Source organism: Pan troglodytes, chromosome 4 (assembly GCF_028858775.2).
Source record: "Pan troglodytes isolate AG18354 chromosome 4, NHGRI_mPanTro3-v2.0_pri, whole genome shotgun sequence".
Classification (NCBI taxonomy): domain Eukaryota; kingdom Metazoa; phylum Chordata; class Mammalia; order Primates; family Hominidae; genus Pan; species Pan troglodytes.
Window position 1 is genome coordinate 176,226,006 of NC_072402.2, and position 72,089 is coordinate 176,298,094.

General features: G+C 48.7%; 1 pseudogene; it reads right to left on the reverse strand.

Moving 5' to 3' along the window:
• Positions 1 to 11,320: 11,320 nt before the first annotated feature.
• LOC471812 (acetoacetyl-CoA synthetase-like) lies at positions 11,321 to 45,099 on the reverse strand (annotated as a pseudogene).
• Between the last annotated feature and the right edge of the window lie 26,990 nt (positions 45,100 to 72,089).

The following is a 72,089-nucleotide window of genomic DNA, read 5'->3' on the forward strand; positions in this document are numbered from 1 at the left end:
AGTATTTTATAATGCTAAGGAAGAGGAAAAGGGATACCCAATATCCAACACCCTGAAGAAACCAGAAGAGAGGAAGTCTAAGGTGCCCTTAGGTGTCCTGAGTCCCCACTGGGGGCCAGATCTCATTTCCTGGCAGTCCGTTCTCACCATTTGTGACCTTGCTCTCTGCAGAGCATGATGCTGGGAGCCAGTGGTGGGGGACGTGAGGCAGAAAGACAGTGATTCAAGGCTTCCCAGCTAGAGCTACAGGTCTCTGACCTAAAGAAAATTACAATTCCTCAGGTCCTGAGAGAGTGAATTAAGAATTTACATGCTTTCAATCAATTTATCAGCATGTATTTAGTAAACATATACTTCTTGAACAGCTCTGTGCAAGGCAGCTTATACCAGAGCACAAGCCTTAATTCTTTTCTTCCAGGATTTTTAAATCTCCATGCCCAAATTGGCAGAGTGTTTTATGAAGAGGTGAATGGCGTCTGCTGGGATAGGAGAGAGCACCGTCATAATTCACTGCCTGTATTTAGGTCTGAACAGTGGACAAATCACATTCAGAATCAGAGGGAAGTTATCGGTTTTCCCATTTTAGAGCCATGGAGCAGGTTGGGAGAGGTTTAGTAACCCAAGGTCACTCCTTGCTATAAACTGACAGAGCTGGAAATAAAATCTAGGTCTTCCATCATTTAATTCCATGAGGAAAGAATAACCCAGATGATGATCATGATGAAGGTGATGGTGATGGTGGTGGTGGTGGTGATGGTGATGATGGTGGTGGTGGGGGTGGTGGTGATGGTGGGGGTGGTGGTGATGGTGGGGGTGGTGATGGTGACGGTGGTGGTGGTGGTGATGATGGTGGTGGTGAAAATGGTGATGATAATGGTGACGGTGGTGGTGGTGATGGTGATGGTAATGGTGACGGTGGTGGTGATGGTGGTGGTGATGGTGGTAAGGAAGGGTAAAAGATGGGAAAGGCAGTGCTAGGGACTCTTCTCCTCCTTAAATAAAGAACAGTACTGCTAGCCCTTCCACTAGTGTTTGTTCTGGCTGAAGGAGAAAAGTGGGTGGCTTCAACAGACTGAAACTAGGACAAACAGAGGGACTAGGGCAAAATGTGATCTTAGCACATATGGGGATTCCCAGAGCTCCATGAAGTAGATGTAACTGAAGAATCCTCATTGTAACCCACAACCAAAGTTAAAAAAAATCAGGAGCTTCACTAAATGTATCTGGCAAGCATTTCGTCTTCCCTCAAATAAAATAAATTCCCTTAATAAAGCCCATGGAGGCAGAGTTGGTGGCGGGGGTGGGAGGTGGAGATGGTATGTGTGATTTATTACAGAGCAAAAGGAGGGCCTTGATGGCTCTGAAGTAACTATTTACAAGTGCTGGCTCGAAAACCAAGTTATACACTGGTTTCTCTTTTTGTGCCAACCTTACTTTTTTAAAAAAACATAACTTTTATGAATATCATCATTAGTGCTATAAGCACAGGGAAGTATAAGTTAATTCTACAGTAACGTGATGATTAAATCCATTAGTCATATACAGGGAATCCATAATTAACTTATTCTCCAGCATCAAGTAAATGATTCTACTGTGTGCCCTAAGAAAGCAATTGTTCACTAAAATGCAAAATACAGCAGAACTATTAGATCATAAAGCCATGCAATCTTATAATTAAATTATAAATTTTACATATTTTAATAATGTGCTCTACATACTTTGTTTTCTATGCAAGATTAAAAGGAGGTGCCATGGTTTTTCTCAGACATATTATATCTTGACCTGAGCTGTGCAATACTTAATGATAATGGATGAGTATCTACCAGGGATGACAGCAGTCTTTCAGTAGCACCAGATATTTCTTTGGATTATTGCTGAGGACTAAAATGAAGATATGCATTAGCCTTGAGTGGAGTCGCAGCTATACCCTTGGGCTTTGTTTCCCCCGCTTTTTGCTGTTACAACAACCATGGGCATCCACGTTCTCTCTTCCCAGGCCACGGGAAAGGACTGGCCCCATTCACACTGCCTTGGTTGTACATGTGGGTAAAGGCAGCACGCACACTAAATTCTCTGCAGGGGACTTATGTGCCCACATGGGCAATCTATTGTGGTTATTGTATTTTGGATTAAATAATGATGCCATTTTTTTCCCTGTGCAGAATTAAATGTGTTTGAAAGACCTGGGAAATACTACAGATCTGGGCTGCAGGGATTGCCTCTGTAACCTTCTGTTTTTCCAAATCCTGATTACTGTGGAGCTGGTTTCTATTCTCTCCCTCAGAGAGAGCTAACCTTTCTCTTTGATGGTTACGCTTTCAGCCTGCTTTCCAGTGTCACCACACGGGGTGAGGATCTTCTCACAAAGTAGCAAAGACAGCTGCCTCCACCCCTGGCTGATGTCATCCTCTTGAGGATGCTGTAACTGGCTCCAACCCGATCAGCTTGGCCACATGCTTTTCTGTGAAGCTATCATGGTAGCCAATGGATGGAGCAAGCTGACGGTCCAGGCCTGGATCAGCTGCCCTCCTCTGGAGCCCAGTGGGAGCAGGGGCAGGATCAGACTCATCAAACCACATGGAGAGAAGGGGAAGAGCAAGAATCCACCAAGCAAAAGTAGGGGAGCGTGATGGTTAATGTTGTGTGCCAGTCTGACTGCACCACAGGATGCCCAGCTGGACTCTTGTAAACACTATTGCTGAGTGTGCCTGCGACGGGGTTTCTGGGAGAGGTTTGCATTTGAGCTGGCGGATGGAGTAAAGCAGATGGCCCTCACCAGTGTGGGTGGGCATCCTCCATTCTGTTGAGGGCCTGAGTAGAAGAAGAAGAAGGTGAATTATCTCTGCCGGATTGCTTGAGCTGGGACATCGATCCGCCCTCAGCACTCCTGGCTCTGAGACCTTCAGACTGAGACTGGAACCTGCGCCACAGGGTCTCTGGCTCTCAGGCCACTGAACTATACCACGAACTTTTCTAGGTCTCCGGCTTACAAATGGCAGCTTGTGGGACTTCTCAGCCTCCATAATCATATGAGCCAATACCTTATAATACACCTCTTTCCAGAGATATTCATACATCCTATTGGCCTGTTTCTCTGGATGACCCTAGCTCAGGAAATATCTGCCCCAGGAGATAGAAACAGAAGTCTGAAGGTTGTAGTAGGCAGCCTTTAAGGTGGCCTCCACTGACCCCTGCCTCCTGCTAGTCACGCCATTGTGCATTCCCCTCCCATGCTAAACCAGGGTTGATCTCTGTGACTACAGAATAGAGCAGAAGTGATCATGTGTCACCTCCAAAATTAGATTATTAAAAAAACATGGTGGCTCTCAAAAAGGCAGGGAAAAAAGAGGATGGGAGCAGTGGCTCATGCCTGTAATCCCAGTACTTTTGGGAGGCCAAGGCAGGTGGATCACCTGAGGTCAGGAGTTCGAGACCAGCCTGGCCAATATGGTGAAACCCCGTCTCTACTAAAAATGCAAAAATTAGCTGGCCATGGTGGCACATGCCTGTAATCCCAGCTACTTGGGAGGCTGAAACAGGAGAATCCCTTGAGCCTGGGAGGCAGAGGTTGCAGTGAGCCAAGATTGCGCCATTGCACTCTAGCTTGGGGGACAAGAGCAAAACTCCATCTCAAAAAAGAAAAAGAAAAAAAATACTTTTACAATAGGGTTTGGTATATCATTAGAGTTATGGCAATCTCAACCAATCAGAAGCCCATTCCTCTACCTGGAATTACTATTCTAATGTGTTCTTCCACTTTAATTAAAGGAGGCAAAATTGGTCCCCTTGACTCTGGTCTCTACTTTTTTCCTCCATTTTCTAACTAAAGCTGTAGAAAGACATAGCAAATTAACATTGTATTTTCATCTGTTTTAGAGAAGTAATGAAGTATTTTCTATTTTTAAACATCCTGGCTAGTATTTGCTTTCTAAACCCAAAACAATCATGTTACTTCCATTACCAGAAAGAGGTCCTGACCCAGACCCCAACAGAGGGTTCTTGGACCTTGTGCAAGAAATAATTTGGGGTGAGTCCATAGAGTAAAGTGAAAGCAAGTTTGTTAAGAAAGTAATCGGCTGGGTGTGGTGGCTCACGTCTGTAATCCCAGCACTTTGGGAGGCCAAGGCGGGCGGATCACTTGAGGTCAGGGGTTTGAGACCAGTCTGGACAACATGGCGAAACCCCATCTCTACTAAAAATAAAAAAACTGGCAGGGCATGGTGGCATGCGCCTGTAATTCCAGGTACTCAGGAGGCTGAGGCATGAGAATCACTTGACCCCCGGAGGCAGAGGTTGCAATGAGCCAAGATTGCGCCACTGCACTCCAGCATGGGCAACAGAGCAAAACTCCATCTCAAAAAAAAAAAAAAAAAAAAAAAGGAAAGGCAAGGCATAAAAGAATGGCTACTCTGGCTATTACATAGGCAGGGCAGTGGCATGGGCTGTTCAATTGAATACACTTATAGTTACTTCTTGATTGTATGCTAAACAAGGGGTGGATTATTCATGAGTTATCTGGGAAAGGGATAGGCAGTTTCTGGAACTGAAATTTCCTCCCCTTTTTAGACAGCATATGGTAATTTCTGAATGTTGCCATGGCATTTACAAATGGTCATGGTGCTGGTGGGAGTGTCTTTTAGCATGCTAATGTATTATAATTAGTATATAATGAGCAATGAAGACAACCAGAGGTCACTTTCATTGCCTTCTTGGTTTTGGTGGGTTTTGGCTGTTTTTTTTTTTTCCCACTACTCAGGCCCTCAACAGAATGGATGATGCATCAGCAAGGTCTTCGTGACCTGTATCTTGTTCTGACCGCCTATCTCACCCTGTGACTAAGAATGCCAAACCTCCTGGGAATGAGACCCAGTAGGTCTCAGCCTTATTTTACCCAACCCCTGTTCAAGATGGAGTTGCTCTGGTTTGAATGTCTCTGATACTTTTTTTTTTTTTTTGAGACGGAGTCTCACCTTGTCGCCCAGGCTGGAGTGTAGTGGCGCGATCTCAGCTCACTGCAACCTCGGCCTCCTGGGTTCAAGGGATTCTTCTGCCTCAGCCTCCCGAGTAGCTGGGATTACAGGTGTCCGCCACCACACCTGGCTAATTTTTGTAATTTTAGTAGAGATAGGGTTTCACTCTGTTGGCCAGGCTGGTCTCGAATGCCTGACCTCAAGTGATCCACCCGCCTTGGCCTCCCAAAGTGCTGGGATTACAGGCATGAGCCACCGTGCCCGGCCGCCTCTGATACTTCTCTACTTAAAAATCGTAGGCTTGAAAACAATAATCTTGCTTGAGCTCAGACAGTCACACATATATTGGGTGACTATCATGTTCCAGGCCCTCAAATAGGATATACGAAAAGGTTAATAATAGGTAATCCTTGCCCTTAAAAGTAAATTCTATTGATGATTTCACACTGTTTACAGCAGTTTCTCAAGGTGTGATCCACTGACGTCCCCTCCGCATTTCTGGTATGAACTAGAACTACAGTGGACAGGCTGGGCGTGGTGACTCACACCTGTAATCCCAGAACTTTGGATTCTAAGGATTGACTCACTGAGACGGGTGGGTCATTTGAGCTCAGAAGTTTGAGACCAGCCTGGGCAACATGGCAAAACCCCGTCTCTACTAAAAATACAAAAATTAGCCAGGTGTGGTGGTGCATGCCTGTAATTCCAGCTACTCGGGAGGCTGAGGTGGGAGGATCACCTGAGCCCAGAGATCAAGGCTGTGAGTAGAGACTGCACCACCACACTCCAGCCTGGGCAACAGAGTGAGACCCTATCTCAAAAACATCAACAATTGGGCTGGGCACGGCGGCTCACGCCTGTAATCCCAGCACTCTGGGAGGCTGAGGTGGGCGGATCACCTGAAGTCAGGAGTTTGAGACCAGCCTGGCCAACATAGCGAAACCTCATCTCTACTAAAAATACAAAAATTATCCAGGTGTGGTGAGGTGTGCCCATAATCACACCTACTGGGGAGGCTTAGGCATAAGAATTGCTTGAACCTGGGAGGCAGAGGTTGTAGTGAGCCAAGATTGCACCACTGCACTCCAGCCTGGGCGACAGAGCAGGACTCCATCTCGTAACAAAATAAAACAAAAAAGAACTATGGTGAACCAGGTAGGTGTGAGCTCACTTAGAGTAGAGTGAGAGCAACACAGGAAAGCTGCTCAGGGAAAACCAGGTTCCTGTTTGGTGCTGGAAATTGTCGATGAAGAGAGTCAAATTCTGATATCTGGAGATTTACCCTTAGCCAAATGTGAGGACCATGACCCGTGACACAGCCCCAGGAAGTCCTGAGAACCTGTGCCCAAAGTGTTCAGGCTACAGTTTTGTTTTACACATTTTAGGGAGACATGAGACATCAATCAATATATGTAAAATGTACATTGGTTCAGTCCAGAAAGGTGGGACATCTCGAAGCGGGTTGTTGGGGGGTTTCCGGGTCATAGATGAATTCAAAGATTTCCCGGACGGCAGTTGGTTGAAAGAGTTAAATCATTATCTAAAGGCCTGAAATCAACAGAACAGAGGGTCTGGGTTCAGGGGTTGTGGAGACCAAGGTTTTTATTATGCAGGTGAAGCCTCCAGGTAGTAGGCTTCAGAGAAAATAGATTGTAAATGTTTCTTATCAGACTTAAAAAGAATCCAGACCCACTGGGCGCCGTGGCTCACGCCTGTAATCCCAGCACAGTGGGAGGCTGAGCTGGGTGGATCACCTGAGGTCAGGAGTTCAAAACCAGCCTGGACAACATGGTGAAACCCTGTCTCTGAGAACTGCTTGAACCTCAGAGGCGGAGGTTGCAGTGAGACAAGATCGTACCACTGCCCTCCAACCTGGGCGACTCTGTCTCAAAAAAAAAAAATAAAATAGATAAAATTGAAAAAGAGGATGCTGAAGCTTAGAATGGGGACATCTGGTGGGACTCAGATGAAACTGAGAATCTTGAATCCACAAGTCACTCTGAGCCTCTTTTGCCAAAGGAAGGAGCTTGCTCTGTTGTGTCTAAGGAGACTAGCTGCCCTTTTCTTGAAAACTGCATGACAATCTCACATGAGGAGATGCCTGTTCTCCTTCAGACCCACCACAACTACCACCAGTTGGCACCAGACTCACAACTAGGATCTTGGATTTTTAGTACCCACTATGGCCTAGAATGAGATTGCTTTTACACCAAGAGAACTGCAAGATGTTGCCAATCTATGTTGGCAGAAACCTAGGGAGTGTGTGAGGGTGTCAGACCAAGGCAGGCAGAAGAACATGACCTACAGTAGACTGAACTCCCTGACCTAGGTACACTAAGATTTTGGATATCGCGTGTTAGTTTGCTTAACTGGAGGTGGCTCTCAAAGCTTATTTGGTTGGTGGCTGGAACTAGGACTCCATGGTGGCCTAAGATGAGTGAGCAGAGATGCCAGAGCTGCCCTGGCATGATTGGAGGAGGGAATCTGAAGGCCTAGGGAGACGAAATGTTGAAAGGATTTTTACCACGGCAACCTGCACGCCTACCCACCAACTACATCCCCCGGGAGACCCCAGAAAATGCCTTCTTTACTAAGGTGTTGAGAAATACATTCATGGGGGGAACACCTGCATCCTTAGAAGGTCTGTGGCTTTCTCCTTTGTAGGCCGGGTATGATGGATCGGGGGTGTGGCCACCATTGATGTGAGCTCCCAACAGCAGAAGCCAAGAGGCAGTGCCCAACCTCCAGACGCAGTGCGAGCATGCCCGCCATCACGGACCGCAGCACGTGCCTGTGGTCAGCAAGCCCTGGCCTGTAGGAGGTTTGGCAGAGACTAACTGTCCCAAGGTCTCTGCGACTGAAACAGATGAGAAGCCTGCTAGAACACTGCCTGGGAACTCACCTCACAACAAAGGGAGTGGAGCACTGGGTTCAGGCCCATAGAATTCACTTCAAGGAGAAGGAAAAAAAGCAGAGACACAGACGGCAGCAAAGGCAAGAAACCAGCAGCCCCAGGGAAAGCAGCAAGGCCAGCTTTGTGCTCCATTTGGCAAATTGCTAAGGTAACTGAACAAAATATAACTAATGAACAATTACAGTGAAGTTCATAATTAGGTCCTTGAAACACTTGATAAAAAATATTTCAGATTCTTTTTTAAAACAACCATACTCAAGTGAGGTGAGGTGAGGCCGACCCAGGAATTAGAGAAAGCTATGAATGGATCCTCTGGTTTGAAAGGAACGAAGCCCCCCAAATCATTATCCAGGTAACAGCACTGGCCTCCCAGAGCTGATATGCTAATTTGAAGGAGACAGTGAATGTGAGTGGCTAACTCGAGGCTTGACATGTAGTACATGAACAAGAAATACTTGTTCCTTCCCTCCTGTTGGGCAAGAAGTTCACTGAGGGTAGACAATGCCATCCATTACTGTCTATATTCTGTGGGGCCTTCTCTGGGAGCCTGACACCAAGAGATTCTTAGAAAGTATAGCTAAAAAATAAATTTTTTTTTTTTTTTTTGATACGAAGTCTTGCTGCTCTGCCGCCCAGGCTGGATTGCAGTGGCGCGATCTCAGCTAACTGCTACCTCTGCCTCCCGGGTTCAAGCAATTCTCCTGCCTCAGCCTCCTGAGAAGCTGGGATTACAGGCGTGTGCCACCATGCCCGGCTAATTTTGTATTTTTAGTAGAGACAGGGCTTCACATGTTGGTCAAGCTGGTCTCGAACTCCTGACCTCATGATCTGCCTGCCTCAGTCTCCCAAAGTGCTGGGATTACAGGCGTGAGCCACTGTGCCTGGCGAGAATATCCTTGTTTTCAGGAATTCACAATAGAGTATTTAGGGTCAAAGGCACATTGTGTGTGCAGTTGACTCAAACCATTTAGAAAAAAAATACACATAAGTGTGTGTGTATGTATGTATGTGTGTGTACGTAAGGAGAGAGAAAAGGATTAAGCAAATGTCACATAATGCCAACATTTGGGCAGTTTGAGTGAAGATTATCTAGAATTGTTAGTGCTATTCTTGAAACTTTAATTTGAAATTATATGAAAACACAGAAAGTAAAGGAAAGGAATACAGATACTTGCTCCCCAGTTTCCTCTAGAGCTAGGGGTGGCCATGAGATACAGTTCTAGCCAATGAGTCGGAGAAGAAGGCTGCTGACGATCTTTCTGGGGAGAAACATCCCCCTGGTAAAATAAGAACGGGCTTCAAAGAGACTTCTCACTGCACTGGCCGCCTCATTGCTTTAAGTATTTGAGGATGTGGTGCCGGAGCTGCAGCAGCCATCTTGTGACCATGAGGAAAAGCCCAAGAAACTCACAAAGCTTTCCCCATGTATGAGTTTCCCTGACACTGTTGCCCCACTTATGTTACATAGGATCATTCAATTCCTATACTCCTTCAATCCCACTCATCATTCCAGGCCCAGTGTCAGAACCTGTATCACTCAGGACCAGGGGGACAGAGCAGCCCCCATGTCAAACATTACCAAAGGGAAAAGAGAGCTTTGGAGACTCTTACATCAGCAATTAAGACCTGTGACGTAAAAATGATACGTCCCTTCCACTCACAACTCATTGGCCTTCACAGAGCACATGGCCCAGCCTTGATTCCACAATTCTTATTCTTGAGGGGTTTTCATGCCTAAGTTTTGCCCCTTTTCCTCAACTATAAATTCCTCATGGTAAGTTTTTAAAGTTTTTAAAGATAATGATGCCCAGAGTTTTCTCCCAACTATTAAAATCATCACCTGAAGTCAGGAGTTCGAGACAAGCCTGGGCAACACGGTGAAACCCCATCTCTACTAAAAATACAAAAATTAGCTGGGCAAGTGGTGCACACCTGCAATCCCAGCTACTCGGGAGGCTGAGGCACGAGAATCTCTTGAACCTGGGAGACAGAAGTTGCAGTGAGCCTGTATTATGCCACTGCACTCCAGCCTGAGTGACAGAGTCAGACTCTGTCTAAAAAAAAAAAAAAAAAAAAAAAAAAAAAATCAGAATCCTTAGGAGTAGGGCCTAGAAATCAGATTTTACAATTCAGGTAAAACATACATTTATAGTCCACAGCAAAAATTTTAACTGTACATCTCAAATATCTTTACTATGGTAAAATATACGTAACATAAAACTTGCCACTCCACCCATTTTTAAGCGTGCAGTTCAGTGGCATTAAGTACATTCACAGTGTTATGCAAAAGTCACCACCATCCATTTCTACAAACTTTTCATCATCCCAAACTAAACTATGTACCCATTAAATATTCACTCCCCATTTCTTCTCTCTCCCCTTCCCTCAATAAGCTCTGGTCTACTTTCTGTCCCTGTGAATTTGACTATTCTGGGTGTTTCATGTAAGTGGAATCATACAGTATTTGTCATTTTGTGACCAGTGTCTGTCATGATAACGGGTTCAAGGTTCATACACATTGCGGTGTGTGTCAGAACTTCATTCCTTTTCGTGGCTGAATAACATTCTATTGTAGGGACAGAACAGTAACCATTCATCAGCAAATGATTGCGTTGTTTCCAGCTTTTGGTGTTGTGAATAACGCTGCTACAAACATTAGCTTACAAGCATCTGCTTCTGTCCTTGCTTTCAGTTCTTTTGGGTATATACCTAGGAGTGCAATTCCTGGCTCACAGGGTAGTTACATGTTTAACTTTTTGAGGAGCCACCAGTGTGTTTCCACAGCAGCTGCCCCAATTTATATTCCCACCAGTAAGGCACCAGGGTTCCAGTTTCTCCATATCCTCACCAAAGCCCAAGTTTTTGGTACACATATATGAACTCACATAACCACCACGTGGATAAAGACATCTAACATTTCCTGCATCCCAGAAGGTACCTTCATGGAAACTGGTATTGTTGCAAGCTCCCCAGCAGCCAGGGTCAAGAACCACGTCTTAAACTTTTAGGGGTTCTATCTCTGTCAAGGCTGGCTAACTCTCAACCTAAAAATAAGCCTCAAGTCTGAAGATGGAACATTAAAAATGACACTGTCACCTTGACAGAGTGGCTAATAACACCCTAGCGGGCCGGAGCCCATCAATCATGGGCTGCTGCCTTCTGTTTCGAGAGCTGAGGAAGACACCAAGATGGAAACGAGGGAGGCAGCACAGGACAAGCTGGAGTGGCTGCCTAGGCACAGAAATCCCAGCCCACGCCTCCCCAGGCCTCTCCCCAGACTGGGAACAATAAATCTAGCAGCCAGACAGAAGCACTGCCCTCCCTGAATTCAATTTGCAAGGTCAACCAGGCCTAACAGAATTGTGACATCGGCATCGCAGTCATTTACAACCCACTCTTGCCGTGTCTGAACATGAAAGCAATTATGTGATACATACTTTGGCAAGAACCTGAAGCTCCCATCAAGGGCGAGAGAAACACTGTCGAGTCAGGATATGTAAAGAAAGAACAAAGGAAAAGAAGGAAAGCCATAAAGACACATTCATAATGAAAATTTGAAAATTTCCACTTCCTTAGAAATCACATAAGAAGACTTAAGAGTCAGAAACCTTTTGAAAGCTCCATTGTCTTAAAAGTATAAATAGCATCTTTTTAGAAACCCACAATTTCAATCAAGCTGGAATAATGGGAAGTACCATTCAATGAACGTTGTCTTTGGAAATTTCATGACACATGAAATGATTCTCACTCAAAATCGAATTAGAGGCTCCAGCATGTGAGTTTGTGACAATGTCAAAGCAACTTGGAAAATGTACACATAATTGATCTTCTTCACTGGGGTATGATTTTTTTGATCAATCTGGATATTCAGGAAGTACCCACGATATCAAAAGAGGGAGTCTCACTATCCTTCTTGGGAACTCTTTCCAAAAGGGCTGGCCCTAGCCCATGTGACCTTGGGCAAGTTCCCTGAACTTGGGCCTTATTCCCCATTTTCCAAATAGGGATAATGATGACACCTACCTTCTAGGGTTATACTCAGGATCGTGGCCTGGAACAGCACCCAGCATATGGTATGTACTACAGCAATGTTAGCTATTATTGGCACCAAGTGGCTAAGCCCTAACGGCTCAGCAGAACCCAGCCCAAAGCCCACACAACTGTGACTCCAGCCCCTGAAGTCAGTGGTCTCAGGCCCTGTTGCAAAAGGACAGCTCGGCAGACCACACAGTAGAAACCATATCCTTTAGCCACCAGACAGCCCAGGCTGACAAAAACCTTAGCAACAGGCACAGAGACGACCCAGGAGTCATTACCAAAACTGCAGTTCCCTCCACCCCAGCCTGGGTGAGGCAGGAGCACCCACCACCTCCCTCTTCAAATGCCTTCTTTCAGGTGCCAGTTCCCACCAGCAGCCCTTAAGCACTGCTTGCCTGCAAGCCAGGGACTCCTGCGCCAGGCCATTCAAGGTTTCCATCCTACCTGTGCCAGCCAGTCCGACTCAGAAGCCATGCAGCTCAGGGATGTCCCAGTACAGATGCAGGGCCTCGGGGTTCGAGAAAGCACCTCGTTGCTCCATGGCTTTTCGAGCGATGATCTGTTTGACGGCAACTTCCACTTTATTGCCATTGAGCGTGTACTGCGAGGGAAGGGTAGAAAAAAACAAGAAACTGCACTTAAACCTGAAGGGGGGAAAACGCACGGCCCTGGGTATATCCAGGCCCAAAAGGCCCAGCCTCCACCCGGAGAGCCAAGAGTGAATGAGTCTCAGCTCCAAGACGCCCCTCTCCCTGCCAGGTCTGCAAAACCTATTTCTGAAAGGCAATTTCAAGACCTGGTGCTGAAACCCAACTCTAACACTCCCCAAAACCCTCCCCCGCTGCCCCTGGCACAGTTATTGAGAAAGTGAGGGTATTTCAAAGATGCCCAGAGGTCACCATGAGCACCTTCATTTTTCTAACGCTGCACACCCCAATGGGCCCCACTGGGACCCACTGCACGTGTCACATCCAAGCTGACCTCCAGAGGGCCCTCAAGACACCCCACTGACCCCGGCAGTGCATATTCCAGATGGGAACATAAAAAAAGTGTCTCTCAGGGTTCAGGCTCTGCCTGACCAGGATGAAAATGCAGACATAAGATCATTCCTAAATCTGAGCAGGCACCCTGAGCAAGAAAGTTTTCAGGGAAGATGTGGCTTCTGCCACCACTACATCTGGGGGATGCTGGGTGAATTCCTGAACCTAGTTCATTTCCTTGAATGAAAGTGGGGGTGCCAGCACCTAGGCTGTAGGGCTGTGAGTCAGGGGGTAAACAGGTCAGTGCACGCACAGCTTCAGAAGCGCCTAGCTACCATGTTTTATGATGATTTTACTTTTATTTATACTTTTACTTCTCTATACATTTTATTACATTATTCTATGATAAAGACTAGCTGCTGCCATTACTTCAGAAGTGGCCCAGCTTCCTAGAGCTACGGGCAAGAGCATCCCCAAGCTCCCATGAACTCCTCCTCGGAGCCAGCCATCTGCAGCAGACGGTGTGTTACTTTTTCTCGTAGTTGCACCCTTTCCAAACATTCAGAGCTCCTCTAAGATTCGTGGCACATGTGCTTCACCTTGAATCCAAACGAGCCTTTGGTGGCGTGGGTGTGTTGTGGGCTAGAAAACCTCAAGAGCAAGAGAGCCCAGTAGGGCTCCTCTGCCTGAGCTCTGGATCACTGGTGCCTTTTTTTTTTTTTAAACCTGAGCTGTAATTAAAATTCATTCACCTGAAAAATTCAGTCGACGTGTGAACTAATTAGAGATCTAAGCGCCGGCTTCTGAGGAGGGCCTGCATGTCACTTCGTGTGGTGTCGCCGGCCCTCCCGCTGTGAGATGGAAATGGCTCGCCTGCTCTGTGCCCCACTAGGCTTCATGCAGGGGTCCATGTGCAGCTCGTGGGCACTAATAACGCCACCTTCCACCTGCTAGCAAAATACAGCGGCCTCCCCTTAAAAGAAATCCTGCTACCGTTTCCTCCGGGGAGAGGGGAAAGGCAGAGGAAAGAGAAAGAGAAAAGAAGCCTCCACCCCCCGCCCCTGCACGGGGCCTCCCCGGATAGACAGGAGCCCAGCAGCCTCCTGGGAGGAAGGGCCAGACATCCCAGCCACGTCCTGAGCAAACGCCCGCTGGACTTGGACAGCCATGGCTGCCTGGGGGCTGCAGGCAGGAAGCCCTCAAATGTCAGGAGTCCATTCCACTTGGCCATGACCCGCCCGGGGTCCCCAGGTCTTTATTCCAGGTGAGCAGAAGGTGGGGCTGGCTACAGACACCACTTCCTTTGGCAGGACCCCTCATCTCTCTGTGTTTCCTCATCTGTAAGATGGGCTTGAGGAACACAAGCTTGTCCCACCTCATAAGGGTCAGAGGACCAGCTCCCGACCCACCACTCACTCACCAGACACCAAAAGCACCTGCTGTTTTCCAAGCAGTCAGCTGAGCTCTGAGGAGGTGGTGAACCCACAAGGTTCCTGTCCTCAAGGAGCCCCCACTCCAGATAGAAAGACATGAACATACACAAGAACTCACCCTCAGTCCATGGCAAACACTGTCAAAGCTAAAGATGGAGGCCAGGACACTGTTCAAACAGGAAATGCAGGGAAAGCCTCTCTGACATTTGAGCAGAGAGCAACTGAGATCAGGTGTGTGGAAGGGCGCTGCACGGCGTGCACACCTACTCTGAATGAAGGCTGATGGTGAGCGGAGGCAGCACAGAAACAGAGGCAGGAGGGCTGCGTTCGGGCACCCCGTGGCCCACGGCACCACCAGAGAGTCTCTGTTGTCAACCCATCTTAGAGATGAGGAAACTGAGGCTTGAACGCTAAGTGAGTTGCCCAAAGTCATGCCTCAGGGACAGAGGGGGAGCCAGGGCTGTGACAGAGCCCCTGTGCACGAAGACCCTCAGAGGAGCCGCTGTGAAGGCTGGCGGCAAGGACCACGCCGGCAAGAGCCTCCCTAGTCCCCGCCACATCATCATCATCAGGGTGCCGCATCATCACCCTGAGCTGTGGCGGGCGGGTGAGGGGCTCCTCTCCTCGAGTCACAGGCCAGAGATGGATCAGTATTACTCAACACGAGGAGTGGGGCTGAATCTGGGCCCAAATCTCTCCTGAGCACTCGCCAAGGCCTCCCACAAATGCTGAAAATGGTGCTGGCTTCCCAGGGAACAGAAGTGGCAGTGTCTCTCCACGCAGAGACAGAGACAGGCCGCCTCCCATTCCCACCGCTGGGAAGGCCCCGGTCTCAGGCTACTCTTGGGGTGGGGGGGGGAGGGTAGCCCACTCTCCGAAAGCACCATGTGAAAGGTCAGACCTGCAACAAGCTCTCCTGCCTCAGCAAGGCCCCAAGACTTCGCAGATGGGACCTCAATTGTCCTCTTCTGACCCTGAAGTGGGTCCAGTTCCCGAAGGGGCAGGCTGGGGCCATGCCGTGTCACCTCCCTGTGGAGGCTGGGCCCCTCCTTAGCTCAGCAACGAAAGAGGTAAATTCTCTCCTAAGCCTGCCACGAGGGTCCGAAAATTCAAGGGCATTCAAAAACCTGGAGAAACCCTCCCAATGACTTCCCGAATGGACCCAGGAGAAGACCCTACCTGGGGAGAAAAAGAGCCCAGAGCCCAGCTGGGTACCCTGGCAGCAAGCCCATGAAAGCCAGAATAACCATGGAAAGAAACGTGCTTAGTTTTCTCCCTTCCTAATAAATTGCTCCACTACTCTTGTGATCAGATACGGTTTGGTCATAACCATTTTGGAAGCAAAAGACCCCAGTTCTTTTTCAATAAAATAAAGCCAAGGGGACAAATTCAAATTCCAGTTCCCTAAAATGTTCCAGATGAGACAGCACTTACTCACCCAAGAAAAACAGACCCTCATCAGGAAAAGACAAAAAGCATCACTGATTAAAGAAGTACCTTCTTGGAGAGCACCAATGTCCCCGCAGAGAGCCGCCAAGAGTCACCAAGCAAAAAAAAGAGAGAGATGGATGGAAAGCTCCCAAGCTGCAGGGCTCTTCCCACGCAGAACCAGAACGCAAAGGAAATGTGTGGACGCCACAGAAAAGGAACCAACACCGCAGATGTGGACAGGGGCCGGGAGGAGAAGAACAAGGGTTCCAAGCGGGAATCGGTCCTCCAGGGATGGTCGGGGATTGCACGCAGTGGCCGTGCTGCGAGTGCTCTCCCCAGCCCCCACCACTGGACAGACTGTTTTCAAGATGTTGAAAGAACTTTTCTTAAGACAAAGAGAATGATCTGCAGGTTTCAAAGTCAATGGCATCACATATTTCAACATCGTCCAGAAAACAGCCTCTCCTGGTAAATCCTGTCTCTGGTTATTCCTCACAGACTCAGCCCAGCTCCTGGGCAACATCAAAGTCAGCTTCCCCTGGAAACCCAGTGAGTGTCTGCTCCCATCTTCTCCTTAATGAACAGCCAGTCTGTAGGCTTTAAATATAGTCTGCCACTATCTGTTTAAATTGTTGTGTACATTCACACACACACACGTGCACACATGCACACAACAGCTTCTGTCAGCTTGCGGGGACATCCATTTTGTAAGCAATGCAAATTAAAGCTGTGATCCAATCTGGGTGAACCTCCTCCTCCCCGACTTAGACTTGAAGCAGAGTGTACTGGGGCGGGGAGCTGGGGGGCGACGACACAACCTTTGAAGACCTGCCTCTAAAAAGAGTCAAGTCTCGTCTGTGTCGGCAGAACTTAAAATTAAAAGGCAAGAGCAACAACTCCCAGCAGCTCTTTAAAAGGTTAAAATTGGCTGGGTGCAGGCTGGGTGCAGTGGCTCACGCCTGTAATCACAGCACTTTGGGAGGTCGAGGCGGGTGGATCACAAGGTCAGGAGTTCGAGACCAGCCTGGCCAAGATGGTGAAACCCTGTCTCTACTAAAAATACAAAAATTTAGCTGGGCACAGTGGGAGGCACCTATAATCCCAGCTACTTAGGAAGCTGTGGCAGGAGAATCGCTTGAACCTGGGAAGCGGAGGTTGCAGTGAGCCGAGATCACGCCACTCTACTCCAGCCTGGGTGACAAAGCAAGACTCCAGCTCAAAAAAAAAAAAAAAAAAAAAAATTTGGCTGGGTGCAGTGGCTCATGCCTGTAATCCCAGCACTTTGGGAGGCCGAGGTGGGCGGATCACTTGAGGTCAGGAGTTTGAAACCAACCTGGCCAACATGGCAAAACCCCGTCGCTCCTAAGAATGCAAAAATTAGCCGAGCATGGTGGCGTGTGCCTGTGGTCCCAGCTACTCAGGAGGCTGAGTCAGGAGAATTGCTTAAACCTGGGAGGCGGAGGTTGCAGTGAGCTGAGATTGAGCCATTGCACTCCAGCCTGGGTGACAGACCAAGACTCAGTCTCAAAAAAATAAATAAAATAAAAAATACAATGTTAAAATTAATGTTCTCATTAACAATTTTGAGAACACACTAAAACCAGGGGTTAGCAGGGATAAGCCAGTTGGACCTGCAGGGCTGGGCTCGCTAACCCTCTGAACATGGGTATTTAGCAGAAATTGCTTTAAATGCAGTCTTAGAATGAGTAGGAAAAAAGATGGCAGAGAGGATGGCATTGCTAGGCAACGTGGACAAACGATATATAAAGCACCAGCAAACTACTCAGATGTGAGCGCCCCTCGATGTGTGGGCTCATGGGGTGATGGCACTGGTCTCGTCGCTGGCAGAAGACGGTCATACCGCGATGCCCTTGGTTTCCAGGATGAGGCTGGGCACATGCCGCACAGACAAGCCCACGCGGATGGCGTCACAGATCCTCTTCACCAAGTCAGGCTGGAAGGCGTGCCCAGAGGCTGTCTTCAGGAAGAGGATCACCCTCTCTTCCCCATACTTGTTATACTGGGGGACATACAGGCTGTCCTCCACCTCCTCAAAGGAGTCCACTGTGGAGACAGGAGAGGGCACACATTCACACAGGGGGCCCCTCAGTGCAGGATCGGGCCTGACAGCAACCTGGCAGAGCAGGAGGGGCAGGCTGCGTCCCCCAGGCCTACCGGGGGTGCCTGTGTTCTCCCAGCCCACCCAGGAGGAGGGTCTTGGAGGGACATTTGCCGAGGGAGCTGTTTCACAAGTGGAAGAAAGCCCATTACTGGGGAGGTAGAGAGAGTTTCAGCTTTGGCAGGACAGGTGATGTTGTACCAGGGGGCCAGGTGTGGGCCTTACTCACTTAATAAGAGATTAATTCAAGATAAAAAAGAGCCAGGCAGGGTGGCTCACGCCTGTAATCCCAGCACTCTAAGAGGCTGAGGTGGGAGGATTGCTTAAGTCCAGGAGATTGAGACCAGCCTGAACAACATGGGGAGACTTTGTCTCTACAAAAAAGTAAAAACTAAGCCAGATATGGTGGCACATGCCTGTAGACACAGCTACTCAGGAAGCTGAGGCAGGAGGATGGCTTGAGCAGAGGAGGTCGAGGCTGCAGTGAGCTAATTGTGCCACTGCCCCCCAGCCTGGTCAACAGGGTGAGACCCTGTCTCAAAAAAAAAAAAAAAAAAGGAAGCAGGTGGCTGGGCACAGTGGCTCACAGCTATAATCCCAGCACTTTAAGAGGCCAAAGTGGGTTGATTATTTGAGCTCAGGAGTTCCAGACCAGCCTGGTCAACCTGGCAAAACCTCATCTCTGAAAACAAAAATTAGCTGGGCATAGTGATGCACACCTGTAGACCCAGCTACTCAGGAGGCTGAGGTGAGAGGATCACTTAAACCCAGGAGGTGGAGGTTGCAGTGAGCTGAGATCGCACCACTGCACTCCAGCCTGGGTAAGAGAGTAAGACCCTGTCTCAAAAACCAAAAGTAAAAATAAAAAAAAAAGCAGGTGCCTGTGGTGGGTACTCCACTGGAGGGAGGAACAAAGGCTGGAATCAGACCATCAGGATTTCTCCACCCTGGCTACACAAATAACCTTGACGTAAGTTTAGGACTCTGACCTAAGCACTAGCGTGTGAGGCCATCTGATTGACTTTGTGGCCTGGGCTGGGCCTGGGTCCCTGGGCCGCACAGTCTGAAGGCCCACAGGGGACTCCACCATGCAGTTGTGAGACCCACAGGCCTACACTGTCTGTGCTTGGTGTCCTGCATAGCGCTGTGTGACCTTCAGCAATCCTGCACCCTCTCTGTGCTTCTGGCTTCTTAACCCATAAAGGCAGACACAAGTTGGCACAGTGGCTCATGCCTATAATCCCAGCACTTTGGGAGGCCGAGGCAGGCGGATCACTTGAGGTCAGGAGTTCAAGACCAGCCTGGTCAACATGGTGAAACCCTGCCTGTACTAAAAATACAAAAATTAGCGGGGCATGGTGGTGCATGTCTCTAATTCCAGCTACTGAGGAGGCTGAGGCATGAGAATTGCTTGAACCTGGGAGGCAGAGGTTGCAGTGAGCCAAGATTACACCACTGCAGTCTAGCCTGGGTGACAGAGAGAGACTGTGTCAAAAAAACAAAACAAAAAAAGAGTAGAAGCCAGTAACCAACCCAACAGAGGCCACCAGGGGGATGAAATATAATGGGGATGGGCCAAGGGACCTTAAAGACCCCATGTGAGGTTTTATGAGGACGGCAGTGTGGGCCAGGTATCATCTGAAAAGGAGGTCAGGCTCTCAAACGTCCACTGTCACACAAGAGACCAAGGGGCCAGAGTCGTGCCAAAGGTAGGGCCTGTGGAAATGCGCCCTGGGGCTCCCACCAGGACCCTCCTCCTTCCTGGATACTCAAGAACGCTCAGGGAGAAGAACATACCAATGTTACAGGTTTCCAGGCTGCCGAACCGCGGGGTTGAGTGTGCCGTCACTGGAAAGCGAGAAAAAGTCAGGGCTACACCGCAGCTCTGAAGTGAGGCAACTCCCAGGGGTCCCAGGGCAGGGTGGTCACCCCCCCTTCCACATGGCATCCCCCAGGACCAGTCACGGATGCTCCCCTCCCCAGCTCCTTGCCCCGCCACGTGGCTCTTTCTCCCTCTCAGGTTAAAGCGCGACATCGAGGGAGGCCCCTCTGTGCAGGAACATCTGTCACCTCCCTTCCCACCTGCACACGCGTCCCCTGTCTCGGGTGTGGACACTGCTGTGTCTTTGCTGTGGGACCCCTGCCCTGACACCCCCTACCCGAGAACCCCATCACAGGGCAGGGAAACTTGGATCACGCCCAGACCCAGCCCTCGGGAAGGAAGCTGGCACAAGGATGCCCCACCCCAGAAACGACACAGAAAGGGCCCAAGATGGGGGACAGTTAGCCATGTCGCAGACTGAGCAGACAATGCTTCCTCAAAGGGGATCTTCAGGCTCGGGACAGCATGTGCACAGGCACAGGGACGCATGGCACACCAGCCAGGGGGCGGTGGGGGGTCCCAGACATCAGCAGAGGCGTGGGTGGTATGGACACCCTGGTGCTGGAGTGGAGTGGGGTGCCCAGGAAGGGGGTCACTGACTCTCACAGAAAGTGCCTCCTTCCCCACCCCCAGGCCTCCGGAAGGTGGGGCTCCAGGGAAGAGAAGCCGACTCCGCAGCCCTTACCTCCAGCCGAGCATGATGACGCCCCTGGTCTTCGAGTTGATGCTGCAGCAGTCGCCATGAGCCCTGATACCTGCAAGGGCGGCAGAGGCGCCCTTCACCCCGAGGAGAAGGGGCCATGATGGCTGCCTGGACAGACACTAGGTGCAGATCCGCAGACATCATTGGGGCCCAGAGGCAGGTCTGGCATGAGGCTGGGGCAGGAGGGAGCTAGACTGTTCCTGCCCCAAGGAACATGCCCTCTAGTGGGGGCTGCTGCCAGGGCAGCTCTGACACAGCCTGCGAGGAGATACAGCTCCTGAGGCACCAGCAAGGACCCGGGAATTCACAGAGGGCGGGACCAAGCGCGGCCAGGGCACTGGGGGTCAACAGGAGCATCTGGAGACACCTCTGAGTGGAGCGCAGGAAAGAACGAGCCACGTCTTGGGAAGCAAGAGTGGCCAGGGGCAGCTGAGGGCACAAGGTGTGCAGAGGTTGGGGTCAGATATTAGAATGGAATACACAAGCTCATGGCCAGGAAGGAGGCTACCGCACCAGGCCCAGCCATGCAGGCTTGAACCAAAGCATTAGCCACATGGACAGAGAACCGATTAGCAGGTAAAACCCAGGAAACGAGGTGGGTGGGGGAAGAGGAAAGAGCCAGAGGTGACGGCAACACGGTATCAGCAGGCTACATGAGTGGCCACGTGTGCAGCTGTTCAGAGAAGGCCTGTGCACTGGGGTGGTGCTGTGAAGCTGATCCACCAAAGGGATCAAACCCCAGCGTTGGACGCAGCATCTAAGGAGAGAGGTTCCTTGGCCACATCCTCCACCCAGGCGCCAAACAGTGAAGAGAAGCCACGCATCTGAGAGTCACCAAAGGAGCAGTTAACTCACCCTCAGCCCTGGATCAGCCACACTGAGGGGAACTGGCTGCCCATCATCAAAAGCGCATCTCTGCCGCTTTGCAACACGAGAAGTCATCTGCCTTAGCAGCAGGCTCTCCTCCTGAAATAAGGCCCCAAAGATTTCCTGTGATCCAGGAAAGGAAAACGGGAAATAAGCCAGCTTCCGTGTCCTCACTGACGGGGGGCAGCCTCAGAAAGCATCTCTTTTCTCCAAATCTCCAGACACTTCTCCACTCTGAGCCAAGTGCTAACCCAAACAGTTCATGACTCAACAGCTACGTAGTCTATCCACCCATTCATGTGACATTGTGAAGGAGACACTGCCACAAGCCACAAGCAAGCCTTCTACAGGGATGAAGGCCAAGGGGACTCTGTGCAGGGAGCGCATGGTCCCTGGGAGGCAGCTGAAGAGAATGAAATGAGCCCTAAGCGACTTAATCTGATGCGAAAAAGAGAACTGCAGGCCTTCAGGTCTTCCTCCCGCCTCCCCAGGCTGGAGAGTGAAACCAATTCTTTGTCATTGGACTTTTTTTTTTTTTCAGATGGAGTTTTGCTCTTGTTGCCCAGGCTGGAGTGCAGTGGCGCGATCTCGGCTCACTGCAATCTCCACCTCCAGGGTTCAAGCGATTCTCCTGCCTCAGCCTCCCGAATATCTGGAATTACAGGCACATGCCACCACATCCAGCTTATTTTTGTATTTTCAGTAGAGACGGGGTTTCACCATGTTGGTCAGGCTGGTTTCGAACTCCTGACCTCAGGTGATCCACCTGCCTCGGCCTCCCAAAGTGCTGGGATTACAGGCCTGAGTGACCATGCCTGGCGTCTCATTGGACTTTTTTTTTTTTTTTTTTTTGAGACGGAGTCTTGCTCTGTTGCCCAGGCTAGAGTGCAGTGGCGCGATCTCGGCTCACTGCAATCTCCACCTCCAGGGTTCAAGCGATTCTCCTGCCTCAGCCTCCTGAATATCTGGAATTACAGGCACATGCCACCACATCCAGCTTATTTTTGTATTTTCAGTAGAGACGGGGTTTCACCATGTTGGTCAGGCTGGTTTCGAACTCCTGACCTCAGGTGATCCACCTGCCTCGGCCTCCCAAAGTGCTGGGATTACAGGCCTGAGTGACCATGCCTGGCGTCTCATTGGACTTTTTTTTTTTTTTTTTTGAGACGGAGTCTTGCTCTGTTGCCCAGGCTGGAGTGCAGTGGCGCGATCTCGGCTCACTGCAATCTCCACCTCCAGGGTTCAAGCGATTCTCCTGCCTCAGCCTCCCGAATATCTGGAATTACAGGCACATGCCACCACATCCAGCTTATTTTTGTATTTTCAGTAGAGACGGGGTTTCACCATGTTGGTCAGGCTGGTTTCGAACTCCTGACCTCAGGTGATCCACCTGCCTCGGCCTCCCAAAGTGCTAGGATTACAGGCCTGAGTGACCATGCCTGGCGTCTCATTGGACTTTTTTTTTTTTTTTTTTGAGACGGAGTCTTGCTCTGTTGCCCAGGCTGGAGTGCAGTGGCGCGATCTCGGCTCACTGCAATCTCCACCTCCAGGGTTCAAGCGATTCTCCTGCCTCAGCCTCCTGAATATCTGGAATTACAGGCACATGCCACCACATCCAGCTTATTTTTGTATTTTCAGTAGAGACGGGGTTTCACCATGTTGGTCAGGCTGGTTTCGAACTCCTGACCTCAGGTGATCCACCTGCCTCGGCCTCCCAAAGTGCTGGGATTACAGGCCTGAGTGACCATGCCTGGCGTCTCATTGGACATTTTTTTTTTTTTTTGAGACGGAGTCTTGCTCTGTTGCCCAGGCTGGAGTGCAGTGGCACGATCTCGGCTCACTGCTGCAAGCTCCGCCTCCCGGGTTCACGCCATTCTCCTGCCTCAGCCTCCCGAGTAGCTGGGACTACAGGTGCCCACCACCACGCCCGGCTAATTTTTTGTATTTTTTAGTAGAGACGAGGTTTCACCGTGTTAGCCAGGATGGTCTCAATTGCCTGACCTCGTGATCCACCCGTCTCGGCCTCCCAAAGTGCTGGGATTACAGGCGTGAGCCACCGCGCCCAGCCTCTCATTGGACTTTTAAAGATTCACACACACAAATAAGGAAAAAAAAATTCACTCCTAGGCTTGCAATTGATGTGTCCGGTTTCTGCAGGAGCACATGTGTATGTCTACTCAACAAACTGAGTTTATGAATGGCAGCCCCAGATCAGAGCTGCAAGCCTATGCCGCTCTCCTGGGAATCCTGCCTCATTCTGGAACTTTCGTGCCAGCAACAACATACAGTCTTGTTTGCCTGGGTCAGATCTCCCTTGAATTGGATGGGAAATTTCTGGGTTTTCTGGGCCATTTGTAGTACTGTGCCCTAATTACTGAGACCCCGGAAATGCAGAGAAAAAGGAAGATGTAAATCCACTCTGAAGAAACTTTCTTTTGTGGAAAACTTCCCCCTGACACACTTTGATCCTTTGCAAAGCCAAGCTGAGAGGAGGAATCCACAAGTAGCAGCTGGCTGCAGGGTACCACAGAGGAAGCGGCGTGATGGCGAAACAAAGCCGCAGAAGCAGTGTCTTCCTTTCCAGAGCAGACTGAACAGAGTCAGATCATTCTCCTTCTTCCAGGCACTGACTTCAGCCCTGAGTCTCCTGAGAGCTGAGGCCAAAGTGCAGCCACAGTGGGAACGGGGGAACAGGTGACTGCCGGTAACAGACCAGGCCTGTTTGGAATGTGTCATCTACACTGACTTAAATCTTAAGCTTGCTTTACTTTCTTTTAAAATATTAGGTTTTTAAAAATAATAAAAAGCGGCCGGGCGCGGTGGCTCACGCCTGTAATCCCAGCACTTTGGGAGGCCGAGGTGGGCGGATCACGAGGTCAGGAGTTCAAGACCAGCCTCGCGAACATAGTGAAACCCCGTCTCTACTAAAAATACAAAAACTAGACTGGTGTGGTGGCGCGTGCCTGTAATCCCAGCTACTCATGAGGCTGAGGCACGAGAAGCCGAGATGGTGCCAGTGCACCCCAGCCTCGGCGACAGAGCGAGACTCCGCCTCAAAAAATAAAAATAAAAAGCCATAAGGAAAACCAAAATGGGCTCATCATCTCGCCACTCATTTAAGCCCTTATTCACACTCGTTATTCATTTATTCACACAATCACACATATGTACTTCCTTTTTAAAATGTACAGAAGGCCCAGTGCGGTGGCTCACACTAGTAATCCCAGGATTTGAGGAGGCTGAGGCGGGAGGACTGCTTGAGCTCGAGTTTGAGACCAGCCTGGGCAACACAGAGACCTCATCTCTACAAAAAATATGAAAATTAACCAGGCATGGTAGCACACACTTGTAGTCCCAGCTACTTGGGAGGCTGAGGCGGGAGGATCCTTTGAGCCCTGGAGATCAAGGCTGCAGTGAGCTGAGATCACATCACTGCACTCCAGCCTGGGGGACAGACGGAGACCCTCTAAAAAAAGATTAAAAAATAAAATTTACACAAAAGCAATGCTAGGCCCCCTGTTCTTGAATTCTCATTTTCACTTACTAACTTCCTGAATCTTTCCATACCAGCATGTTGGGATTCGATCAGGCTGGTGGGAAAAATATTAGTTACAACAGGCACAAAACCCTTCTGGAAGGCCTGAGGGTTTTCACATGACTTCAGTAATAGACCGGGCTAAAGGCGGCCTGGTCCCATTACCTTTAGTCAAATAGATTAGACTAGTAAACAATGGGATGTGGGGAAGTTATCTAGTTAGCTTGTTTACTCACGTGGTCTTAAGACTGACCTTCAGACATCTGAGGGCAGGATGGCTCTCTCTGGGGGAGGTCAACCAGGGATATTACCCACTAATGGTGTTTGCTTTGAGCCTTGGAACCTCGCTTTTAATCATTATCTACAAGTGTGTTGACTCAGAACTTCTGTTGTTAATTATATACTAAGTAAATGCCTGGAGCGCGAGCTGCTCAGGGCCGTGGCCGCCATTCTTTACAGGACCCTCCTTGGAGTCTGTGAGTGGCCTCAGACCCTCAGCTGCACGGGCAAAGCAGAATATCTGTGTGTCAGTGTATGTTTATTCATCCGTCGTTTGGGTCAGGGTCTGCGGGCAGACCCCCGCAGCTAATGCCCTCTTGTGAGGGGCAATACCTCATCAGCACACGGCCTGTTCACACTTTCACCTGGCATCATTTTTTAAGGTAATGATGTCCGTAAACCCACTCCCAGTTGTGGAAAGGAAGACTCGCTCTTGTTGCTGGGTTTTGCCATCATGCCATTTCCTACACAGCCCAAGAATCTCTCAGTGCTGGTGCTTGAGAAATGGTCTAAGTGCAGGCTGTGTTCACCCTGTCCATGATAAACAGCTTCAAATCTCATTCTGATCGGCCTTTGTCTTTCCATATTTATTCATATCTCTCATCTACACCCAGGAAGTATCGAAGGAAACTGCCTTTAAAACTGACTTCATGATAGGATTACTCAAAGAGAAGCAAAACCCTACCCTAAAGGTAAGAGGACTACAAAAACAAAGCAATGATTTCAGCTCTGAGTTTCCTGACAGCCAAGGCAAAAATGGAAATATATCATGTCACAAAGTATTTGTTTTCTCCAAGAAGGAATATCAGTTTCAAAAAGAGGCTATTCTGAAATTAATCCTGAGACACATCACATGAACCCTTGCACACGTGACAAAAAAAGTGACAGAGTTTTCAAAGAGCAATGTTACAGAAGATGAAGGGCTGTCATTTCTTGGATGGATCCTCAAGCTGAGACTCTAATCCTTTTGGCCTCTCCTCCCAAGGCAGTAGCCCCTGCCCTCCTCCTCAGGGTCATCTGAAGAGTGTTTCTCCACATCCACTCTTGCTTTTCTGCATTCGTCTGTCTGCACAGCTGCTCACAGCAGGAGCCGAGGTGGGGCTTAGGTGCAGCAGGGATGCAGTGGAGGCTGAGCCACCCCTGGGGGGATGCCCCACGCTGCTGCAGGAAGGCGCTATTCCAAGCACAATGGCTTTTACTGTGACATGCAAATACGCAGGGCAGGAAAGATCCCTGGCAAATCCTACCACTTGCTGCTTTCTGATTCTCCATACGTCTATGCTATGTGCCCCGCGTCTTCCTTTGCTCACTCAGATTACCTTTTGAGAGACTGCAGCAAGCAAGTACTTAGTATAAATAACTCTGAAACAGAAGGCTTGCTAAACGATGAATTATATGGCAGCAATAACTTTAGACTGCTTATGCAATAAGATTAAAGGGAGGCAGGAATCAGAGCTTTAAATAAAAGACTTTCCTGCTTTGGGGCAAGGCACCACTCAAACCACACTCAGGGGTGTCAGTCTATGTGAGAGGGACGTGTCGGGTTGTAAATCCTTCCACTGCAAAAGCGCTCTTCCTTAGCATCTCCACGAGGACTGGATGATGGTGAGACACACGAAGGAAGAGACCCGAGCCAGACACCACTTCCACATGCTGCTCCTCGTGAACAGGCAGGCATCACCCTGGCATCACCCTGTTTCAGCGAGTGGGCCCTGCACCCTCCACCTCCCACGTGCAAACCAGAGGCACATGCCAGTGCCCAGCAGCAGGGGCCAGGGCCGAGGCTCTGGGCAGAGGTGGCTGAGATTCAGCTAAACCCAGATTATAGTTACACATGATAGCTTCAAGCTGAAGACAAGATATTCATCAAAAATTGATTATCGCCCCACTGGAGGAATGAGCTATATGCAGCTTCTCCAAGCCCTGGTGGGGGAAGGAAGAGGGGAGGGGCAGGATGGGAGGGGAAGGACGAGGACACACGACTAGACACGGAAGGCCCAGACAACGCAGAGGCTCGGCAGCTCTGTCTGCATCTCTCCAGCCGACCTGGGAATTTGGAGAAATACGCCTTCCTGTACTTGTTGCCGTTCTCATTGTTCCAGAAGTGTGTGGGCTGGCAAGGGATCGGCTTAGTACACACCAGCTTGCTGCTGTCTCCCCAGACCGCCTTTCCTGGTATGGGAGAATTAAAAATAAGCCCAACACACACCACAGCCACACACCGTGGCTCTCTCTTCTCTCTTAAGCTATTACTTATTACGCAATATTCCAGACATATACAAAGGTACAGAGATGGTCCACGCCCACACACCTCTCACGGCAGCCTAATAATGTGTTCCTCCCATGAAGTCCCCTCCCTGTGTGCTCCCCAAAATTGCTGTCTCGGACATAGTGATTTGTTATTCCCATGTGTGTTAACATTTTTGCTCCATCCATACGCATCCCTGAATACCATGTGTCATCACTTTGCATACCTTTGAACACACACACGCTGTCCTTCTATGTGTCCTGCGTCTTCCTGTGCTCACTCAACATGACATCTGGGTGGCTCGTTCGGGCTACTACGTGTCGCTCTGGTTCATTCCTATTTACCGCTTGGTCATTCGCCATGTGTGATCACAGAACTTCTTCTGCCCAAGGATGGACATTTCTATTGTTCCCAATTTTGTTTTCATTACAAATCATGGGGCTACAAACATTCTTGCATGGATCACAAGTCTGTCTTCCGGAAGCGGAATTCCTAGATCACAGGGCACGTATGCATCTTCAGCTTCACTGACTACTCCCGCATTGCTCTGCAGAACAGGTGCACTGAGCCCTGCTCACCCTTCCTAGCACAGCTGGGTTTCTAGCTGCCAGGCACAGCACAGCAGGAGACTATCCCTTCCATGACCGGGCTCTCAGATGCTCAGAGCCGGCTGCTGCCTGTGTATCCAGCACCAGGGTTCAGATTCAGGGCAACGATCACCCACTTGCCCGACGTTCCTGAGCACACAGCTCTCCGTCCTCCAGCTCGACCCTGACCTCTCAGGAGCTGGGGACCAGGAGCCGGTGGGTGTTAAACCAAGCTGGGGGGAAAGGACATCACGCTGCAAGTGACAGGGGCCTCCCCTCCGAGGGCTGTTTTGGAGAACTATCACCAAGCAAAGTTACACATCCGAGCGCTCCCACGCTCCCAACTCACGCCTAATCACAGAAAGAAACAGGTGGCGGAGCCATCACCTTCCTCGTTCCACGCATCCACGGCCATGCCCAGGTTCCAGGCCTGAATCTCCCCTTTATACACAGGAAGAGAAATATTCTGGCCCATGAAGCAGGAGGTGATGTCGGTGCCTCCTGCAAGCAATGACAAAAGGAGAGTCGAAATTCAGAAGCCCAAGACAAATTGCTTTTAAGTCAGTAAGCAACAAAAGAGAAAGTGCAAAGACGACACATATCTACTCTCCCAAACACTGCAACATCCCAGACAGGTGGGGCTTCTTTTCAGGCAGCAGTGGGAGAGGTGATATGGAAATTAGAATGAACCCCCCTCATCTGGTGATTGACGTTTTGGCCGAGCCTTGCTGTTGGAGGATGCACTAAGTAAATGACCTCTTGTGGTCACACTGAAGTTCAAGATTCAGGATCGCAGAAAATGGAAGCTTTGCCTGTGGTAACCACCCAGCAGACGCTGCCTATGCGGACCCATCACGTGGGAAGGCTTGCAGGCCATGGTTTACGTGGACTTAACGGTTGGAAAAACAGAAACGTGGCCGGGCACGGTTGCTCATGCCTGTAATCCTAGCACTTTGGGAGGCCGAGGTGGGTGGATTGCCTGACCTCAGGAGTTCAAGACCAGCTTGGGCAACATGGTAAAACCCCATCTCTACTAAAAATACAAAAAATTAGCCAGGCATGGTGGTGTGTGCCTGTAATCCCAGCTACGCAGGAGGCTGAGGCATGAGAATCAGTTGAACCCAGGAGGCAAAGGTTGCAGTGAGCTGAGATTGTACCACTGCACTCCAGCTTGGGTGACAGGGAGAGATTCTGTCTCAAAAGCAAAAAAACCAGAAACGTTCCCAGCTGCAAAGACCGTGGAGTGTGATGTCTCACACAAGAGACTATGCTACATGGAAAACACTCCTGTTTCTGGAATGAGCTGGAAATGGAGTCAGCCTCCATGGGCCATCATGTAGGGAAGCAGCGTGAACCCTCCAACTTAGGCCCACTGCTGACAACAGCCAACGGCCATCCCCTGACCCAAAAGCCTGTGTGGGAAGGGAAACAGCAGCAGGGTGAATCTGCAGGAGGGCAAAGACCCTCACACTATACACACACATGCACACACACACATGCATGCACACACCATACATACACCACACACACACCACACACACACACGTGTACACATACATGCATACACCACACATACAGCCACACACGAGCACAGCAAGGGCAGGACACGCTGAGGAACATACACCACACACGCACACACACACCACACATACATGCACACACAACACACACACATGCACACACCACACATACATGCATTCACACACACACACACGAGCAGAGCAAGGGCAGAACACGCTGAGGACGGGGTCACTCCACTCCCACAGGGAAGAAAGCCAAGAGTGTGAGGGGGGTGGCAAGGAGCCCCCTCCCTAGCCCCGTGCCTGGTGTCTGAACTTTTTCTTTGAAACAGGGTCTCACTCTGTTGCTCAAGCAGGAGCTCAGTGGTGTGATCTTAGCTCACTGCAGCCTTGACCTCCTGGGCTCAAGTGATCCTCCCACCTCAGCCTCCCAAGCAGTTGAGACTACAGGCACACACCATGCCCAGCTAATTTTTTTTTTTTGAGACAGAGTCTTACTCTGTCTCCCAGGCTGGAGTGCAGTGGCATAATCTCGGCTCACTGCAACCTCCACCTCCCCAGTTCAAGTGATTCCTGCCTCAGCCTCCCGAGTAGCTGGGATTACAGGCATATGCCACCATGCCTGGCTAATTTTTGGGTTTTTTTTGGTAGAAATGAGGTTTCACCATGTTGACCTAGCTGGTCTCGAACTCCTGACCTCAAGTGATCTGCCTGCTTCAGCCTCCCATAGTGCTGGGATTAAGGCGTGACCACACCGCCTAGCCACGGCTAATTTTTTTTTTTTATTATTTTTTGTAGAAACAGGGTCCCACTGTTGCTCAAGCTAGTCTTGAACTCCTGGGCTCAAGCAATCCTTCCGGCTCGGCATCCCGAAGTGCTGGGATTACAGTTGTGAGCCACTGTGCCCGGCCCAGGCTACTCTTTATACTCAACTCACATACGTGAAAAAAAAATTTCATAAAGCAAATGTTTTCCCTAATCAGGCTCCGAGTGTATGAACTGGGAGTGTGGGGGTGTTCAAGATCCACATGAAATGACTCGATGGCTCCAAAAACCAGAAGGGTTGATTTTGGCTTCAACTCTAAGATGATTTTATTTCTTCCTTCAGGCAAAGAATAAAAGGTGATGTCTTCTCTGCCATTTCATGTCACTGACTGACGTGTCCCATGAAAATGAGTGAGTCACATTCATTTCTGCCACCATTAAGGTCTGAGCAGGGCTCCTGACCTCCTTCCTGCTGGTAAGAATGGCTCAGACCCCCCACCTCAGGCTGAGGAACCAACAGTGGGGAGGAAAGCTGGAGGGTTGGCCTCAGGCTTTGGGCAAACATACCCCTTAAAGAGGCGCTCTGAGAGTATGTTTTCAAATCACAAGGAGAAAAATCACAACTACAAATGTGTAAAAAGAAAATAAAAGTGAGCTAGGCCAGGCACGGTGGTTCACGCCTGTAATCCCAGCACTTTGGGAGGCCGAGGCGGGAGAATCACTTGCGCTCAGGAGTTCAAGAACACCCTAGGCAACATGGTGAAACCCCGTTTTCACAAAAAATAAAAAAACATAGCTGAGTGTGGTGGCATGCACCTGTGGTCCTAGCTACACAGGAGGCTGAAGTGGGAGGATCACTTGAGCCCAGGAGGCTGAGGCTGCAGTGAGCCATGATCGTGTCACTGTGCACTTCAGCAGGGGCAACAGAGCAAATCCCTGTCTAAAAAACAAACAAAAAACAAACAGTGACCCAAAGATTTCTATGGGCAGCAACGGAATCAACTCTAAGTCCCATTAAGGAGAAGTGAGGTATGTACCCTAAACTACAGAAAATGGGGGTGCTGTCATCCCATTTGCACACACTCACAAACACACACTCAGGCACACACACTCATCTATGCACAGAACATCTCTGAAGGGAACGACGTCGGCTTCCTTGGGGAAGGGGGGCGGCAGCAATGAGGACACCTTTGTGGACTCTGAATTTTTTTCCACATTCATGAACCATTTTCCAAAGCACAACTTTATGTTAAGAAAAAAGTTATGACAAAAAAATGCACTTGGAGCCAGGCACAGTGGCTCACGCCTGTAATCCCAGCACCTTGGGAGGCCAAGGTGGGTGGATCGCCTGAGGTCAGGAGTTTGAGACCAGCCTGGCCAATATGTGAAACCCTATCTCTGCTAACAATACAGAAAAATTAGTTGGGCGTGGTGGCACATGCCTGTAATCCCAGCTACTTGGGAGGCCGAGGCAAGAGACCTGCTTGAACCCAGGAGGCAGAGGTTGCAGTGAGCTGAGATTGCACCCACTGCACTCCAGCCTGGGCTGGAGTGAGACTCCCTCTCAAAAAAACAAACAAACAAAAAAATCAGTTGGAATCCACATATAATACACCCATGTATATACATATATGAGTACGCATGTATACATCCATATATTCCCGTTTTCAACCTACAAAAATGACCGCACCTTATAATGCTGCAATCTGATTATTTCACTCATCATGACCATGTTTCAATGTCCATCAGTATATTCCTATCTAAACAAATACTTTCATCCTTGCACTTCTAATGGCTGCATAAATTAAGAATGTACCCTAAATTATTCAATGAATTTCCTTCTGCTGGGCATACAGGTAGCATCTATTTTTCCTCATATAAACAATGTTGCAATATTTGTCCTTCCATACAGTGGCTTCCATTTGCAGATTTTAGTTTTACGAATTTGCCTACTCACTAAAATGCATGTGTAACCTCCAGAACTATACTCTGGAGCTTTTGCGGTCACTCTCAGACACTGCAGAGCAGTCAAAACCCTGAGTCACCCATGCCGGTTCCCACTGAGGTCACACAAGGAGACGTGGCCTCCCTAGCTCCCTCTCACACACAGGAGACCGGGGCAGGGTGGGGCAGGGTGCCTCGTTCCCAGGCTTTGCATCCCAGCTCTGGCACCTGACAGTGGCCTTGGGCAAGTCACTGAACACCTCTGAGCTGCATTTTCTCTTTCACAAGATAAAAAAATAGAAGCAAGATGTGTTGTTTTGGATTTTAAGACTATAATCGACGTGAGAGGTGTGTGTATACATATATTTCCCCCGGGGCAAGGGTTCCATATGTGCTAACTCGGTGTTCACAGTGACTTTGTGGAGCATCGCTGCCTCAGATAACGAGAAGGGACTGTGCATATTGGCTGCCCAGTAGACCGTGTCCTTGGGATGAAACCAAGCACTGGGCAGAGGGTGTGCATACTTATGGGGCCGGCCTGCCTTCCAGAGGCGGGGATGGCTGGGAGGTCTGTCCCTGCAGAGCCATACGTGAGATGAAGGCCAGGAGGACGCTGCTCTTGACACACCTGTAGACACACTCGTTGCTCTAGGCCTTCAGCAGGGAGGCGGTGGACAGGATCGTGTCTGGAGCACGATCTTCTGCAATTTGATTATTTCACTCATCATCACCACATTTCAATGTCCATCAGTATATTTCCATCTAAACAAATACTTTCATCCTTGCACTTCTAATGGCTGGATGTGTCTGGGGCATCTGGAGATGGTGGGTTTCCACTGGGGTGAAGAATCACCAAAAGATTAAAACTAAACCCAGCTCCTGAAGCCTCACTCACAAGCAGGAAATAGGATGGATTTAACTGCCTTGATTGGCAGTACAGGGAATGAGTATTAAAGAGGCACACTCACCCAGCTTCACGGCCTTCTCTTCCAGCACCGACAGCCACTTCGCCCTGGTTACCAGGATGCTAGGGTGCAGGCAGGAAAGAAAACACCTTGAAGAAAATTCTTCAAGGCTCTTGCACCAAAGCTTCCTAAAGTTCGTGATTTATTTCTGACAAGTCTGCAAAACCTGAGACAGCATTTTTCTGGGTTGAACTCACACTTCGTGTTTACTGGAGTCTGAGTCACGGCACCTGCCTTGTTCACAGGCACGCCTGACTGTTCTTTACGCTGATACCAGTATGCAGGGCCAGCTCCCTCTACCATGAGGCTTCACGTAAAACAGTTTTTCACAAGAACCCATCATTTTCGCAGCTGCAGTGTATTTTATCTTGGGGGACCAAAGGAGGCCATAAAATTAAGACCCCTCAAATTCTATCCTCACACATTCATTCACCAATGAAGACAGTGCTACAGAATTATTATTAGCTTGTTTGTTTTGTTTTGTTTTTGAGACAGGGTCTCCCTCTGGTGCCACAGGCTGGAGTGCAGTGGTGCAATCACAGCTCACTGCAGCCTCCAACTCCTGGGCGCAAGTGAGCCTCCTGCTTTGGTTCCCAAAGTGCTGGGAGAATTCTTTGTTAAAACATGTGCCATACGTGAAACCCTCTACCCATCCCTTTTTCTTAAACAAGTTCACATTTCTATGAAATTTAGAAAAGTGCAGCTCTTCTTGAACGTTTAGAATCCACAGTTCCATGAACATTTGTGCTCAGCGAACGACACACGCTGCTGAATATACATCACTGCGTTTTCAAGGGCAGCACCGTCTAATACGCTATTTCCTTCCTCAGCTTCTCTTCCAACCAGGCAGCCCTTCACATGTAAACCTGATCTTCCCAACTAAAGAACATTTTTCTCTTTGGGGCCCAGAGGAGGCTGTGAGATTAAGACCGTTCCGTGTCACTATGGGCAGTAGAACCTCAGTCCCCGCACATTCGGTGGAAAGGCTCGTCCCAGGGAGGGAAGACTGCCATGGAACTCGCTGTCTGAAGCTGTGAGGCAGCGTGGCACAGAATGTCCTGGAATTCAAAACTGGCTGGGCGTGGCTAAGGCAATGGCAGGGTGGGTCTCCCTCCATGCAAGGAGGCGGATTACCTTAGTCCTTCCATCTCCCACACCTTTGTTCTTTTACTTCCCCAGACCCACCCTGCCACCGACAAAGCCACCACTGTACCCTAGAGATGGCTAGAGTTTTGGGAGAGGGAGACTAGCTCCTCCCACCATCCCCCACGCTTCTTTCACAAACCCAGAGCTTGATTAACTACTTCAACATCACAGCCAAGGATGAAGGTGTCACTCCCTTTGCAAGTATCAATAACAGAGGATGGAGACCTCATGACTCTGATGGTGATCACCCGGCCCTGGACAACAGTGACCGCCTCCAGCTACGGGTACAAAGCTCTCCAACAGCCCCGCCCAAACACCACCCGGGTTTTATGTAGCTTATCCGCCCATTGCCCACTCCCAGAAAACTCGAAGGCTCTCTGTGGTTCTAAAGCACGTCTAGTGCAGGCAAGACTCTGCACACCCCGATCTGGGTGAGGCTCCACCAGCACTCGGAGGTGGTGCTCTCCGGCCTGGGAGTCACAGCCCTGCTTGTCTGAAGAAACGGCAAAGTCCCCCATCTACCTCCAGGGTGCACCTAAGACAGTCAGGAAATGCAACACCATTCAGCTCATGGAAGCATGGGAGCTCACCTGCGGGCACTCATGCCACGTCTTATTTCTAGCGAGTACTGTAGGGGTCACTGCACCGAAGCATGAGACAGCGTCAGGGCCCTAAACCATTGGGACCCAGTGCCTGCAACTGCCTGGAGCCCTGGGCAGAGCCAGGTGTGGATCAGCCTAGAGGCAGCCCCTCCAGGGTCACCAGCGCACCTGTGGGCTCCACCAACCTGAGTCTCCCAGCTTCTGCCCCTGCCCCTGCAACACTCGCTTCTCCACTCAGGTGCTACACCACCCTGTTTTTTTTTTTTTTTTTTTTTTTTTTTGAGACAGAGTCTCTGTGTCACTCAGGCTGGAGTGCAGTGGCGTGATCTTGGCTCACAGCAACCTCCGCCTCCACGGTTTAAGTGATCCTCCTGCCTCAGCCTCTCAAGTAACTGGGATTACAGGCGTGCGCCACCACACCCAGCTAACTTTTGTATTTTTAGTCGAGACGGGGTTTCACCATGTTGGCTGGGCTGGCCTTGAACTCCTGACCTCAGGTGATCCGCCCACCTCGGCTTCCCAAAGTGCTGGGATTACAGGCATGAGTCACCACACCCAGTCTACACTGCCCTTTTAATAACATGAACCAGATCACAGTGCTCTCCTGATTCAAAGCGTCCACTGCTGTTCCATTCCACTCGGGGAAAAACTCACCCTCCAAGCAGCCCCAAAAGTCCCTCCCTCTCTGACCCCTCTTTCCTGTCCCCAATCTCACATCAGCCCTTTGCACTCAGGCCCCAGGAGGCCCCTTCCAGCTTCCACAACACATGCATCTCAGGCCCAGCTCCGGTACTTGGTCCTGGTGGTTCCCTCTGCCTGAAGCACATGTCCCCAGTCCTGCAAAACTAGTTTCTGACAGCACTCCTCAGAGCCCAAGATCGGCCTCTCTCATTTCCTTACCTTCCCCCTCCCACTACCAGCCCATGAGGACAGAGTGCTGGCCCCAGGTCGCTGCTGTGTGGCCCCCAGGGCCCAGTAGGGAGCTTGGCACAGAGCACGTAGCCCAGCATACACGGGGTGTAGATCCCAGCAGAGCACTGCCCAACCCATGCACTTCCTTAGAAGGACAAGCCTGCTCGCCCGCAAGGCCCCTGACCTCTAGAACCATCTTAGACGACGGCCCCATTCAGAGACGGACAACACCGGGCATTCCAGACAACATCCACACCTGCTCCACTACCAGCAAACCTGGGCAAAGTCCCCGGGGTCCTGGCCCTAATTCTATCCAGAATATTCCCCGCACTGGAGCCTAGCAACACACCCCCATGAAGAATAAAATTCGTCTTATGTCGTCTGGGCCGGGCGCGGTGGCTCATGCCTGTAATCCCAGCACTTTGGGAGGCTGAGGCGGGCGGCTCACGAGGTCAGCAGATCGTAGCCATCCTGGCTAACACAGTGAAACCACGTCTCTACTAAAAATACAAAAAGAAATTAGCTGGGTGTGGTGGCGGGCGCCTATAGTCCCAGCTACTCGGGAGGCTGAGGCAGGAGAATGGCGTGAACCCGGGAGGCGGAGCTTGCAGTGAGCCGAGATCACACCACTGCACTCCAGCCTGGGCGACAGAGCAAGACTCTGTCTCAAAAAAAAAAAAAAAAAAATTATCTTGTCTGTGCCTACAAAATAAATGCTCTTTTATCAAAAGTGTCAATAAGGCTGGGAGCTGACATGCCAGTAATCAATAGACATCTCACTCCACATTTACTAACAGACATGGGATTTAATCAGAGGCCCTGAGACAGCATCGTGAGGACTGTGCCTGCCCTGTGCTCCTCTTGTCACATAACAGGATTTGCCATGACTGCATTCAACTGTTGCACAACATTCAGTTTCCAGGAGGTGGACAGAGCTGAGCTGAAGCACCCTGCCCCGCCCAGCACCGGCTCCCTCTCACTGCCAGTGGCGACCAGGGCAGTGGCTTGAAGCCTGCATCCTTCTGACAGCCCCTCACCCGCAGCCCCTGCCTGGGTACCGAGTCACACCTGCCTCACCAAACTGCACAAGACGCTCTCCCAGGCAGGGTAAAGGCGACATCCACAGGGAGCCCTGCGACAGCATGACCACACCTCAGCCAGCCTTGGTGCTCTGGCCAACCCAGGGCCCCTGATGACGGCATGGAACCAGCCACCGTGCTGTGAACGCTCGTTCATGTATGTGTGCACACATACACAAGGCACACATATATCCACATGTACAGCATACATTCACAACTGCATGCACACACACACCCGCACCTATACACGCATACACCCATGCACACATTCATGCACTCACTTGCACTCACACATGTGCACATACACACGCACATACACACTCACACCCTCCCTTTCACATTATCACACTCCATGCACACACACGCACTCTCACACGCACTTGCGCACACACGCGGGCTCGCACCCATGCACACACAGCAGGGTCTCCCTGGGACCCTTCATCCTTGGATCTCATTAGCATTAGGCCCCACTGATGTACATTCCCTCTCCATCCCTCTCCAGTAACCCCTGATCCAGTGCATGCCTCCCACACACAACAACAAAAGCTCCGCCACCTGGAGCCTGGCATAAGGGTGAAAAGGTAAAGATTCTAGAGCCATCTCAAGTTCCCGGGGATTTGATTAACCTTCGCTGGAAACAATCTCATTAGGAAATAGCCTTCCTCACTAAGATTGTGAGCCAAATGTCAGGATCTCAATATTACCCAGGCCTGGCCAAGTTATATTTAAAATGTTAAAAGCCAAGGCTTTACAAACATGAGTGGCTCCTATTCCCTCATGAACAGAATCAGATGTAGAGTAATGAGGACATCAGAGCACAGTTGTTTCTGGAGCTCTGGCAACTTCTACATTTTTTTTTTTTTTTTGAGACGGAGTCTTGCTCTGTCGCCCAGGCTGGAGTACAGTGGCATGATCCTGGCTCACTGCAAGCTCCGCCTCCCAGGTTCATGCCATTCTCCTGCCTCAGCCTCCCAAGTAGCTGGGACTACAGGCACCTGCCACCATGCCCGGCTTTTTTTTTTTTTTTTTTTGTATTTTTAGTAGAGATGGGGTTTCACCGTGTTAGCCAGGATGGTCTCAATCTCCTGACCTCGTGATCTGCCCGCCTCGGCCTCCCAAAGTGCTGGGACTACAGGCGTGAGCCACCACACCCGGCCAACTTCTACATTCTTATCTCTGGAAACACTGTCATTAGGCCAAGGGTGATCAAGACCATAGTGGCCAGAACACGCCAGCTGACTGTAATTAATTCATCAGCAAAGTGCTGATGAGACTAGATGTTCTGATGCCTTCTAATGATGATGATGATGATGATAAGGGGTGGGGGCAGGGACCACCGTACCCATCCCCATTTGGATAATTCTCAGGCACTGGGAGGGTACCTGATGTGTCTCTCCTAACTGGCTCCCGCCTCTGCTCATGGGATTCCTGTCTACCATCCAGCCAGGGCTACAGGAAAAAAGTGACCACCTCCAGGGGCCCCAGGAAGCACTCAGTTTATTATGATGAGTTGAGGAGAAACCTGGAAGACAGGTGGCCGCCAGCCCCAAGGGACAGCTAGGGACAAGCAGGGCTCTCCTCCTGCCAATGGGCTCAGGAGAAAGGTGGCAGGAAATCCAAATGCCACGCAGCCCCCAGTCACAGGTTCTGCACCCGCCCGTCATGAACTTATCCACACATCTCCCCTGTGCGTTCAGCCTTCACCTCACTTCATCTCTGATATGGTTTGGTTGTCCCCACCCAAATCTCATCTTGAACTGTAATGTGTCATAGAAGGTCACTGAATCATGGGAGCAGGTTTTTCCCATGCTGTTCTCTCGATAGTGAATAAGTCTCACGAGATCTGATGGTTTTATAAAGGACAGTTCTCCTGCACATGCTCTCTTGCCTCCCGCCATGGAAGACATCCGTTTGCTCCTCCTTCACCTTCTTCCATGATTGTGAGGCCCCCCAGCCATGTGAAACTCTGAGTCCGTTCAACCTCTTTTTCTTTATAAATTACCCAGTGTCACGTATTTCTTCATAGCAGTATGAAAATGGACGAACACAATCTCACTCCTGAGTCTGAAGAACGTGTGTAAAACAGAACTCTAAGTGACCCTCAGTTTTCCTCCTTTTGCTGGGAAATGCCACAACTACAGAGATAAGATCAATGCAGCACGATGGCTGCAATTGACAACGCCGTACTGTGCAAGTGCTGGAACTTTGCTGAGAGTCGATTTCAGGCACTTTCATTGCTAAACACAAAAAGGTAACTGTGTGAGGAGATGCAAATGCGAATTTGCCTGACTGCAGTCCTCATTTCACTATGTGCATACACAGCAAAATACGACGTTGTGCGCCTTACGATATGCGCAATTGTTACTAAAAAATAATCTTAAAAATAGAAATAGATTGTTAAAAGAAATGAGATCACACGCTGTCCATGGGATTTTTCTCAGCCCTCACTCTAGAGAGAAAGGCCCTGGTCCTTGGTGTCCCTCCCTCCTTAACAGCTTCACCTTCCGCTTCTGGCACCTCCCACATCCCTCCTCTTAGAGAGGGGACATCAACAAAAGCAGAGAATTCCGGAGACGCCCCGAGCTCGGTAGAAGGCAGCCACGGCTCTGCATCTGATCCCAAGGAGCCTTCCTGGTGCTGCCTATCCCTTGTTCTGGGCACAGCATCTTGGTACCTACCCTATCCTGTCAACCAGGTCCCAGAGCATGTTGGGCACGGGCACCAGGGGGAGCCATCGTACAAGACCACGGCCACTCCTGTGGCCCGAATGGACACCATCCAGCCGACCAGTTCCACATCATCCAGTTCCACCATCCCGTTCCGCATCATCCAGCCCACCTGCAAAGACAGGAGGGGTGTGGCTTCAGCAGGCACCAGGCAGCTCCCCCCGCAGCTGCCCCTCAGCTTCCTGTGTCCCTGGAAAACCACCTAAGATGGAGCCACAGGTTGGTGCTAACTGCCCATTTCAAACTCATGACACTTTGGCCCAGCAACTCCACATCTAAGAATGGATCGCACAGACATATTCACACATGTGCATGAAGACGTGTCACAGAACGTCTGTTGCTCACTTGCTGGTGACAGAGACAAAGCAATGTAGGTGTTACCGACACAAGAAAGGCCACAGGAGGTGCACACATGCTACTCACACCACTACGCAGTTAATGAACTCACAAGAGACGTTCAGAACAGCGCCTGGCCCCAGCAGGATGAGGGAAGCAATTAAGCAGCCATGAAACAGAATGAGGTCTGGGCTGACGCGGAACCGTCTCCAAAGAAGGAGGTCTGGGCTGACATGGAACCGTCTCCAAGACATTGTTCATACAAAGCAAGCATGCAGCATAACCCTGTCAGTCCAGAGGAAAGGACAGATATGTAAACACACACGCTCACACACACATGCCCATACATATGCACACACACACATACACGCACACATGCACTCACATACACACGTGCGCACACACATGCACGCACACGTGCACACACACACACGCCTACAGAGGCAACGATCCACACTGAGGCAATGAAAATGATTGGCATGGCTGCCTCTGGGCCCTGGGAGACACCCAGCCTTTCCCCACACATCCTACTGGGGCTGCTTGAAATTTTTGCCATATCCAAGAAGATTTAAGTTTTTTTATTTTAATTGAAAACTATTATTAACTTCAAAAACGTTAAGGCAAGAAGGTGCAGATACACTCACAGCACCCTCATCTAGACAGGGAGACTCCATGGGTGGTCCTGGAGCGAAACAAATACCATGACAGAGTAAGGGGGAAGTTCCAGCAGGAATCTTGGCCCTGGAGGGCAACAGGGAGCACCCCAACCCCACCATGGAGGCAAGGAGGTCACGGGGGATGCGCCCAGCCTGGGAGGACTGGAGCGGACGTGGCTGGGTGTCCTGGGCCTCGCCCCACAGCCCCAAGGTCAGAATCTCAGAGGGCGGGGATGCGGTGGCCATGTGACAACCCCAAGTGGTTCTCAGCCCTGGGTCAGAACCCCTGGACAAGAGCTCGCAGGACTCAGGATGAAACAGAGCGCCAGGCCAGCAGGTCACCTACGGCATGAGCGACGTGGTTTAGCCTACGTCAGGAACCTGCCTCCCACCTGCTGCAGCCTAGGGCTGTCCCCAATTCACGTAGGCGACAGTGACCCAAAACCAACATCCCTGGGAAGCCCCACCCACACCTACTTCCCACTCACAGAGGCAGAGGGCACAAGGACACGAGGACACAGGCAAAGGTCTCTAGTCAAACTGCTTTCTTCTTTTTTCCTGAGACAGGGTCTCACTCTGTCACCCAGGCTGGAGTGCAGTGGCACAATCACAGCTCACCGCAGCCTCAACCTCCTAACCTCAAGTGATTCTCCTGCCGCAGACTCCCACATACCTGGGACCACAGGTGTGAGCCACCACGCCCAGCTAATGTTCTTATTTTTTGTAGATGAGGTCACTCTTTGCTGTCCAGGCTAGTCTTGAAGTCCCGGCCTCAAGGGATCCTCCTGCCTCAGCCTCACAAACTGCTGGGATTACAGGCATGAGCCACCACGCCTGGCCATGGAGCTGCTTTCTGAACAGGTCTCAACGTACCCGTTCAGTTTCTTTTATTAAGGAACTATTCACCAAAGGGGAAACCAGTGCCTGGAAGCCCGGAGCAGCACAGCATTCCTGGCCACCTCACTGTCCAACAAAGCTGCTGAAAGCTGAGTCAAGGCATTGTGGCTCACACCCGTAATCCCACCATTTTGGGAAGCCAAGGTGGGAAGATCACTTGAGCTCAGGAGGTTGAGACCAGCCTGGGTAACACAGTGAGACCTTGTGTCTACGGAAAAGCAATTTTATTTCTTTTAGAACGGAGTCTCGCTGTCACCCAGGCTGGCATGCAGTGGCACGATCTCGGCTCACTGCAACCTCTGCCTCTTGGGTTCAAGCGATCCACCCACTCCAGCCTCCCAAGTAGCTGGGATTACAGGCGCCCACCACCATGCCCGGCTTTTTTGTATTTTGAGTAGAGAAAGAGTTTCACCGTGTTGGCCAGGCTGGTCTCAAACTCCCAACCTCAAGTGATCCACCTGCCTCGTCCTCCCAAAGTGTTGGGATTACAGGCGTGAGCCACCATGTCTGGCCTCTAGAAAAAAATTTTTTAAAAATTAGCCAGGCGTGGTGGAGTGCACCTGTGGTTTCAGCTACTCCTAGAGGCTGAGGCGGGAGGATTATTTGAGCCCAGGAGGTCGAGGCTGCAGTGAGCCATGATCACCACTGCACTCCAGCCTGAGCAACAGAGTGAGACTCTATCAAAAGAAAAGATGAAAGGTAAAGGGAAAAAGAGGGGAGAAAGCAAAGGGAAAACAGGAAAGGAAGGGAGAGGAAAGGAGGGAGGGAGGGAGGGAAGGTGGGAGGGAGGACAGGTGGGTCACAGTACAGGCTGGGCCCAGGGCTGCAGGATGTGAAACTGCCAGCGAGGCTGCTGTTAGAATCCAGGTGGGTCAAGCTGCTCCAAGGAAAAATCTAACTGCCTGATTCTTAGTGAGCAGGATCCTTCCAGTAAAAATGAAATGCCTCTGAGAAAACTGCTCCAAATTTTTGAGTTCTTTCCATTGTATCTTTCCTCTCAATACAAGACCCTGACATTTTAAATTGCCGTGTCCCAGGGAGGCAGCCGAATCCTGCGTCCTCGTAGCTGCTGGGAGCTTTCTGCAGCTCCATAAGGACGCTGCACTGATGCTGCTGCCCGGGCTTCCTGCTCTGAAACATCTGAGAAAGGACCCGGCACACGAGGGCTCATGGGTGGGGGTGCGGCTGGCACCGGTATTCTACGTTAGGGATTGGGAATGGGAGGGGTTGTAGAGCAAATCCCTGCAGCTGAAAGAAAACGGAATCATTTGTCCCAAGAACCATGTTAATTCACAGCTGGTCACAGAGAGCCGGGAGTGGCCTCTCCACAGTCACACGTCAAAAACACACCTAAGGTCCCCCCCTCCTGAGTCTGCATGTGATCCCAGCGGTCTGTCCCCTTCATCGGTGTCTGTGGGAGGTCCCAGGGGTCTGTCCCCTTCACCGGTGTCTGAGTGAGGTCCCAGGGGTCTGTCCCCCTCCTGCATCTGTGGGAGGTCCCAGGGGTCTGTCCCCCTCCTGCATCTGTGTGAGGTCCCAGGGGTCTGTCCCCCTCCTGCATCTGTGTGAGGTCCCGGGGAGTCTCTCACAAGGGGCATAGAAGGGCCCTGGGCATTGACCTCACAGGTCAGGCACGTGCCTGTGGCATTCCACTTGGCATAAAAACTCAGCACAGAAGCACCGCCCAGGACCTGCACCTAGATCATTCTGGAAGCTCCTGATGTTTTGAGTTCCCCTCTGGGGTAAAACACACTTCCTTTAACTTGTCCTAACCTTTTGTCTTTCAGGGCTCAACAAGGGCAGGAAGCCCTCTAACACCTGAAGTTGGGGTTGTGGTTTCAAGGTGTGGACTCCATGCTGCTGAGGCAGGGTGGGCGGAGGAGCGGGGCCATCTTGACACTGTGCCCTGGGGAAGCCCTCACTGAGGTGCAGCACAGGAAGCACCCCGGGGAAGCCCTTACCATGGTGTAGCACGGGCCGGCGCCCAGGGGAAGCCCTTACTGTGTGTAGCCTGGGCAAGCACCCTGGGGAAGCTCTTACAGTGTGTAACACGGGTCAGCATCCTGGGGAAGCCCTCACCGTGTGTAGCACAGGCCAGCACCCCAGGAATGTCCTTACCATGTGTAGCCCAGGCAAGTACCCCAGGGAAGCCCTTACCGGGTGTCATGGGCTGGCACCCGGGGAAACCCTCACTGTTTATAGCACAGGGCAGCAACCTGGGGAAGCCTTCACTGGATGTAGCACAGGCTGGTGCCTGGGGAAGCCTTTACCGTGATGTAGCACAGGAGGATGTCACCGCTGGTCATGTTGCTGTGCAGCAGGTGCTCCGTCCGATGCTGGATGAGGGTGCCCTGCGGGGGAGACAGGGACAGCGGGTGCTATTAGGCGTACAGTACCAGGGTACCTGGTCCACATGCCACTCAGACGCTACCAGAAGCAGCCCCAGCAGATCCCCAATTTCTTTCCTGGCAAAAGCAGACTTTGGAGGCTCCCCCTTCTCCCTGGTGATGAGCCATGCCCCCACGTCCCTCTGCCACCCAAAAGCTGAGCGTGGCTTGTAGCCTGGAGAGAAAAACCCTGACACTCCTGCCTGCCTTTGAGTTCTCAGTACCCTGGCCATCAAGGGCACCATGGAGGCCCACCAGCTTCGGGCAGAAGAGAAGTGACCCTTATTGAGAAGAGAGTCAAAGAACAAAAGACCAGGGCCTGACTGTTCCAGGACGGGTGCTAGCCCAGCCTCATAAGGGACAGAGATCAGGGGGTCGAGCCAACTGAGAGAAACGGGGAAATGAGCTATGGGGAGAGCAGAAGTGTAGGGAAAAGAAAGAGAGATCAGACTGTTACTGTGTCTATGTAGAAAGAAGTAGACATAAGAGACTCCATTTTGTTCTGTACTAAGAAAAATTCTTATGCCTTGAGATGCTGTTAATCTGTAACCCTACCCCCAACCCCGTGCTCGCAGAAACATGTGCTGTGTCCACTCAAGGTTTAATGGATTTAGGGCTATGCAGGATGTGCTTTGTTAAACAAACGCTTGAAGGCAGCATGCTTGTTAAAAGCCATCACCACTCCCTAATCTCAAGTACCCAGGGACACAAAACACTGTGGAAGGCCGCAGGGACCTCTGCCTAGGAAAGCCAGGTATTGTCCAAGTTTTCTCCCCATGTGACAGTCTGAAATATGGCCTCGTGGGAAGGGAAAGACCTGATCGTCCCCCAGCCCGACACCCGTAAAGGGTCTGTGCTGAGGAGGATTGGGGAAAGAGGAAGGCCTCTATGCAGTTGAGATAAGAGGAAGGCATCTGTCTCCTGCTCATCCCTGGGTAATGGAATGTCTCCGTGTAAAACCCGATTGTATGTTCCATCTGCTGAGATAGGAGAAAACCGCCTTAAGGCTGGAGGTGAGACATGCTGACGGCAATACTGCTCTTTAATGCACCAGATATTTTTATGTATGTGCACACCAAAGCACAGCACATTTTCTAACCTTGTTTATGACACAGAGACATTTGTTCACGTTTTCCTGCTGACCCTGTCCCCACTATTACCTTATTGTCCTGCCACATCCCCCTCTCCGAGATGGTAGAAATAACGATCAATAAATACTGAGGGAACTCAGAGACTGGTGCTGGCGCAGGTCCTCCGTATGCTGAGCGCCGGTCCCCTGGGCCCACTTTTCTTTCTCTATACTTTGTATCTGTGTCTTTCTTTTCTCAAGTCTCTCCTTCCACCTGACGAGAAACACCCACGGGTGTGGAGGGACAGGCCACCCTTTCACTGAAGAGCTGGCCCAGAGGAGAGCCTGGAGCAGCATGAGGGCAAGATCCACGGCGTGGACCAAGCGTCCTGACTCCCTGAGACCGGCCCAGAAGGAGTCCCAGTGTGAGGTAAGAATTCAACCCGAGTCAGAAAGAAGCTCGTTTATCAAGCCCAGGGGTAGAGGAGGATCAGAGAAAGTAAGATGTGATAGCGGTTACTAGAAAAGCACCACTTTCGGCCGGGTGCAGTGGCTCATGACTGTAACCCCAGTACTTTAGGAGGCTGAGGCGGGTGGATCACGAGGTCAGAAGTTCGAGACCAGTCTGGCCAACCCACTGAAACCCCGTCTCTACTAAAAATACAAAAAAAAAAAAAAATTAGCCAGGGGTGCTGGCGGGCCCCTATAATCGCAGCTACTCGGGAGGCTGAGGCAGGAGATTGCTTGAACCTGGGAGGCAGAGGTTGCAGTGAGCCAAGATCGCACCACTGCACTCCAGCCTGGGTGACAGAACAAGACTCTGTCTCAAAAAAAAGAAAAGAAAAGCACCATATTGACCCAGGTATTTTATTTCTGAAGGTGGCCCAGTGAAATCATGAAAACGAAAGACACTGACATCGTGTCCCCCCGACAGATGCAAGGAGAAGGATGCATCATTTCCAAGGTGCTCCTACCAAAGCTGCGTCATCTGGACCTAACCACGACGAGGTATCAGAGAGACCCAAAGAGAGCTATCCTGCCAAACCAGGAGCCTGAGCTCTTCAAAAATGTCAGTGTCATGAAAGACAAAGAAAGCCCAAGGAACTGCTACAGATCCAAAGACATGAAGGAGACCTGACAACTGAGGAGGCCTGAGCTGCTAGGACACTACTGGGAGGGAAACTGGCGACCTGTAAGTATGGACTGCAGATTAGGTGACGGCATTGCACCAACGTCAACCTTTCTGAATTTATTATTATTGTTATTTTTTAAGACGAAGTCTCGCTCTGTCGCCCAGGCGGGAGTGCAGTGGCGCGATCTCTGCTCACTGCAAGCTCCGCCTCCTGGGTTCACACCATTCTCCTGCCTCAGCCTCCCGAGTAGCTGGGACTACAGGTGCCCGCCACCACGCCCGGCTAATTTTTTGTATTTTTAGTAGAGACGGGATTTCACCGCGTTAGCCAGGATGGTCTCGATCTCCTGACCTCGTGATCCGCCCGCCTCGGCCTCCCGAAGTGCTGGGATTGCAGGCGGGAGCCGCTGCACCCGGCCTGCCTCCCAGGTTTAAGTGATTTTCCTGCCTCAGCCTCCCAAGTAGCTGGGATTACAGGCGCCCACCACCACGCCTGGCTAATTTTTGTATTTTTAGTAGAGATGGGGTTTCACCATGTTGGCCAAGCTGATCTTGAACTCCTGACCTCAGGTGATCCACCCGCCGGCCTCACAAAGTGCCGGGATTACAGGCATGAGCCACCACACCCAGCAGATAAAGTTTATTATTTATTTATTTATTTATTTATTTATTGTATTTTTAGTAGAGATGGGGTTTCACCACGTTAGCCAGGATGGTCTCGATCTCCTGACCTCGTGATCCGCCCGCCTCGGCCTCGAGCTCTTTCTTTCTTTCATTTCTCCCTTTCTCTTTTGTTCATGGTTTCCCTCTTGCCCAGACTGATCTCAAACTCTGGGCTCAAACAATCCTCCTGCCTCGGCCTCCCCAGTAGCTGGGATTACAAACTCAGTCCACCTTCCTTCCTCAATAATAGAATTAAAATGCGAAGTTCTCTCTGATTAGAAAAAAACCAGTCACAGGTGCATCATTGACTGGAGTGTGAGAAGCACATGACCCTGCAAAACGTCGGCTGGATCATTTTCGGAGGCATCAGAAGAATCAGATATTTTTATAAGTGAAAACACTGCAATTTGCCACAAGTGGAACGGTGCATAAATAGAGAACAGAACAAAACCAGCTCATCTCCTCTGTCCCTGTGTCTCCAATTCTTGGGGAAGGAGAATTGTAATTAACATAGAGATGACACTTAATTAGAACATGATCTCCTGTTACCGCCCAAAGAAACCCTCAGTGGGCCAGGCGCAGTGGCTCACGCTTGTAATCCCAGAACACGGGGAGGCCGAGGCAGGCAAATCACGAGGTCAGGAGATCGAGACCAGCCTGGCCAACATGGTGAAACCCCGTCTCTACTAAAATAGAAAAAATTAGCCAGGCGTGGTGGCGCATGCCTCTAGTCCCAGCTACGGGGGAGGCTAAGGCAGGGGAATTGCTTGAACCCAGGAGGCAAAGGTTGCAGTGAGCCAAGATCACGTCACTGCACTCCAGCCTGGAGACAGAGCAAGAGTCCATCTCAGGGAAAAAAAAAAAAAACAAAAAAAAACAAAACCCTCACTGACCCCTCCAGGGAGGTGGGGAGGAGCTGACCGGGCAGCTTGTGTGGTGTTCTGTGCACTTTAGCAGGAAAGGTGAGGCAAGATGGGTGATTCAGACCCACCAGCTCGAGCTGTCTAGCGGCCCCACGCTCCACACTCATCAGCAAGTTGCACCCACACCTTCCTTCACGCCCATCTGGGCAGCAGCTGAGGTGAGATTTCCACTGCCCACCCCCTCTTTTCCAGCACTTGCTCCTGCTTCCCCCCACCCTCACAGGAGTTTGCCTACAAAATTTGTAAGGCCTACAGTTAAATTCCTGTGGGGGTGGGGGAGGTGGGAGCTACTACAATCTGGCAAAGCAGGCTTCAAACCCTGGTTTAAGGGGAAAATCTGGCCAAATATCTTTCCTCCCACTCCACTGAAGACCCCATTCCTGAGCCTGTCCATTTCATCAACCTGATTTATCATAACCACAGCTCTTATCACTCACTGAAATCACATTTGATTTCAATCACTCTCAGATGTACCCATTTGCTCTGGTCCCTTCATAAGAACGCAAGCACCTGAAGGTAGGGACTTCATCTCGTTTACTGCAGCAGTATTACCAAGGAATGGAATCATGCGTGACACAGAAGTTTTGGAAACATGTGAATGAAATAATGGATACTTATGTTCTTTTGTTCTTGTTTGCCTCACTGAAAGTCGCTTCCATTATTTGAAGTCTTCAATAAAGTTTGATTTCATATCCTGTCTTCTTCTGATCTGTATTTGCCCTTATTCAGGCAAAATGAGATGAAGAGAGTAGGGGCAGCATTGCAAAATGGCCTCAGGGAGTGGGTGGGGACTAGCCATTTCATGGGGCCGGGGTGGCTGCTATTGGGGTTTTAAAGAAAAAGCTGATCTTCCTTGCACTGGAGGAATTACTAGTGTAGAAGGCAGATGGACATCTAAACAGACAATCACGAAGTCCATGGAAAGCATCAGAATACTAGAAGCATAAGGGGAAATGCGAGCCTCCCGTGGTGGGCCAGGAGATGGGGAATGCTTCAAGAGGAGGTGACATCTGCACTGAGTCTTTTTTCTTTTTATTATTATTATTATTATTATTATACTTCATGTGCACAACGTGCAGGTTTGTTACATATGTATACACGTGCCATGTTGTACCCATCAACTTGTCATTTAGCATTAGGTATATCTCCTAATGCTATCCCTCCCCGCTCCCCCCACCCCACAACAGTCCCCGGTGTGTGATGTTCCCCTTCCTGTGTCCATGTGTTCTCACTGTCCAATTCCCACCTATGAGTGAGAACATGCAGTGTTTGTTTTTTTGTCCTTGCGATAGTTTGCTGAGAATGATGGTTTCCAGCTTCATCCATGTCCCTACAAAAGACATGAACTCATCATTTTTTATGGCTGCATAGTATTCCATGGTGTGTATGTGCCACATTTTCTTAATACAGTCTATCATTGTTGGACATTTGGGTTGGTTCCAAGTCTTTGCTATTGTGAATAGTGCCGCAACAAACACACGTGTGCATGTGTCTTTATAGCAGCATGATTTATAATCCTTTGGGTATATACCCAGTAATGGGATGGCTGGGTCAAATGGTATTTCTAGTTCTAGATCCCTGAGGAATCGCCACACCGACTTCCACAATGGTTGAACTAGTTTACAGTCCCACCAACAGTGTAAAAGTGTTCCTATTTCTCCACATCCTCTCCAGCACCTGTTGTTTCCTGACTTTTTAATGATCCCCATTCTAACTGGTGTGAGCTGGTATCTCATTGTGGTTTTGATTTGCATTTCTCCGATGGCCAGTGATGATGAGCATTTTTTCATGTATTTTTTGGCTGCATAAATGTCTTCTTTTGAGAAGTGTCTGTTCATATCCTTTGCCCACTTTTTGATGGGGTTGTTTGTTTTTTTCTTGTAAATCTGTTGGAGTTCATTGTAGATTCTGGATATTAGCCCTTTGTCGGACGAGTAGGTTGCAAAAATTTTCTCCCATTCTGTAGGTTGCCTGTTCACTCCGATGGTGGTTTCTTCTGCTGTGCAGAAGCTCTTTAATTAGATCCCATATGTCAATTTTGGCTTTTGTTGCCATTGCCTTTTGTGTTTTAGACATGAAGTCCTTGCTCAATGCCTATGTCCCGAATGGTATTGCCTAGGTTTTCTTCTAGGGTGTTTATGGTTTTAGGTCTAACATTTAAGTCTTTAATCCATCTTGAATTAATTTTTGTATAAGGTGTAAGGAAGGGATCCAGTTTCAGCTTTCTACATATGGCTAGCCAGTTTTCCCAGCACCATTTATTAAATAGAGGATCCTTTCCCCATTGCTTGTTTTTGTCAGGTTTGTCAAAGATCAGATAGTTGTAGATAAGTGGCATTATTTCTGAGGGCTCTGTTCTGTTCCATTGATCTATATCTCTGTTTTGGTACCAGTACCATGCTGTTTTGGTTACTGTAGCCTTGTAGTATAGTTTGAAGTCAGGTAGCATGATGCCTCCAGCTTTGTTCTTTTGGCTTAGGATTGACTTGGCAATGTGGGTTCTTTTTTGGTTCCATATGAACTTTAAAGTAATTTTTTCCAATTCTGTGAAGAAAGTCATTGGTAGCTTGATGGGGATGGCACTGAATCTATAAATTACCTTGGGCAGTATGGCCATTTTCACGATATTGATTCTTCCTACCCATGAGCATGCACTGAGTCTTGAAATAGGAGCCAGCCAGGCTAAATGAGAGAGGGGAAGGTGTTCAAGAAGAACGTGAGGTCAGGGATGCAAACGAAACCATGAACTGAGCAACGGTTGCCAACTGACCTCCTGCAATTGACCCTTAACAATCCAGCAGTAAGTAGGTTAAAATGCTCTCTGCCTCCCCACCATTAGACTGAGCTCCTTGAAAGCAGGAACTGTCAGCCAGGCACGGTGGCTGACGCCTGTAATCCCCGTACTTTGGGAGGCTGAGGCAGGTGGATCACTTGAGATCAGGAGTTTGAGACCACCCTGACCAACATGATGAAACCCCATCTGTACAAAAATACAAAAATTAGCCAGGCGTGGTGGCCAACATCTGTAATTCCAGCTACTTGGGAGGCTGAAACAGGAGAATTGCTAGAACCCAGGAGGCAGAAGTTACAGTGAACTGAGTTGGCGCCATTGTACTCCAGCCTGGACAACAAGAACGAAACTCTGTCTCAAAAAAAAAAAAAAAAAAAAGGAAGTAGGAACTGTCCTATTTACCACTATATCTAATGTCCTAAGAAAATGCCTGGCACAGAGTAAGGGTCAGAAAAGATTCGTTGAAAAGCTGTCTTGCAGCCTTCCAATTTTATGTAAGAATAGCACAACATGTTTCTCGGCCGGGCGTGGTGGCTCATGCCTGTCATCTCAGCACTTTGGGAGGCCGAGGCTGGTGGATCACCTGAGGTCAGGACTTCGGGACCAGCCTGGCCAATATGTTGAAACTCTGTCTCTGCTATAAATACAAAAAAATTAGCCAGGCGCGTTGGCACACACCTGTAATCTCAGCTACTTGGGAGGCTGAGACACGAGAATCACTGAGCCTGGGAGGTGGAGGTTGCAGTGAACAGAGATTGCACCACTGCACTCCAGCCTGGGCAGTGAAAAAAAAAAAGTTTTCTCTAGTACGAAAAAGAAAATATTTGTTGAATAAATAAACCAAAGCACCACTGCCTAGATTATCTTGCCCTATCCCTCAGACCAAATGCCTCTGTACCTGTGCTCACATAAGTCACATCAGAGCTTGCTATGTATGTGAGCATTATATATAAATTGCTGGACAGCCCTCAATGGATTAATTGATACGGGGCAAAGCATTTGTCTTTTGTTCAATGTGTTTCACTCTTGGTTATGATATTTATACACAAAGGAAAGCAATACTGTTTGCTTTTACCAGGAAAATCTTACAATGTGAGTGGAAACAGGCTTCTAAAATAATAATGGTGAGAATTATGGTAATATTTATTGAATGCCTACTGTGTGCCAGACAGTTTGTTTATAACCCACCCAACTAACTTGTAGGATGGATATTATCTACGATAAAAGAGGAAACTAAAGCTCATAGGAGTTGAGAAACATGACCAGGCTTATATCCTGTAGCAGGTGGTTCAAATGATCCTCCTGGTTCAGCCTTCCAAAGTGCTGGGATTACACGCATGAGCCACCCCCCTTGACCCGCCCCCACTTTTGTTTTAAGACAGCGTGTCACTCTGTTGCCCAGGCTGGAGTGCCATAGTATCATCTCAGCTCACTGCAGCCTCAATTTCCTGGGCTCAAGGGATCCTCCCAATGCAGCCTCCAGAGCAGCTGAGACTACAGGTGTGCACCACCATGCCTGGCTATTTTTCCTTAACATTTTGTCTCAGAGACAGGGTCTTGCTATGTTGCCCAAGCTGGTCTCGAACTCCTGGACAAAAGCGATCCTCCCACCTTGGCCTCCAAAAGTGCTAAGATTATAGGCGTGAGCCACCACGCCTGGCCCATTTTTCTTAAAATCAGTTTGCCACTGTATTCTTCCTCTTTTGGAAGTATTCTTCTGATGAATTTGTTCATTCAGAAAACATCTTCCAAGTTCCCACTCTGTGGCTGGCACAGTCCCAGGTGGTAGAGATACCTGCCTTGGTCTCAGGAGCTTAGGGCCTAGGGCCTCATGAGGATGTTGGATATTTGAAGATGAAACGAGGACTTCATGGCCGGGCACAGTGGCTCATGCCCGTAATCCCAGCACTTTGGGAGGCCGAGGCAGTCAGATCACGAAGTCAGGAGGTTGAGACCATCCTGGCTAACATAGTGAAACCCCGTCTCTACTAAAAATACAAAAAATTAGCCGGGCGTGGTGGCGGGTGCCTGTAGTCCCAGCTACTCGGGAGGCTGAGGCAGGAGAATGGCGTGAACCCGGGAGGCGGAGCTTGCAGTGAGCTGAGATCACACCACTGCACTCCAGCCCGGGCAACAGAGCGAGACTCCATCTCAAGAAAAAACAAACAAACAAAAACCAACTGGTCAGAGACGAAAACACAAAAGAAATTAGAAAATACTTTGCTATGAGCAATAGAGAAAACACAACATATCAAAATTTATAGGATAGAGTCAAAGCAGTGCTTAGAGGAAAACTACAGCTGTAAACGCCAACCTTAGGAAGAAAGATAAAGAGAAAGTCAATAACCTAACTTTACACGTGAAGATTTCGGAAAAAAAGAAGAGCAAACGAAACCAAAAGCAAGGAGAAGGAAGAAAATAATAAGGATTAGAACAAAAGTAAGTGATCTAAAGAAGAGAAATGGAGAAAATTAATAAAACCAAAACTTTGTTCTTTCACAAGACCAACAAAATAAGTCTTGAGCTTCAAAAGACCAACAAAATAATCAAGCCTTGAGCTAGATGATCAGAAAAGTGGGGGGGAGGAGAAAGATTTAAATGAATAAAATCAGGAGTAAAAGAGGACATTAATACTCACCTTACAGAAATAATAATTGTAAGGAAATACTATGAACTATATGCCAACAAATTAGATAACTTACATATGAAATGGACAAATTCCTATAAAGACACAAACTACCAAAACTGATTCAAAAAAAATAGAAAATTTGACTAGAAATATAACAAAATATTGAATTTGTAATTTTAAAATTTTAAACACAGAAAAAGCCCAAGCTCAGAAATAGCAATTCTTCACATACTCTTCCAGAAAAATGAAGAACATTTCCTGACTCATTCTGCAAAGCCAGTATTCTCTGACACCAAAACCCAAGACACTACAACAAAACCACAGACCACTATCTCTTATAAATACATATGCAAAAATCCTCAACATAACACTGGCAAACTGAATGCAGCAATGTATAAAAAGGATTATACACCATGACCAAATGGGATTTATCCCAGAAATGCAAGGTTGCTTTAACATCTGAAAAACAATTTATGCAATATACCATATCAACAGAATAAAGAACAAAAGCCACATGGTAATTTCAATAGATGCAGAAAAAGCATTTGACAAAATTCTACGCCCCTTCATGATAAAAATACTCAACAAACTTGAGGCCAGGCATGGTGGCTCACACCTGTAATCCCAGCTCTTTGGGAGGTCAAGCCAGATGGATTACCTGGGGTCAGAAGTTTGAGACCAGCCAACATGGTGAAAGCCCGTCTTTACTAAAAATACAAAAAATTAGCTGGGCGTAGTGGGGGCCATGTGTAATCCCAGCTACTTGTGAGGCTGAGGCAGGAGAACTGCTAGAACTCTGGAGGCAGAGGTTGCAGTGAGCCGAGATTGTACACTGCACTCCAGCCTGGGTGACACAGCTAGACTGTCTCAAAAAAAAAAAAAAAAAAATTCATACAGATGCAAGGACTCAAAATAGCCAAAACAATCTTGAAAGGAAGAATAGTGGTGGAGGACTCACACTTCTGGATTGCAAAACTTTCTACAAAGCTACAGTAACCAAGGCAATGTGGTGTTGACATGAGAATAGACATGGATCAATGGAGTAGAATTCAGAGTCCCGTAATAAAGCCTCACTTATACGGTCAATTGATTTTCAACAGTGGTCAGCTGAGACAATCAAATGGGAAAAGAATAGTCTTTTCCATATACGATGCTTGGAAAACTAGATATTCGCATACAAGAGGATAAGGTTGGGCCTCTACCTCATCATATGCAAAAGTTGACTTAAAATGGATTATAGACCAAATTATGAGCTAAAACTCTAAGAGGCTGGGCACAGTGGCTCACACCTGTAATCCCAGAACTTTGGGAGGCCGAGGCAGGTGGATCACCTGAGGTCAGGAGTTCGAGGCCAGCCAGCCAACATGGTAAAATCCTGTCTCTACTAAAAATACAAAAATTAGCTGGGCATGGTGGCATGTGCCTATAATCCCACCTACCCAGGAGGCTGAGGCAGGAGAATCACTGGAAGCCGTGATGCAGAGGCTGCAGTGAGCTGAGATCGGGCCACTGCACTCCAGCCTGGGTGACAGAGCAAGACTCCGTCTCAATAAATAAATAAATAAATAAATAAATAAATAAATAAATCTCCAAGAAGAAAACGGGTGCAAATCTTTGTGACTTCAGATTAGGCAATATTTTCTTAGATGTGACAAGAAAAGCATAAGCTACGAAGAAAAATATATAAATTGTACTACAACAAAACTCAAAACTTTGCCGCTTCAGAGGACACCATCAAGAAAGTGAAATGACAAACCACAGAAGGAGAGAATATTTTTGCAAGTCAAATATTTGAAAAGAGACTTGTATGTACAATATATACAGAACTCCTGGCCAGCATGGTAGCTCACTCCTGTAATCCCAGCACTTTGGGAGGCCAAGGTGGTAGGATAGCTTGAGGCCAGGAGTTCAAGACCAGCCTGGGTAACAGAGTGAGACCTCATGTCTACAAAAAAATAAGGCTGGGTGTTGTGGCAGGGACCTGTAGTCCCAGCTACTCAGGATGCTGAGATAGGATGATCACTTGAGCCCACCAGTTTGAGGCTTCGGTTAGCTATGATTGCACCACTGTACTCCAGCCTGGATGACAGAATGAGATCCTGTCTCAAAAAAATATATATGCATATTATAAGGTGGGAAACAGACCCAAAGTCTGAGCTCAGGGCCTGCCTTAAACTCCGGCTTCTGTATGTCCAGGTCTGCAGTTCAGAGCCTTGGAGGAAACCACTGTGATACTCTCTGGCTTCACTGTCTCCCTACTAGTTGGGGTCACAGTATTATAGGAAAGAGACCCATGGATTTGTAAGAGAGATATCTGTTTAAAGCAGATTCACCTTCCATGCCAATCCATCCTTCTTTCCCGTGGCTTCATGGTGAATTGCAATTTTAAGTAGAGGTATCTGAAGAGAGTTACATACTTATAAAGATTCACTAAGCTTCAACCACATGCCAGGCATTGGAGATATAACGGTGAGGCAACACAGACACAACTTCTGTCGTCTTACAGTCAGTGGTAAGCTATATAACCAACACATCTATAAAACTGTCACAGTGACAAGTGTCAGGAAGCACAGCCAGGAAGATGCAATTAGGAAATGGAAATTTGATCTAGTGAAAGAGATCTGGGATAAGCTTCCTTGAGGAAGCGACACATGAGGAGGGATGTGAAGGAGAACTGAATTATGTGGGAAAGGCAGGGAGAAGAGAGTTCCAGTCTGAGGCCACAGCTTGTGCAGCCTCCCATGGCTCAAGGGAGCATGGCAAGGGTGAGCAGAATGCCACTGAGGCTGCAGCATGGGAGCAAGCAGAAGGGCAAAGCAGGTGTTCAGAGAAACACACCTGCTGAAATGAGTACAGAGATACCCTTAGATGAGAGGACTGAATTCCAGTGTTCTATTGCATAGCAGGGTTCATAGGTTCACAATATCCTAGAATAATCTTTAAAATAGCAGGTAGAGAAGACTGAATTTTTTCTCCACAAATAACTAATAACTATACTAGGTAATAGGAATGTTAAATCCCACGATTTGTTCATTACAATGTGTGTACCTATGTCAAAATGTCCCTTGCATCCTCTAGTCGTATACATATACTATACAGCAATTACAACAAAGTTTGAATAAATACTACCAAAATTCCCATGGAATCATAAAATGCCCTGGGTTTCCAAAGCCATCTTTACAAATCCAAACTATGTTGGATGCATCATAGACCTCATTCCTATTTACATCTCAAAGCTATAGTGATGCAACCGATGTTACAGGCATGCCCACAGAAACACAGGGCAAGGGGCAAAATGAGGGAGCCAAATAATAAACCCAAATTCATCTACAGTAAACACATTTAAAAACAATGCCAGGAAACACAATGGGGAAAGGAGAGTCTGTTCAATATATGGTATTGGAAACTGGATATCCATATGCAAAAGAATGAGGCAGGCCACCTGTGGTACAAAATACACCATCAACAATTTGAAACGGATGGCAGAATATACGCGAAACTTGAAATCATTAAGCTATTAAAAGAAAATCTGGCCAGGCGCAGTGGCTCACGCCTGTAATCCCAGCACTTTGGGAGGCTGTGGTGGGCGACTCACCTGAGGTCAGGAGCTCGAGACCAGCCTGGCCAACGTGGTGAAACCCGCTCTCTACTAAAAATACAAAAATTAGCCAGACGCAGTGGCATGCCGCCTGTAATCTCAGCTAATCGGGAGGCTGAGGCTGGAGAATCACTTGAATCCAGGAGGTGGAGATTGAGGTTAGCTGAGATCGCGCCACTGCATTCCATTCTGGCAGTTGAGGTGATGACAAAGCCAGATTCCTTCTAAAAAAAAAAGCAACAACAAAAAATAAAAATAAAAAAAGAAAAGAAAACCTAGCATGTGTGTATACTTAGAACAACGCATATGGATGTTTAGAGTTTGAAAACAGAAAACCACAAAAATACGGGAGAAAAATCATTGACAAAAGATTGCCTTAGTAGTGAGTATGTTTTGTCTTGATTAATCACCAACATCACAGGCAACCAGGGAATTATACACATGTGGGACTATATCAAAAGGAAGACCTTGTACTCACAAAGGAAACAATAAAGAAAACAAAAAGCATCCTGAAGATGAGAAGAAAGGTTTGGGGAAACACACAGCTGATAAGGGGTTGTTTTGGAAAAGGTACAAGGTATACAGTACTGACACCACTAACTAGCAAAGAACAAAACAAAACAAAAAAAACAGAGAAACTGATAACCAAACCATGGCAAATGGGCCAAGAACCTGAATAAACTTTTCTTCAAAGAACACATAAAATTGAAAACAAGTTTACAAACACTTGGTTAACACCACTAGTTATGAAAAAAATGGAAATCCGAAAGACACTCAGATACCATGTCACTCTAATTGAAATAAATAGTACCAAAAAGTGAACATATATATAAAAGACAAATGCTGGTGTCGGTTTCCAGAGAGGGGAAATCTTAGCCACAACTGGTAGGAATATTCTGGTATATACACTACAGGAATCAGCTGGAGGTTCCTCAAAACACTGAAAAAAAAGAACTACCATTTCATTTAGCCATGCTACTGCTGGGTATACATTCAAAGCAAAAGAAATCAGTCCATGGAAGAGGTATCTGCCTTCCCATGCTGACTGTGGCACTATTCACAAGAGCTAAGATGAGAAATCAACCTACCTATCCATCCACAGATGATGGGATACAGAAACCATAGTGTCCATTCACAATGGAACACTCTTCAGCCAGACACAGATACTGAAATCATATCATCGGGAGCCACATGGTTGAACCTGGAGAAAATGACAGTAAATGAAATGAGCTACACTGAGAAAAACAAACATTGCATCGCTTCACTCACGAGGCATCTAAAAATCTTTATCTCATAGACCTAGAAAGCACCCTAGTGCTTACCAGGGTTTGAGGGGAAGGTGGGCCCTGGGCAGGGAATCAAAATGGGTACAAAGTTCCACATTGTTTGAGAAGAATAAAACCTGCAGTTCTATTCCTCAGCAGGGTGACTAGGGATAATATTATCAGAGGGTAATTTTCAGGACAGCTAACAAGGAGGATTCTGAATGTCCTCCCCTCAAAGAAATAACTCTATGAGGCAAAAGAAATGCTAAGTATCCCGATTCCATCATGATACAATGCATGCATGGACCAAAACGTCCCACTCTACCCTCTAGTTGTGCACCTTTACTACGGAGCAAGTTTTTGTGTTTTTTTTTGTTTTTGTTTTTGTTTTTTTTTGAGATGGAGTCTCACTCTGTCGCCCAGGCTGGAGTGCAGTGGAGTGATCTCTGCTCACTGCAAGCTCTGCCTCCCGGGTTCACGCCATTCTCCTGCCTCAGTCTCCCGAGTAGCTGGGACTACAGGCGCCCACCACCACGCCCGGCTAATTTTTTTTTTGCATTTTTAGTAGAGACGGGGTTTCACCGTGTTAGCCAGGATGGTCTCGATCTCCTGACTTCGTGATCCACCCACCTCGGCCTCCCAAAGTGCTGGGATTACAGGCGTGAGCCACCGTGCCTGGCCGAAAGTTTGTTTTTAAAGAAATGTAAAGAAACAATGTGAAAATTCTCATGCAACCACAAAATGCCCTGAAATTCCAAAGCCAGGCTGAGAAATCCCAACTATGTCAGACGCGGCACATTCCCCACTTTCCAATTTCATCCCAAAGCTCAGACCCACTTCCACCTAGACAGAGCAGAGAACCCAGAAGTAACACTGCACAACGACAATCATTTGGCTTTCTTTTTTTTTTTTTTTTCTTTTCTTTTTTTTTTTTTTAATTGATCATTCTTGGGTGTTTCTCGCAGAGGGGGATTTGGCAGGGTCACAGGACAATAGTGGAGGGAAGGTCAGCAGATAAACAAGTGAACAAAGGTCTCTGGTTTTCCCAGGCAGAGGACCCTGCAGCCTTCCGCAGTGTTTGTGTCCCTGGGTACTTGAGATTAGGGAGTGGTGATGACTCTTAAGGAGCATGCTGCCTTCAAGCATCTGTTTAACAAAGCACATCTTGCACCGCCCTTAATCCATTCAACCCTGAGTGGATACAGCACATGTTTCAGAGAGCACAGGGTTGGGGGTAAGGTCACAGATCTACAGGATCCCAAGGCAGAAGAATTTTTCTTAGTACAGAACAAAATGAAAAGTCTCTCATGTCTACCTCTTTCTACACAGACAGGGCAACCATCCAATTTCTCAGTCTTTTCCCCACCTTTCCCCCCTTTCTATTCCACAAAACCGCCATTGTCATCATGGTCCGTTCTCAATGAGCTGTTGGGTACACCTCCCAGACGGGGTGGTGGCCGGGGAGAGGGGCTCCTCACTTCCCAGACGGGGCTGCCGGGCAGAAGCGCCCCTCACCTCCCAGACGGGGCGGCTGGCCGGGCGGGCGACTGACCCCTCCACCTCCCTCCCGGACGGCGCGGCTGGCCGGGTGGGGGGCTGACCCCCCCACCTCCTTCCCGGACGGGGCGGCTGGCTGGGCAGAGGGGCTCCTCACTTCCCAGTAGGGGCGGCCGGGCAGAGGCACCCCTCACCTCCCGGACGAGGCAGCTGGCCGGGCGAGGGGCTGACCCCCCCCACCTCCCTCCCGGACGGGGCAGCTGGCCGGGCGGGGGGCTGACCCCCCCACCTCCCTCCCGGACGGGGCGGCCGGCCGGGCAGAGGGGCTCCTCACTTCCCAGTAGGGGCGGCCGGGCAGAGGCGCCCCTCACCTCCCGGACGGGGTGGCTGGCCGGGCGGGGGGCTGACCCCCCTACCTCCCTCCCGGACGGGGCGGCCGGCCGGGCAGAGGGGCTCCTCACTTCCCAGTAGGGGCGGCCGGGCAGAGGGGCCCCTCACCTCCCGGACGGGGCGGCTGGCCGGGCGGGGGACTGATACCCCAACCTCCCTCCCGGACGGGGCGGCTGGCCGGGCGGGGGCTGACCCCCCCACCTCCCTCCCGGACAGGGCAGCTGGCCAGGTGGAGGGCTGACCCCCCCACCTCCCTCCCGGACGGGGCGGCTGGCCGGGCGGGGGGCTGACCCCCCCACCTCCCTCCCGGACGAGGTGGCTGCCGGGCAGAGACGCTCCTCACTTCTCAGACCGGGCGGCTGCCGGGCGGAGGGGCTCCTCACTTCTCAGATGGGGCAGTTGCCAGGCAGAGAGTCTCCTCACTTCTCAGACGGGGCAGCCGGGCAGAGACGCTCCTCACATCCCGGACGGGGTGGCAGGGCAGAGGTGCTCCCCACATCTCAGACGATGGGCGGCCGGGCAGAGATGCTCCTCACTTCCCAGATGGGATGGCGGCCGGGAAGAGGCGCTCCCCACTTCCTAGGTGGGATGGCGGCCGGGCAGAGATGCTCCTCACTTTCCAGACTAGGCAGCCAGGCAGAGGGGCTCCTCACATCCCAGACGATAGGCGGCCAGGCAGAGACGCTCCTCACTTCCCAGATGGGGTGGCGGCTGGGCAGAGGCTGCAATCTCTGCACTTTGGGAGGCCAAGGCAGGCTGCTGGGAGGTGGAGGTTGTAGTGAGCCGAGATCACGCCACTGCACTCCAGCCTGGGCACCATTGAGCACTGTGTGAACGAGTCTCCGTCTGCAATCCCGGCACCTCGGGAGGCCGAGGCTGGCAGATCACTTGCGGTTAGGAGCTACAGACCAGCCCGGCCAACACAGCGAAACCCCGTCTCCACCAAAAAAATACGAAAACCAGTCAGGCGTGGTGGCGCGCGCCTGCAATCGCAGGCACTCGGCAGGCTGAGGCAGGAGAATCAGGCAGGGAGGTTGCAGTGAGCCGAGATGGCAGCAGTACCGTCCAGCTTCGGCTCGGCATCAGAGGGAGACCGTGGAAAGAGAGGGAGAGGGAGACTGTGGGGAGAGGGAGACGGAGGGAGAGGGAGAGGGAGAGGGAGAGGGACAGGATTCATACTCTTGGGATGTAAATAAATGTCAATCATTTGGCTTTCAACAAAATCCACAAAAATAAGCAATGGATGAAGGACTCGCTGTGCAATGAACGGTGCTAGGATGAGTGGCTGGCAGAAGAGTAACACTGGAGCCCTGCCTCTCGCCACATGCAAAACCTAACTCAAGGTGGATGAAAGATTTCAGAAGAAGACCTCAAACTGTGAAAGTCCTACAAGAAAACGGAGGAAATACCTTTCTCAACACAGGCTTTAGTAAACCATTTATATGGCTTAGTCCCCAAAAGCAATAGCAAGAAAAACCAAAATGAACTAGTCGAGCCTAAGAAACGAAACATCTGCCACACAGCAAAAGAAATCACCATCATGGTGAATACACAGGCTACAGGATCCATTAATTGTTCCCAAACTATTTCTGACCAAGGTCTTATAGCCAGAATCTACCATGACCTTAAATGAAAAAGCAGAAAAGCAAATAATCCAATTTAAAAAATGGGCAAAAAACGTAAATGCACACTTGTCAAGCCAGGACAGACAAGTGACTGACAGGCATGAAAAAAAAATGCTCAACGTCACTAATCATCAGAGAAACGCAACTCACAAGCACAACGAGATACCTTCTGACGCCACTCAGAATGGCCCTTCGTCCACGTCAAAACGTAAGATGCTGGTGAGGTAGCAGAGGACAGGGAAGGCTGCTTCACTCTCAGTGTGAATGCAAACTAGCTCTCACAATGTGGGAAGTGGCCTGGAGATTACTCAGAGTACTTACAAAAGAACTACCCTCTGACCCAGCAATCCCACCACTGGGTATCTACCCAGAGGAAAACAAATGCTTCTAACAAAAGGACACACACACTCCTGTGTTTTCAGAACTGCTATTCACAAGAACTAAATGCTGAGATGGACCTATGTGCAAATCAACAGTGGATTATTATTATTATTTTTTAAGTTTGGTACATAGACACCGCAAACTTCTACGTAGATTGAAAAAGAAATCATGCCCTCAGCAGCAACAAGGATGGACCTGGAGGCCACTAGGCTAAGCAAGCTAAAACAAGGACAGAAAACCAAATACATCATGTTCTCACTTATAGGTGGAAGCTAAACGTTGAACACACCCAAACATAAAGATGAAAAAAAACAAAACAAAACAGACACTAGGCCAACCAGACGGAAAAAGAGGAAGACAGGGAGACCTGGCAGTAGAACCGCTCGACTGCTGCTGCGCTCACTGCCTGGGTGACGGGGTTCACTGGGAACCCAAGCTTCAGCTCCCTGCTATACACCCACGTGCCCCACCTGCAAACCCCACCCTTTACTCACAATACAAGTAGGTGTCACTTTAGAAACCAAGGCTAGGAGCTGAAAATAAATTCTTAGAAAAGGAAAAGAGGAAACCTACAGTGATCCAAACAATTCGTTACTGGCATAAACAGAGAAAGACACTGAATGGACAAAACTGAGGAGGCAAATAATCAACCTAGAATTTTACATAGTGAAAACATAGTTTGCAAAAGCTTACTGAAGGCATAACTGTTGAGAAAACCGGGTATTCATGTGCCAGAGATTGAAACAGTTCCCTTATGTTGTACAATACATAAAAATCAACGCGGCCGGGCGCGGGGGCTCACGCCTGTAATCCCAGCACTTTGGGAGGCCGAGGTGGGCAGATCACGAGGTCAGGAGATTGAGACCATGGTGAAACTCCGTCTGTACTAAAAATACAAAAAAAAAAAAAAAAAAAAAAAATTAGCCGGGCGTGGTGGCAGGCGCCTGTAGTCCCAGCTACTCGGGAGGCTGAGGCAGGAGAATGGCGTGAACCCGGGAGGCGGAGCTTGCAGTGAGCCAAGATGGCGCCACTGCACTCCAGCCTGGGCGACAGAGTGAGACTCTGTCTCAAAAAAAAAAAAAAAAAATCAATGCAAAACGAATTGAACACCCAAATTCAATCCTGAAACCAAAAAACTCCAAGGGGAAAACACAGGATCAGCGTTTCTTTGTGGGAAAACTTGAATCTGTGTACCCACAGACAATACCACGGCTTCACCATCCCCCTTCTCTCCCTCTCAACGGGACACAGAAATCACTGCTAACAAAAGCAAATATCAGCATTTGAGACTAAGAAACACTTTAGACCTCTCTACATGGGAGAGAAAACAACGAACCCAAAGAGAAGGTATCCTACCTTGGGGGAAAAGATGATTGGGGGAAAATCATAAATTTCAAACCTATTCAAGAAACTAAAACTACTAAGTGGGAGGAAAGGATAAAAAAATACACAAGCGACAAACGTGCAAAGGACGTGCGATAGCCACTTCTGCAAAGAAAACATGAAATTGACTCACAGCTAAAAGAAGAGTGACACCCCATCACTCTCATGCCAGACATACACTAAGATACTGTCAAACTCCACTGAGAATGAGCATTACTCAAAGGAGCAATAGAAGTTTTGGAAGGCAGGGGCCTATGTAGATTCATGCAAAGGGAAACTCGTATACGCTATTGGTGGCATTGAAAATTAGTGTATATACTGTGAAAAAAAAGTTGGAGCTTCCTCAAAAAATTAAAATTACCACTTCCAGTTCATCTAGTCATTCCGACACTCGGTTTTTCATTTACAGCAAAGGAAACCTGTCCCTTAAGGAGTTACCTGCCTTCCTGTGTTTAATGAAGCACAATTCACGATACCCAAGATAGGGAATCAATCTACCTGACTATCCACAGGTGAAGGGATGAGGAAACTGTGGGATATCCGCACAACACAATACTCCTCAGCCACATGCAAATCATGTCCTTCTCATTTGGAACAACATGGATGAACCTGGAAAATATTATGTTAAGTAAAATGAGCCAGGCATAGAAAGACAAGCACAGCATCATCTCACTTATATGGAATCCAAAATCTTTACCTTCAAGAAGCAGAAGTACAGTCGTGGTTTGCTGAGCAGGGGGAATGAGGGGGATGTGAAAGATGCATTTTGGAAACATAGTTGCAGTTAGATGACAGAAACACATTCTGGTGTTCTATACCACAGCTGGGTGACTGGTTAACAAAATACTGTGTGGTATTTTTCAAAAAAGCTAGAAGGGAACAATTTGTTCTCTCAACAGAGAAATAATAACTGATCTTTGGAAACAGATATGCTAAAGTACCTTGGTTTGATCATTACTCAAAATACACATATATCAACATATCTCGGAGGAACCAAATGTCTCAGCATGCCCTCTAATAACATACTTTACTATACACAGAACATTTAAGCACTCTGAATACATAATGCTAATATTCACATGAAACCACAAACGGCCCTGAATACCTGAGGTGTCCTGAGAAATACAAACTAAGTTGGAGGGCTTACAATCCTTGATATCGAGTTACATCCCAAAGCTGTAGGTATCCAAAATACGTGTTTGTGTGAGGTGCCACTGGGCTCCAGCCTGGGTGGCAGAGTGATACTCTGTCTCAAAAACAAAACTGTTTGAAAATTTGAGTGCATTATGAGTGACAACTGGATGTTATCAAACATGTATAAAGAAAACAAAATTCTAAGCATAAAAATACATATCTAAACTAATACTGGGCAAAAAAATCTGAATAGACATCTCAGCAAAGATGACATGAAACTGGCCAACAGGTGAGAGAAAAGGTCCTCAGCATCGCTATTCATCAGGGAAAATGTACTTCAAAACCATTCAGATGCCATTTCACTCTTACTGAAATGAATGTTACTAAAAAGATTTAAAACATAATTTTTTGAGACAGGGACTTACTCTGTCCCCAAGGCTGGAGTGCAGCGGCAAGATCTCCGCTCACTTGAAGCCTTGACGTCCCAGGCTCAAGTGATCCTCCCACCTCAGCCTCTGAAGTAGCTGGGACTACCGGCATGCACCACCACGCCTGGCTAGTGTTGTATTTTTTTGTAGACATGGGGTTTTGCCATGTTGCCTAGGCTACTCTCAAATTCCTGGACTTCAGTGATCTGTCTACCTCAGCATCCCAAGGTATTGGGGTAACAGGCGTGATCCACTGTGCCTGGCCATAAAAAAAAAATTTAAAAAGAAGAATGCTGGTATAGATATAGAGAAAAGGGAACTCTTACACACTGTTGGTGGGAAAATAAATTAGTATATAAACTATGCTAAAGAGTTGGAGGTCCCTCAAAAAACTGAAAACACAACTAGTAGGAGGCCAGTGTGGTCATATCGCTTGAGCTCAGGAGTTTGAGACCAGCCTTGGCAACGTGGCAAAATCCCATCTCTTACAAAAAAAAAATTAGCCAGGCATGGTGGGATACGCCTGTAGTCCCAGTTACTCAAGAAGCTGAGGTGAGAACATCACTTGATCCTGGGAGGTCGAGGCTGCAGTGTGCCATTTCACTCTTATTGGAATGAATGTTACTCCAGCCTAGGCAACACAGCAAGACTCTGTCTCAAAAAAAAGAAAGAAAATGTAACTACCATATGATCAGCAATCCCACCACTGGGTAGACCTCCATAGCAAATGGAATGAGCATCAGGGATCAGAAAGACACAATGGGGATAAGAGATGTTCTTCATTAAATGGTTTTGAGAAAACCAATACCCCTATTGCAAAAGTATGAAATAGAACCCTCTGTTACACAATGCAAAAAATCAACTCAAAGTGGACCTAAACACAAGACCTGAAACCATGAAAATAATAAAATTCCTGTAAGCAAAAATAGGGGAGGTTACTTTCAGGGCAACTTGAATCCATGTCCACAGGTTGGAAAGAGTTTTAAAAAAGAAAAGAAAATGAAGGCAGGGTGCAGTGGCTCACGCCTGTAATCCCAGCACTTTGGGAGGCCAAGGGAGGTGGATCACCTGAGGTTGGGAGTTCGAGACCATCCTGGTCCACATGGAGAAACCCCGTCTCTCCTAAAAATGCAAAATTAGCCCCGCATGGTGGCGCCTGCCTGTAATCCCAGCTACTAGGGAGGCTGAGGCAGGAGAATCACTTGAACCCGGGAAGCGGAGGTTGCGGTGAGCTGAGCTCGCACCATTGCACTCCAGCCTGGGCAACAAGAGCAAAAACCCCGTCTCAAAAAAAAAAAAAAGAAAAGAAAATGAAAAAAGGAACACGTAGAGGTAAAATTTCATTGAGAATCGAAATTATATGTGAATGTTTTTTTTTTTACTTAGGCACTAAAATCACAAGCAACAAAAGCAGAAACAGATATGCAAGAGGCTACAGCAGACTGAAAAGCTGCCGCACGGCAAAGGAAATGACGAACTCAATGAGAAAGGTTGAAAGAGGGTTTGGGGGACTCACGTATCTGCTAAGGGCTTGTTATGGAAAATACAGAACAGAACATATACACAGTACTCAGTAGCAACAACAGCGAGAAAAAAGAACAAACGATCCACCGCAACTTGGGCAGGGACCCTGAAATGTATTTCTGCAAAGGCAACATTAAACTGCAGTGAAGCTCCCTACCCCATCAGGTGGCCACGACAGGACGTACAGGAGGGGACACTTGCTGCCGGCGGGTGGAGGAAAGCGGCCCCCGTGTCCCGGCAGCTGCAACGCACATTTTCTACCTACGGAAGCCTGGAGGCAGCTTGATCTCTTTTCCTCTTTCTGAGGCTTGGACACCTGCAGCCAAACCTGGACCTGGCCCCTTCCCTCAACCCGGGCTGGGTTTCCCCTTATTCCAGCAGCTGCAGCTTCCCTCTGTATCTACGTGGGGGAGTTTCCCTGAGAAAAAATCCTGCACCCCTAAAAATACCACAGCCTGCTATGTTGCCACCCTCAAAAGCCCTTGGTGGGGAAACGAAAAACACTGAAAAACAAAGACTAAAATACTACCAGAGAAAGAGCAAAACGGCTGAGAACCTGACAAGAAGAAACAGAACATAGAAGAAAATGTTCTTCTACACTCACCTTGAAGGAAAAATGCCGGAGCAGTCGCGCTGCGGAGAAGCCCGCACAGAAGGAAGCTCCCTCCTCAGCAGTCAGCACCGGGGACGGAGCTGTTTCTTCCCCAGGACAGGGGCCCAGGTCATCTGGAAGCTGCCAGCGGCACCCAGTGGGGTCCTGAGGGAACGGAGCTCTTCTCTTCTCCTCACTGTGGATGCCATGCCACGCCACACATGCCACGCCACACATGCCACGCCACACATGCCACGCCACACATGCCACGCCGCCTCCGTGGCGGGGGTGGGGAGCGAGGGGAACACACATGCGCACCACGTGCGGGCAGAAAAGGTGGTTTGGCCCTGCCCGCTGCTCACAGTGCGCGTCGCACGCAGGCTGATCCCATCTCCAGTATGCATCAGCCCAGGCCATGGCTCCAAGGCTCTGGAACTCCTGTACCTGCTCAGCCTGGGCTGCCACAGCTGCCTCTGCTTTTCTGCAACCGCCAATGCTTCCAGTCTTCTTGGAACTCTAGTGCTGACAATTTGGGAAGACACAAACAGTCTATAGCAAGGGGATCCAGAATGGGTGGAGGAGTAGGTTTCTCACAAAGTTGAAACTTCAACTACCAGTTCATCTAGCCACCTTTTTTTCTTATAAATTTGTTTAAGTTCAGTTCCTTATAGATGACGGATATCAGACCTTTGTTGGATGCAAGGTTTGCAAAAATATTCTCCTATTCTATAGGTTGCCTCTTTACTGTGCTGATAGTTTCTTCTGCTGTGCAGAAGCTCTTCAGTTTAATTAGATCCCATTCGTCAAATTTGGCTTTTGTTGCCGTTGCTTTTGGTGTCTTTATCATGAAATCTTCGTCCATGCCTATGTCCTGAATGGTATTGCCTATGCTGTTGTCATGGGTTTTTATGGTTTTGGGTTTTACATTTAAGTCTGGATAAAGACTATGTGGTAATATACGCTATGGAATACTATGCAGCCATAAAATACAATGAGATCATGTCCTTTGCAGGGACATGATGGAGCTGGAGACCCTTATCCTTAGCAAACTAACACAGAAAGAGAAAAACAAATATGGGATATTCCCACTTACAAATGAGAGTCAAATGATGAGAACACATGAACACACAGAGGAGAAAAACACACCCTGGGGCCTATCAGAGGACGGAGGGTGGGAGGAGGGAGAGGATCTGGAAAAATAACTAACGAGTACTAGACAGATTACACAGTCGGAATCGGCTTTACCACTTACTCTCAAGAAGCACTCGGCCTCTTTAGGCCTCAGTGTTCTTATCTTCAAAATGGCAATTATACTGATATCTTTCTATGGCAGAGACTGCTGTTCTGCCCTAATTGCCACTCTCACTTCCAAAGTGACAGAACCCCATTTTTGGACTAGGCATATGGCTCCCCAGGATGGAGACTGCATATCTTAGCCCCTCTGTTAGTTAGATATGGCCCTGTCTATACCCTCCAACTGATGATTTGCGAGCAAAGCATCACTTAGCAGCTCCCAAGAGCCTTAAGAGGCATATTGATCATACTCTTTTTTCTTCTTGACTTTCTCTTTCTCCATCCTCTCTGGAAGCTGATGCTATAATCTTGGACCACTAAGATCAAGGCTCAGAATACAATAGCTACAAAATAAAATATAGTCCCTGAAGTGGAGGCTACAAGTCTCAGAACCTTAGCTTGTGACATAGGATTAGCTGAAGTGGTCAGGTAGTAGGTAGGAATATGCAGATATTGCAGGCTAATGAAAAAGAACAAGATCACGTCCTTTGCAGGGACATGGATGGAGCTGGAGACCATTATCCTTAGCAAACTAATGCAGAACAGAAAACCAAATACCACATAATCTCACTTATAAGTAGGAGATAAATAGTAAGAACACATGGACACAGAGAGGGAAGCAACACACATCTCCCCGCTGGAGATGTTTCCCACCTTCTTTGTATTATTTACTGTGCTCCTCACATTTAGTTTATTATTGTATATCTGATTTCATTTTTTGAGGGTCTCACTCTGTTGCCCAGGCTGGAGTACAGTGGCGTGATCACACTCACTGCAGCCTCAAGCTCCTAAGTTCAAGTGATCTCTCTGCCTCAGCCTCCTGAGTAGCTGAAAATGCAGGCATGCACCACCACACTGGGCGCATATATATATATATATATTTTTTGGTAGAGATGGGTCTGTGTTGCTCAGGCGGGCCTTGAACTCCTGGGCTCAAGCCATCCTCCAGCCTCACTCCCCAGTGTGTTGGGAGGCACCGTGCCCAGCCTGTTAGGGTTTTTATCATGAGGGGATGTTGCATTTTATCAAAAGTTTTTCTGCATCTATATATATGATCATATGGTTTTGGCTTTTAATCTGTTCCTGAAGTGAATCACATTTGTTACTGCAAATGTTGAACCAACCTTGCATCCCCAGAATAAAGCCTACTTGATCACGGTGAATTAACATTTTCATGTGCTGCTGGATTCAGCTTGCTAGCATTTTGTTGAAGATTTTTGCTTCTATGTTCATCACAAATACTGGTCTGAGGTTTTCTTTGATTGTCACGTTGTCATGTCCCTGCCAGATTTTAGTATTAGGCTGATGCTGGCTTCAGAGAATGAATTATGGAAGAGCCTCTCTTCTTTGGTTATTTAAAATAGTTTCAGTAGAGGCCGGGCGCGGTGGCTCACGCCTGTAATCCCAGCACTTTGGGAGGCCGAGGCGGGTGGATCACAAGGTCAGGAGATCGAGACCATCTTGGCTAACACAGTGAAACCCCGTCTCTACTAAAAATACGAAAAAAAATTAGCCGGGCGTGGTGATGGGCGCCTGTAGTCCCAGCTACTCGGGAGGCTGAGGCAGGAGAATGGTGTGAACCCGGGAGGTAGAGCTTGCAGTGAACCGAGATCACACCACTGCACTCCAGCCTGGGCGACAGAGCAAGACTCTGTCTCAAAAAAAAAAAAAAAAAAGTTTCAATAGGATTTTTGCCAATTCATCTTTATGCATCTGGTAGAATTTGGCTGTGAATCCATCTGGTGCAGGGCCTTTTCTTTGAGGTTTTATATTACTGATTCAATCTGAGCTCAATATTGTTCTGTTCAAGGTTTCAAGCTTTCCTGATTCAATCGTGGGAGACTGTGTGTTTCCCGAATGTATCCATTTCCTCTAGATTTTCTAACTTGTGCACATGTGCAGAGCATTGTTCATAGTATTCTCTGAGGGTTCTTTGTATTTCTGTGGGATCAGCTGTAATGCCATCTTTGTCATTTCCAATTGTATTTATTTGGATCTTGTTTTTTCCTTTATCTAGCTAGCAGTCTATCAATCTTGTTTAACTATTTCACAGAAGCTACTCTTGATTTTATTCATCTTTTGTATAGATTTTTGCATCTCAATTTCATTAAGTTCTCCAATTTAAGTTACTTGCTTCTGCAAGCTTTGAGGTTGGTTGGTTTTCCAGTTCCTTTATGTACCAAATTAATTAACTTGAGGTCTGACTTTTTGATGAATGCGTTTAGCAATATACACTTTCTTCTTGACACTGTTTTAGCTGCATCCCAGGAATCTTGGGTAAGCTATGTCCCTATTTTCATAAATTTGAAAGATTTTTTAAATTTTCATAAATTCGAAAAGATTTTTTAAATTTCTGCCTTTTTTTTTTTTTTTCAAGACGGGGTCTTGCTCTTGTCTCCCAGGCTGGAGTACAATGGCACAATCTCGGCTTACTGCAACCTCCAACCTCCACCTCCTGGGTTCAAGCGATTCTCCTGCCTCAGCCTCCCAAGTAGCCTGGATTACAGGTGCCTGCCACCATGCCCGGCTAATTTTTTGTATTTTTAGTAGAGACGGGATTTAGCCATGTTGGCCAGGCTGGTCTCAAACTCCTGACCTCATGATCCGCCCGCCTTGGCCTCCCAAAGTGTTGGGATTACAGGTGTGAGCCACTGGGCCCGTCCAGGTGTTTTTTTTAATTTATTGAGGCTCGCTTCATGACTGAGCATGCGATTGACCTTAGAGAGTCTTACCTGTGCAGATGAGAAAAAAGTATATTCTGTGGCTGTTGAGTGGAGTGTTCTGTAGAAAACTATTAGGTCTAACTGGTCAGGTGTTGAGTTTAAGTCCAGCTTCCTTGTTAATTTTCTGTGTTAATGATCTAACGCTGTCAGTGGGGAGTTGAAGTCTCCCACTAGTACTGTGTGGTTGTCTAAGTCATGTTGTAGGTCAAGAACTTGTGTTATGAATCTGGTTGTTCCAATGTTGGGTGAATATATATCTAAGGTAGTTAAGTCTTGTTGGATTGTACCCTTTATCATTATGTAAGCTGGGCGCGGTGGCTCACGCCTGTAATCCCAGCATTTTGGGAGGCAGAGGCGGGCAGATCACAAGGTCAAGAGATCAAGACCATCCTGGCCAACATGGTGAAATCCCGTCTCTATTAAAAGTACAAAAATTAGCTGGGCATAGTGGCGCACGCCTGTAATCCCAGCTACTCGGGAGGCTGAGGCAGGAGAATCCCTTGAATCCGGGAGGCAGAGGTTGCAGTGAGCCGGGATTGTGCCACTGCACTCCAGCCTGGCGACAGAGCAAGACTCCATCTCAAAAAAATAAAAATATCGTTATGTAATGGCCTTCATTCTCCTACTTAATTTTTATTGCTTTAAAGTTTGTTTTATCTGATATAAGAATAGCAATGCCTGGGCTGGACACAGTGGCTCATGCTTGTAAACCCAGCACTTTGGAAGGCTGAAGCAAGTGGATTGTTTGAGCACAGGAGTTGGAGATCAGCCTGGGCAACATGGCAAAACCCCATCTCTACCACAAAATACAAAAATTAGCCAAGTGTGGTGGTGCATGCCTGTAGTCTCAGCTACTCAGGACACAAGGAGGCTGAGGTGGGAGGATCACTTGAGACTGGGAAGTTGAGTGCAGCGAGCCATAATCACACCACTGCACTCCAGCCTCGGTGACAGAGCCCGTCTCAAAAAAAAGAATAGTGACTTTTGCACAGTAGATATTTCTCCATCCCTTTACTTGGAGCCTGTGGATGTTGTTACATGTGAGATGAGTCTCTTGAAGATGGCTGGTCTAGCCACTGGATCAGAGATTTAAGTGTAAGACCTCAAACCATAAAAACTCTAGAATAA